The following is a 72,089-nucleotide window of genomic DNA, read 5'->3' as shown; positions in this document are numbered from 1 at the left end:
AGAACACCCAGCCAAGACCAAGTTTACTGATCGGTGAGGATGGCAAAACCCTAGCACTAGGGGAATACAGCATATAGAATTCATGGCTTTTTCCCCATGATTCTTTAGTCTTTCAAAATTAATTTTTTAATTTTTCTTTATTTTTCTTTTTCTATATTTGCAGTTGAATTTTTCTTCTTTCCTTTTTCAACCAACATCCTATCAATTCCTTTTTTAAAATCTTTTTAATTTTCATTTTTACAGTCATATTCTATCTCTTCATTGTATTTAACCTTATTTTTTGTACAAGGTTACACACATATATATATGTTTTTCTTTCTTTAAAATTTTGAGATACAGTTTCTCCTTACAGATCAAAATATACCCTAAATCTATTGTATGACATTGTCCTAGTCTCCACTCAATCACATTCTCTCTCTCTTTTTAAAAAATGTTTTCATTCTTTTTTCAACCAACTTCTCACCTAATCAATTCCTTTTTAAAAACTTTTTTTTAATTTTCATCTTTGCAGTCATATTCCATCCCTTCATCATATTTACCCTTATTTTTGTATATATATATATGTAAGTTTTTCTTTCTTCAAAATTTTGGGAGGCACATTCTTCTAACAGACCAAAATACACCCAAAATCTACTGTGTGGCTCTGTTCTTTTCACCAGCCTGATCATACTCTTTTTTTTTTTCCCTTTCTTTTCCCCCCAGTTTCAGGTCTCTTCTGATTTGTTTAGTGTATATTTTTCTGGGATCACTGCTACCCTTTTAGCATTTTATTCTCTCATTCATCTATTCTCCTCCAGACAAAATGACAAGACAGAAAAACTCACCTCAAAAAAAAAGAACAGGAGGCAGTACCGACTGTCAGGGACCTAATCAATACAGACATTAGTAAAATTTTAGAACTAGAGTTCAGAATGACGATTATGAAGATACTAGCTGGGCTTGAAAAAAAGCATAGAAGATATTAGAGAAACCCTTTCTGGAAAAATAAGAGAACTAAAATCTAAGCAAGTCGAAATAAAAAAGGCTATTAATGAGGTGCAATCAAAAATGGAGGCTGTAACTGCTAGGATAAATGAGGCAGAAGAGAGAATTAGTAATATAGAAGAACAAATTATGGAGAATGAAGAGGTGAGTAAAAGGGAGATAAACAACTACTGGATCAATAGATAAGTGATACCATAAAGTGAAATAACATTGGAATAATTGGGAACTCAGGAAAAGAAGAAGGAGAGGGGCAGAAGGTATATTGGAGCAAATTATAGCAGAGAAATTCCCTAATTTGGGGAAGGAAACAGGCATCAAAATCCAGGAGGCACAGAGAACCCCCCTCAAACTCAATGAAAATAGGTCAACACCCTGACATCTAATAGTAAAACTTACAAGTCTCAGAGATGAAGAGAAAATCCTGAAAGCAGCTCAGGACAAAAGGTCTGTAACCTACAATGGTAGAAACATTAGATTGGCAACAAAACTATTCACAGAGACCTAGCAGGCCAGAAAAGACTGGCATGATATACTCAGAGCACTAAATGAGAAAAATATGCGGCCAAGAATACTATATCCAGCTAGGTTGTCATTGAAAATAGAAGGAGAGATAAAAATCTTCCAGGACAAACAAAAACTAAAAGAATTTGCAAACACCAAACCAGCCCTACAAGTCCTCTAAGCAAAAAAGAGACTAAAAGTAACATAGACCAGAAAGGAACAGAGACAATATACAGTAACAGTCACCATACAGGCAATACAATGGCACTAAATTCATATCTTTCAATAGTTACCCTGAATGTAAATGGGCTAAATGATCCCAATCAAAAGACACAGAGTATCAGATTAGATTAAAAAAACAAGACCCATCAATATACTGTCTGCAAGAGGCCAATTTTAGACCCAAAGACACTTCCAGGCTTAAAGTGAGGGTGTGGAAAACGATTTACCATGCTAATGGACACCAAAAGAAAGCTGGGGTGGCAATCCTTATATCAGACAAATTAGATTTTAAACCAGAGACTATAATAAGAGATGAGAAAGGACACTATATCATACTTAAAGGGTCTATCCAACAAGAAGATCTAACAATTGTAAATATCTATGCCCCTAATATGGGAGCAGCCAATTATGTAAGCCAATTAATAACAAAAGCAAAGAAACACATCAACAATAATACAATAAAAGCAGGGGACTTCAACAACCTCCTCGCTGAAATGGACACATCATCTAAGCAAAAGATCAACAGGGAAATAAAGGCTTTAAATGACACACTGGACCAGATGGACTTCACAGATATATTCAGAACATTCCATCCCAAAGCAACAGAATACACATACTTCTCTAGTGCACATGGAACATTCTGCTGAATAGATCACATCCTGGGTCACAAATCAGGTCTCAACTAGTACCAAAAGATTGGGATCATTCCCTGCCATGTGTTCAGAACACAGTGCTTTGAAACTAGAATTCAATCACAAGAGGAAAGTTGGAAAGAACTCAAATACATGGAGGCTAAAGAGCATCCTACTAAAGAATGAATGGGTCAACCAGGAAATTAAAGAAGAATTTTAAAAAATCATGGAAACAAAAGAAAATGACAGCACAACTGTTCAAAATCTTTGGGATGCAGCAAAGGCAGTCCTAGGAGGAAAGTATATAGCAATACAAGCCTTTCTCAAGAAACAAGAAAGGTCTCAAATACAAAACCTAACCCTACACCTAATGGAGCTGGAGAAAGAACAGCAAATTAAAGCCTAAACCCAGCAGGAGAAGAGAAATAATAAAGATCAGAGCAGAAATCAATAAAATAGAAACCAAAAGAACAGTAAACAGATCAACAAAACTAGGAGCTGGTTCTTTGAAAGAATGAATAAGATTGATAAACCCCTGGCCAGACTAATCAAAAAGAAAAGAGAAAGGACCCAAAGAAATAATATCATGAATGAAAGAGGAGAGATCACAACCAACACCAAAAAAATACAAACAATTATAAGAACATATTATGAGCAACTCTATGCCAGCAAATGAGACAATCTGGAAGAAATGGATGCATTCCTAGAGACGTATAAGCTACCAAAACTCAACCAGGAAGAAATAGAAAACCAGAACAGACCCAGAACCACTAAGGATATTGAAGCTGTAATCAAAAACCTCCCAACAAACAAGAGCCCAGGGCCAGATGGCTTCCCAGGGGAATTCTACCAAATATTTAAAGAAGAATTAATATGCATTCTTATGAAACTGTTCGAAAAAATAGAAATGGAAGGAAATCTTCCAAACTCATTTTATGAGGCCAGCATTACCTTGATCCCAAAACCAGACAAAGACCCTATCAAAAAGGAGAACTACAGACCAATATCCCTGATGAACATGGATGCAAAAATTTTCACCAAAATACTTGCCAATAGGATCCAACAAAGATTATTCACCACGACCCAGTGGGAATTATCCCTGGGCTGCAAGGTTGGTTCAACATTCACAAATCAATCAATGTGATACAATACATTAATAAAAGAAAGATCAAGAACAATATGATCCTCTCAATAGATGCAGAAAAAGCATTTGACAAAGTACAGCATCCTTTGTTGATTAAAACTTTTCATGGTGTAGGGATAGAGGGTACATACCTCAATATCATAAAAGCCATCTATGAAAAACCCACAATGAATATCATTCTCAATGGGGAAAAACTGAGAGCTTTCCCCCTAAGGTCAGGAACATGGCAGGGATGTCCACTATCACCACTGCTATTCAACAAATTACTAGAAGTCCTAGCCTCAGCAATCATACAAAAAAAAAAAAGAAATAAAAGGCATCAGAATAGGCAAAGAAGAAACTATCACTTTTTGTAGATGATATGATACTTTATGTGGAAAACCCAAAAGACTCCACCCCAAAACTGCTAGAACTCATACAGGAATTCAGCAATGTGGCAGGATATAAAGTCAATGCACAGAAATCAGTGGCATTCCTACACACCAACAAGACAGAAGAAAGAGAAATTAAGGAGTCAATCCCATTTACAATTGCCCCCAAAACCAAAAGATATTTGGGAATATATCTAACCAAAGAGGCAAAGAATCTGTACTCAGAAAACTATAGAATACTCATGAAAGAAATTGAGGAAGACACAAAGAAATGGAAAAATGTTTCATGCTCATGGATTGGAAGAACAAATATTATGAAAACGTCTATGCTACCTAGAGCAATCTACACATTTAATGTAATTGCTATCAAAATACCATCCACTTTTTTCAAAGAAATGGAACAAATAATCCTAAAATTTGTATGGAACCAGAAAAGACCCCAAATAGCCAGACAAATGTTAAAAAGAAAAGCAAAGCCAGGGGCATCACAATTCCAGACTTCAAGCTCTATTACAAAGCTGTAATCATCAAGACAGTATGTTGCTGACACAAAAACAGACACATAGATCAGTGGAACAAAATAGAGAGCCCAGAAATGGACCCTCAACTCTATGGTCAACTAATCTTTGACAAAGCAGGAAAAAATGTCCAATGGGAAAAAGACAGTCTCTTCAACAAATGGTGTTGGGAAAATTGGATAGCCACATGCAGAAGAATGAAACTGGACCATTTCCTTACACCACACACAATAATAGACTCAAAATGAATTAAAGACCTCAGTGTAAGACAGGAATCCATCAAAATCCTTGAGGAGGACTCAGGCAGCAACCTCTTCAACCTCAGCCGAAGCAACTTCTTCCTAGAAACATTGCCAAAGGTAAAGGAAGCAAGGGCAAAAATGAACTATTGGGACTTCATCAAGATAAAAACTTTTGCACAACAAAGGAGACAGTCAACAAAACCGAAAGAAAACCAACAGAATGGGAGAAGATATTTGCAAATGACTTATCAGATAAAGGGCTGGTATCCAAGATCTATAACTTATCAAACTCAACACCCAAAGAACAAAGAATCCAATCACGAAATGGGCAGAAGACATGAACAGACATTTCTGCAAAGAAGACATCCAAATGGCCAACAATCACATGAAAACATGCTCAACATCACTTGGCATCAGGGAAATCCAAATCAAAACCTCACCGAGATACCACCTCACACCAGGCAGAATGGCTAAAATTAACAAGTCAGGAAACGACAGATGTTGGAGAGGATGCAGAGAAAGGGGAACAGTCTTACACTCTTGGTGGGAATGCAAGCTGGTGCAGCCACTCGGGAAAACAGTATGGAGGCTCCTCAAAAAGTTGAAAATTGAGCTACCCTATGACCCAGCAATTGCACTACTGGGTATTTACCCCAAAGATACAAATGTAGCAATCTGAAGGGGCACCTGTACCCCAATGTTTATAGCTGTAATGTCCACAATAGCCAAACTATGGAAACAGCCAAGATGTCCATCAACAGATGAATGGATAAAGAAGATGTGGTATATATATATAATGGAATATTATGCAACCATCAAAAAACCATGAAATCTTGCCATTTGCAATGACATGGATGTAACTAGAGGGTATTATGCTAAGTGAAATAAGTTAATCAGAGAAAGACAAGTATCATATGATCTCACTGATATGAGGAATTTGAGAAACAAGACAGAGGATCATAGGGGAAGGGAGGGAAAAATGAAACAAGACAAAACCAGAGACGGAGACAAACCATGAGACTCTTAATCTCAGGAAACAAACTGAGGGTTGCTGGAGTGGAGGTGAATGGGAAGGATGGGGTGGCTGGGTGATGGACACTATATACTATGGTGTGCTCTGTTAATTGTGTAAGACCAATGAATCACAGACCTGTACCCCTGAAATAAAAAATACCTTATATGTTAATTAAAAAATTTAAAAAATTTTCACCAAGATACTAGCCAATAGCATCCAACAGTACATTAAAAGGATTATTGACCATGACCAAGTGGAATTTATTCCTGGGTTGCAAGGATGGTTCAACATCCACAAATCAATTAATGTGATGCAGCACATTAATAAAGGACAAGAACCATACGATCCTCTCAAAAGATGCAGAAAAAGCATTTGATAAAATACAACATCGTTTCTTGGTTAAAACTCTCCACAGTGTAGGGATAGAGGAAACATACCTCAATATCATAAAAGCCATATACAAACAACCCTCAGCGAATATCATCCTTAATGGGGAAATGAGAGATTTTCCCCTAAGGTCAGGAACACAACAGGGATGTCCACTCTCACCACTGTTGTTCAACATAGCACTAAAAGTCCTAGCCTCAGCAACCAGACAGCAGAAAGAAATAAAAAGCATTCAAATTGGTGAAGAAGAAGTCATACTCTCACTCTTCACAGATGACATGATACTTTATGTGCAAAACACACAAGACACCACTGCAAAATTGCTAGAACTCATACAGGAATTCAGCTAAGTGGCAGGACATAAAATCAAAGCACAGAGGTCAGTTGCATTTCTATATGCTAGCAATGAGGCAGAAGAAAGAGAAATCAAGAAATTGGTCTCATTTACAATAGCACCAAAAACCATAAGAAACTGAGGAATAAACTTAACCAGAGAGGTAAAGGATCTGTACTCTGAAAACTATACAACACTTACTAAAGAAATTGAGGAAGACACAAAGAAATGGAAAAACATTCCTTGCTCATGGATTGGAAAAACAATTATTAAAATGTCTATATTACCCAAAGAAAGCTACATGTTCAAAGCAATCTCAATCAAAATAACACCAGCATTTTACACAGAGCTAGAACAAACAATCCTAAAATTTGTATGGAACCAGAAAATAAACAGAAAATAAAGCTTAAATCCAGCAGGAAAGGAGAAATGATAAAGATTAGAGCAGAATTCAGTTGTTAATTTTAGCCATTCTGACTAGCATGAGGTGGTATCTCATCTTTGAAGAAGTCTTCTGTCCATTTCTTGACTGGATTATTTGTTTTTTGGGTGTTGAGTTTGAAAAGTTTATAGATTTCGGATACTAATCCTTTTTCTGGTAAGACCTTTGCAAATATCTTCTCCCATTTTGTCGGTTGTCTTTTGGTTTAGTCTACTATATCCTTTGCTGTGCAAAAGCTTTTTATCTTGATGAAGTCCCAATAATTCGTTTTTGCCTTTGTTTCCCTTGCCTTTGGAGACATATCTAGCAAGAAGTTATTGTGGCCAATGTCAAAGAGGTTGCTATGTTCTCCTCAAGGATTTTGATGGATTTCTGTCTTACATTTTGGTCTTTCATCCATTTTGAGTTTATTTTTGTGTATGGTATAAGAAAATGGTCAGGATTCATTCTTCTGCATGTGTCTGTCCAATTTTACCACACTGATTGTTGAAGAGACTGTCTTTTTTCCACTGGATATTCTTTCTTGCTTTGTCGAAGATTAGGCAACCATAGAGTTGGGGGTGCATTTCTGGGTTCTGTGTTCTGTTCCCTTTACCTATGTGTCTGTTTTTGTGCCAGTACCATACTGTCCTGATGATTACAGATTTATAACACAGCTTGAAGTCCAGAATTGTGATGCTTCAAGCATTGATTTTTTTTTTTTTTTCATGGTTGCTTTGGCTCTTCAGGGTCTTCTCTGGTTCCATACAAATTTTAGGATTGTTTGTTCTAGCTCTGTGGAAAATGCTGGTGTTATTTTGATTGGGATTGCTTTGAACATGTAGATTGCTTTGGGTAATATAGACATTTTAATAATAATAATTTTCCTTTGTCTGGTTTTGGGATTAAGGTAATGCTGGTCTCATAGAACGAGTTTAGAAGTTTTCCTCCATTTCCATTTTTTGAAACATTTTCAAAAGAAAGGTATTAGTTCTTTAAATGTTTGGTAGAATTCTGCTGGGAGGCCATTTGGTCCTAGACTCTTGTTTGTTGGAAGAGTTTTGATTACTGCTTCAATTTCTTTGCTGGTTATGGGTCTTTTCAAGTTCTCTGTTTCTTCCTGTTTCAGTTTTGGTAGTTTATGTGTTTCTAGGAATGTATCCATTTCCTCCAGATTGCCTAATTTGTTAGCATATAGTTGCTCATAATATGTTCTTATATTTTTTTGTGTTTCTTTGGTGTTGGTTGTGATCTCTCCTCTTTCATTTATGATTTTATTTATTTGGGTCCTTTCTTTTTTCCTTTTGATAAGTCTGGCTAGGGATTTATTGCTCTATTAATTCTTTCAAAAACCAGCTCCTAGTTTCATTGATATGTTCTATTGTTCTTTTGGTTTCTATTTCATTGATTTTTGCTCTAATCATTATTCCTCTTCTCCTGCTGGATTTAGGCTTTATTTTCTGTTCTTTATCCAGCTCCTTTAGGTGTAAGGTTAGCTTGTGTATTTGAGTTTTCTTGTTTCTGGAGAAAGGCTTATATTGCTATGTACTTCCCTCTTAGGACTACCTTTGCTGCATCTCAAATGTTTTGAAGTGTCGTTTTCTCCTTTTCATTTATTTCCATGTATTTGTTTAAGTCTTCTTGAAATCCTGGTTGACCCATTCATTGTTTAGTAGGATGCCCTTCAACCTCAATATATCTGTGTTCCTTCCAAATTTTCTCTTGTGATTGAGTTCAGTTTTAAAGCATTGTGTTCTGAAAACATGCATGGTATAATTTCAATCTTTTTTTACAGGTTGAGACCCAGTATGTGATCTATTCAGGAGACTGTATCATGTGCACTTGAGAGGAATGTGTATTCTGTTACTTTAGGATGAAATAAATGCTCTGAATGTATCTGTGCAGTCCATCTGGTCCAGTGTGTCATTTAAAGCCCTTGTTTCCTTGTTGATCTTTTGCTTAGATGATCTGTCCATTGCTGTAAAATGTTTGATTAAATCACTGGTCAAGGGGGATTAAACTCAATCTCTAGCTCTTTATCCTCTGTGGAGGTTGAGGAGTGGGCCTGAAAGTTACCTTCTAATAACATACTTGATTCCTCTGTCAACCAGCCCCCATCCTGAAGCTGTCTAGGTGTTGCCCAGAGTTGCTTCGTTAGCATAAATTCAGGTATGGGAGAAAGGGGCTTGTTATAAATAAGAAATAAGAAAAGATATTCCTATCACTCAGGAAATTCCAAAGGTTTGAGATGTTCTGTGCCAGGATCAGGGACAAAGACAAAATATATACATATTTTGTTTGTTTGTTTGTTTGTTTATACTGGAGGCAACTCTCTGGTCTTTGACCACAGTTTCCTTAGGCAAAGGTATCATAAAAGTCAAGAGATACTGGAATATTATTGGAGTCCATTCAGTCATTATCAGTCCAATCCATCATTATATCCTGTGAAAATGCTTCCCAAGGTGGGCCTTTCCGATTTGCAGGCTTCCACTTGATCTTGCCAAGTTCCAGAAGCAGGTGTGGTCTCAGTGTTATGTGCTTTCACCCTTTCAAGCATCTGGTATAATTGAGCTAAGGGACAATATCATGTCTTGCTCTGAGCCTCTTTCAAGGTGTTAATCTAATATTGGATTTCCCTCATTACTTAACACATTTATTCAATCCTTTATCTTCAGCTACTATTCCTTCTCTCCAGTTATAGTCAAAGTTTTCCACCTTTTGAAGGAACATTAAGTTTGGTCACTGTGTTAGTCTAGATTGCAGACAAAAATAGTTGTCTAGCAAGTACCTCCCCCTCAGTCCCATTCATATAGGTTAGAGTTATGTAGATATAAAACTAATGGGCTATTTTTTAAAAGATTTATTTATTTATTTATTTATTTTATTTATTTATTTATTTATTTATTTATTTATTTATTTATTTATTTAAAGAGAGAGGGAGGAAGAGAGAGAGTGTGTGAACAGGGGGAGGGGCAGAGGGAGAGGGAGAGAGAGAATCTCATGCAGATTCCCCACTGAGCATGGAGCCCTACACCGGGCTGGATCTCACAGCCCTAAGATCATAACCTGAGCCAAAACCAAGAATTGGATGCTCAAGGAACTGAGCCACCCAGGCAGCCCTAGTGAGCTATTTTTATCATTAGGCAAATATAGCTATATTCATTATAAAACCCAATTTTGCCAGATGGGGTGAAGGCACAACCTGCTTAGGAATTTTAACATAAAGGTTTAAAAAGATAGTTAGAATTTTTTTTGCTTAGGGAATTGTCCCTGTTTCTGGCACTTGCAGTTTCAGCCCTGGTCCTGTGACCACTGTACGTGTAAGAAAAATAGAGTTGAAGTGATGTGGGTAAGAAAAAAATATAGTCATCATACCAGAATCCTCTCATCTTAGGAAGAATTGCATAGTCATACCAGGATCCTTCCCCATACCTTCATCCTTAGATCTGCCAGAGAAACAGAAGAGTGTCTAATGGGGACATTTCCTTAGCCCCCTTTTGTTGAGTGTGAGCCCACATTCATGCAGACATGTAAGCCAGCCCTTGATGCCCATATCTCTTTTTGTTTTAGAAAGCCAAAGTTTCAATTGCCAGTTTCAAATATCTATCAAACTATCACTCTTAGGGGAATCTCTCTTTCCCCATTGCTGGACGTTATGGGCCATGAATTTTTTGGTCTGAATAATGTAACTCAGAGGTCCAAACTGTTGCAATATCTTCTGTTTCAGTTCTTTTATACTACTCTAAACATATACATCTACTACTGCGTAAGCAAAGCCTAGTCCAGACTCAATGTCTATCTCTGTCAACACCCATTGGTAGCCACCTGGGCCTACTGGCGTAGTCTGACTTGACAGCCATGTTAAGAGGTGCCCCCTTCCTCCCAGGGAATCTGCAATTTCTGTCTCTTTTTGGCAGACAGAACAGTTTTTTATTGGCATGTTATGCCTCTAAAGCTGCAAGAAGAACATGTCTTGATTCAGCCTATCTCTGTATTGCTACAGTAGCCTTATATCTACTTATTTCATGGACTCAGGTGGTTACCTTAAGTGAGCAGACCAGGATATCTATTTGTCAACTCCAGTCACCTTCTGAAAAAAAAATAAGATTCTTCTGATAAGCACTGATATGTCTTCAGTGCACCCCTCAAATTTTCATAGTCACTTCCATAGGACAATGCCTTATACAGGTATACTTTTTAATAGACCAGTTTTTCATTGCTTTTCTGATGGCCATATAGCCAGGCCATTGGCAACTGCTAATGAGCTGGTAAAATCCAAAACATTATGGCAAATAGCATACAACTCATTCCATTGAGCTGATTTGGTTTTATCTTCTTTGATCACAGTAGCAGCCTTCCAAAACAGGTTGCTGTTCATTCACCTTGGAATGCCATCCATAAACCAAAGAGCTCTTCACTGTCCAGTTAAGAGATTTGTTTTAGAAAAAAAAAAAAAGAGAGAGAGAGAGAGATTTGTTTTAGGCCCCTAAGTGACAATAGAATCTGGCAGATTTTCACATGGTTCCAAAGTCAATCCCAGGGGAAAAGTCTACCTGCCTAATATGCTGAGGAACACCCTACATTCCCTCAGTAGCATATTCCTGTACAAATCATTTCCATTTTATTATGCAACTTTTCTAGGCACTGCCCTCTCCATTAGAGTATCTCTCCAATGTTACACACAACATTGCAGGCATTTCCAGTTTCAAAATTATTTATGTCATTCAATTATAAGGGCAGTTTCAATTAATGTCACATAACAAACTAGTAATTACCCCTCAAATGGAAATTTTCCAGTCTGAAGTTCCCATAGCTGTTGTCAGGAGGCACTCACAGGCTTTTACCATGAGCCCCAAACTATGGTTCATATATGTCCATTACACAGAGAATTTGTTTATACCAGCACTCCAGGTTCTATTCTCTACTGTGTGGGCTTAGGAAACCTTATTCACTTCTACTTAGCATATCCAATTAATATTGCTTGAAGGGTAGATTTGCATGCCTTCTGTACTTCAACAGGTTTTGGTTTTACAGTACTAGGCAGAGTAAATATTCCCCAGTCAGGCATAATATCTATTCCCAAAAAACATTCAGTTAAAGGAGACATGACACCTTCACATAAACCATGTTTAAACATTTCAATTTTCATCCAAACTTCCACTTTAATCCTATCAACCTTTACATCTCTATAGTCTCTCAATCTAATTGGGGCCTGTATTAGGATTTATCCAATAGATTTTGGTACCATAGTCGATGAGGATCCCATGCCACAGAGTCCCAGAAACATCTCTTCTCCACTCTCCGACCATTTTGCCTACTAATGTGCATAAGGCTTTGAGACCTTGGAAGCAGTCTGGCCAAGGGACCTTTTGTTATTCTGCCTATCGCCTCAGGCAATTCCAGGATGGGTTCCTATTATAATTTTTGCCTTCCAGCTTTTTAAATTGCTCCAAACTGGAGTAAATAAAGCATATTTATTTGGGGTCTTTTAATGCAGGGGACTAGCAGGTCTCATTGGTTCATCTAACCTTCCACAGTGCTGTGTTAAAACCTTTGTTTGAATGCTTTTTTTATTCATCCCATTTCTTAATAACCATCTAAAGATTTCCACCCTGCTGGAATGAGTCCCTTGACTCTCCCCTCTGCCTCTCCTCACTTACTCATTAATTAATCTAATGCTTTTATTAGCATCTGTAAGACCCATAAGGGAAAGCTGAGTCAGCAAATCCCATAAGACTTATCTGACTTTTGTTCTGTTTTGCAGCAGTAAGTTTATGTGGGATGCCTATGCAAAAGGAGACCCCTGAATCACAGCATTTATCATGACCTGGGTAAAGGGTATATTTAGTGGGTGAATATCCCTGTCATCATAAAGTTTGTCCCACATGGCTTGCATGGGAAGCATATGAACTGCTTCATCTGGGGTGTTCCCCTTGGCATTTATAGAGGAAGTCAGACAGCTTCCTTCACAGAGTAGACAGACTTTTCAGTGGTTTTTATCCATTCCACCAGACTGGCTGCTTCCTCAGGAATAACGTACTATATTAGGTTAAGGCTGCCATAACAAAATACCACAACTTGGGTGGCTTAAACAACAGAAATTTATTATCTCACATATTTGGATGCTAAAAGTCCAAGATCAAGGTGCAAACAGGGTTTGGTTTCTTCTGAGGTCTCCCTCCTTGGCTTGCAGATGTTATGTCCTCATATGTTTTTCCTCTGTGTGCACACCTCTGATGTCTATCTGTGTGTAAAAATTTCAGCTTCTCCTAAAAACACCAGATTCAATTAAGACCCATTCATATGTTCTCATTTAATCTTAATTATCTCTTTAAAGGTCCTATCTCCAAATATAGTTACATTCTGAAGTACTCTAATAAGCTTCAACATATGAATTTGAGGGGAACACAATTCAGCTCAAAATCCCATGCTATCTGGACCCCCGAATTCATGTCCTTCTCATATACAAAATACATTCACCTTCGTCCCAACAGCCCAATGTCTTAAACCATTCCAACATCAACTTTAAGTCCCAGATCTCATGTAAATCAAGTGTGGGTGAAACAGAAAGTATGATTCATCTGAGACAAAATTTCTCTCCAGCTGTGAATCTATGTAACTTAACAAGCTATCTGCTTCTAAGTTATAATGGAGAGACAGGCATAGGATATACATTTCCATTTCAAAAGGGAGAAACTGGGGGGAAAAGGGAGATATTGGTCCCAATCAAGTCCAAAACCAAGCAGGGCAAATATAAGGCTCAAAAATAATACTCTTTGACTCAGTGCTCTGTCCTCTAGGCCCACTAGGGTAGTCTAGGTCCTTCCCCTCAGCTCTGAGCGGCAGCCCCTGAGGTCCAGGGGCCAATTCAGCCCATACCACTTGTGTATCTAGATCATATATACCCATGTGTAATTGTTGTATAGTGAGCTGTGAGTCCTGCTTAAACCCATATATGCCTTTCCACTCTACAGCATTCAAAGCCTCTAAATTATTCAGTCTCAAAATCCATTTTTGTAAAGGTTCTTCAGGGAGCTGATGGTACTGATCCATAAAATGAGACCATTCATTTACACAATACTCCCCGGTTTCAACCTTGTCCCTCATGGACTACCTTCTTTTTTTTAAATTTTATTTTAATATGTTATATTAGTCACCATACAATATATCATTAGTTTTTGATGTAGTGATCCATGCTTCATTCATGAAAAATGACAAAGACTAGAAAGGAAAAGAGAAAATCTCTGAAACAACAAAACAAGTAATAAAATAGCACTAAATACATATCTATCAATAATCACTCTGAATGTAAACAGACTAAACGGCCCATCAAGATATAGGGTATCAGAGTGCATTAAAAAATAAGACCCATCGATATGCTGCCTACAAGAGACTCATTTTATTTTATTTTTTCCTTTATTTGTTTTTTTATTGTTATCTTAGTCGCCATACAGTACATCATTACTTTTTGATGTAGTTTTCCATGATTCATTATTTGCATACAACACCCAGTATTCATTACAACACATGCCCTCCTTAATACCCATCACCAGGCTACCCCATCCACCTCCCCACTCCCCTCTAAAACCCTCAGATCCTTTTTTTATGTTATGATACTCACAATATATTACATCATGAGTTTTTGATGTAGTGTTCCATGATTCATTATTTGCATATAACACTGAGTGCTCCATTTAATACTTGCCCTCCTTAATACCCATCACCAGGGTAACCCATCCCCCAAACCCCCTACCCTCCAACACCTCAGTTTGTTTCTCAGAGTCCATAGTCTCTCATGGTTCATCTCTCCCTCTGATTTCGCTCCTTCATTTTTTCCTTCCTTCTTTAATGTCCTCCATGCTATTCCTTATGTTCCACAAATAAGTGAAACCATATAATTGACTTTCTCTGCTTGACTTATTTCACTTAGATAATCTCCTGCAGTCCCATCCATGTTGATGTAAAAGTTGGGTATTCATTCTTTCTGAGGCTTGAGTATTATTCCATTGACTATATGGACCACATCTTCTTTATCCATTCATCTGTTGAAGGGCATCTCAGCTCTTTCCACAGGTTGGCTATTGCGGATATTGCTGCTATGAATATTGGGGTGAATATGGCCCTTCTTTTCACTACATCTGTGTATTTGTGGTAAATACGCAGGAATGCAATTGCTGGGTCATAGGGTAGCTCTATTTTTAATTTTTTGAGGCACCTCCACACTGTTTTCCAAAGTGGCTGTACCAACTTGTATTCCCACCAACAATGTAAGAGGGTTCCCCTTTCTCCATAACCTCTCCAGCCTTTGATGTTTCTTTCCCTGTCCATTTTTGCCATTCTAACTTGTGTAAGGTGGTATCTCAATGTGGTTTTGATTGGAATTTCCCTGATGGCTAATGATGATGAACATTTTTTCATGTGTCTGTTAGCCATTTGTATGTCTTTTTCGGAGAAGTGTCTGTTCATGTCTTCCGCACATTTTTTGACTTATTTGTTTTTTGGGTGTTGAGTTTGAGAAGATATTTATAGATCTTGGACACCAGCCCTTTATCTGTAATGTCATTTGCAAATATATTTTCCCATTCTGTGGGTTGCCTCTTTGTTTTGTTGACTGTTTCCTTTGCTGTGCAGAAGCTTTTTATCTTGATGAAGTCCCAAAAGTTCATTTTTGCTTTTGTTACCCTAGCCTTTGGAGATGAATCTTGAAAGAATTTGCTGTGGCTGATGTCAAAGAGGGTACTGCCTATGTTCTCCTCTAGAATTTGGATGGATTCCTGTCTCACATGGAGGTCTTTCATCCATTTTCAGTTTATCTTTGTGTATGGTTTTAGAGAATGGTCAAGTTTCATTCTTCTGTATATAACTGTCCAATTTTCCCAGCAATATTTATTGAAGAGACTGTCTTTTTTTTCCATTGCATATTTTTTCCTGCTTTATCAAAAATTATTTGACCATAGAGTTGAGGGTCCATATTTGCACTTTCTATTCTGTTCCATTGGTCTATATGTCTGTTTTTGTGCCAGTACCGTGCTGTCTTGGTGATCACTGCTTTGTAATATACCTTGAAATTGGGTGACGTGATGCCCCCACCTTTGTTTTCTTTTTCAACATTTCTTTGGCGATTCAGGATCTTTTCTGATTCCATACAAATTTTAGGATTGTTTGTTCCAGCACTTTGAAAAATGTCATTGGAATTTTGATCGGGATGGCATTGAAGGTATAGATTGCTCTGGGTAGCATAGACATTTTAGCAATGTTTAATCTTCCAATCCACGAGCATGGAATGTTTTTCCATCTTTTTTGTCTTCTTCAGTTCCTTTCATGAGTGTTCTGTAGATCCTAGAGTATAAATCCTTTACCTCTTTTGTTAGGTTTATTCCGAGGTATCTTATGGTTTTTGGTGCTATTATAAATGGAATCATTTCTCTAATTTCTCTCTCTATAGTTGCATTGTTAGTGTATAAGAAAGCAACTGATTTCTGTGCATTGATTTTGTATCCTGCCACATTACTGAATGGCTGTATGAGTTCTAGTAGTTTGGGGGTGGAGTCTTTTGGATTTTCCACATAAAGTAATATGTCATCTGCAAAGAGAGACAGTTGACTTCTTCCTTGCCAATTTGAATACATTTTATTTCTTTTTGTTGTCTGATTGCTGTTGCTAAGACTTCTAGTACTATGTTGAACAAGAGTGGTGAGAGTGGGCATCCTTGTCTTGTTCCTGATCTTAAGAGAAAGACTCTCAGTTTTTCCCCATTGAGGATGATATTCGCTGTGTGTTTTTCATAGATGAATTTTATGAACTTGAGGAATGTTCCCTCTATCCCTATACTCTGAAGAGTTTTAATCAGGAAAGGATGCTCTATTTTGTCACATGCTTTTTCTTGCACCAGTTGAGAGGACCATATGGTCCTTCTCTCTCCTCTTATTAATGGGTTCAATCACACTGATTGATTTGCAAATGTTGAACCGCTCTTGCATCCCAGGGATAAATCCCACTTGGTCATGGTCGATAATCCTTTTAATGTATTGTTGGATCCTATTAGCTAGGATCTTGTTGAGGATTTTGGAATCCATATTCATCAAGGTTATCGGTCTGAAATTCTCCTTTTTGATGGGGTCTTTGTCTGGTTTGGGGATTAAGGTAATGCTGGCCTCACAGAATGAGTCTGGAAGCTTTCCTTCTGTTTCTAGTGTTTGAAACAGCTTCAGGAGAATAGGTCTTATTTCTTCTTTGAATGTTTGGTAGAATTCCCCAGGGAAGCCATCAGGCCATAGACTCTTGTTTTTTCGGAGGTTTTTGATCACTGCTTCAATTTTGTTATTGGTTGTTGGACTATTCAGGTTGTCAATTTCTTCCTGTTTCAGTCTTGGAAGTTTATAGGTTTCCAGGATATAGTTGTTGATAATAATTTTTAATAATTGTTTCTATTTCCTTGGTGTTAGACATGATCTATCCACTTTCATTCATAATTTTATTAATTTGGGTTCTTTCTTTTTTCTTCTGGGTAAGTCTGGTCAGTGGTTTATTGATCTTATTAATTCTTTCAAAGAACAAGCTTCTAGTTTCATTCATCTGATCTACTGTGTTTCTGAGAGTGATTATTGAAAGATATGAATTTACGGGGCACCTGGGTGGCTCAGTCAGTTAAGCAGCTGCCTTCAGCTCAGTCATGATCCCGGGGTCCTGGGATCGAGCCCCAAGTCCGGCTCCCTGCTCAGTGGAGAGTCTGCTTCTCCCTCTCTCTCTGCCTACTTGTGCTATCTCTCTGTCAAATAAATAAATAAAATCTTAAAAAAAAAAGAAGATATGAGTTTATTGTCATCATGTTGCCTGTGAAGATGTTGTTTTTATAGATTGTCCTTGTAAATTTCTGTTGTATATCACTCTTGGGGTCTTTTTCCTTTTATAGAACCCCCCTTAATATTTCTTGCAGGGCCAGCTTAGCGGTCACATATTCTTTCAGTTTCTGCTGGTCGTGGAAGCTCTGCATCTCTACAGGCATTCTAAATGACAGCTTTGCCAGATAAAGTATTCTTGGCTGCATGTTCTTCTTTAATACCCTTAATATGTCTTGCCAGGCCTTTCAGGCTTACCAGGTCTCTGTGGATAGGTCTGACATTATTCTGATGTTCCTCCCTCTGTATGTAAGGGATCTCTTCCCCCTAACTGCCCTTAAGATGGTTTCCTTGGTTCTAAGATTTGCGAGTTTTACTATTACATGCCAGGGTGTTGGCCTTTTTTCTTGATTTTGGGAGGGGTCCTCTCTGCCTCTAGGACATGAATGTTTGTTTCATTCCCCAGATTAGGGATGTTCTCAGCTACAATTTGCTGAAATATATCTTCTAGTCCCCCTGCTCCACCTCCCCAGGGATCCCCATAATTCTGACATTGTAATGCTTCATGGTGTCACTTATTTCTCTGATTCTATTTTCATGGATTCTGAGTTGTTTTTCCCTGGCCTCCTCTGTTTCCTTCTTGTCTATGAATTTGTCTTCTAGGTCACTAATTCGTTCTTCTGCCTCACTTATCCTAGCTGTTAGATTATCTAGATAAGATTGGATCTCATTGATAGCATTTTTAATTTCTGCCAATTCAGCTTCCTTTTCTGCCCTTAGAGACTCTATGTTGCCATTAATTGATTTCTCCATTCTAGCTATTGTCTTCCCAACCTCTACCCTGACTTACATCTCCGACATCTTGCTTATATCTGAATCCGCAAATCTGTGGCAGAAATCATAGTCTCTGAGTCTTTCCTATTTTGGGGATTCCTCCTCCTAGTCATTCTGTTGAGGGGTGGTTGAGGGAATGTATAGAGTCCAAATTATTGACCACAGCCCAAGCAAGGTGCACATGTTTTCTAGGGACCTTAGAGTTGCAGTCCTCTTGTTTTCCCAGCCTGTCATTTGGGGAGGGGCCTGCCACACTGTTACTCAGGCAACCCTGTTTGGACAGGGTTGCCCTGCCCCCCTTGGCGGGGGATGGGCTCAGTGGAAACCGTTTTTTTTGGGCTTTGTTCCTTGGTTTTCCCTGGTGGCTTTCTACATCTCTTCTAAGAGTCAGAGCAGAAGAGACTGTTTCCAACCCTCTGCCTCAGAGCAGAGAGACCACAGTCTGTTCTTCAGTGAGCTCTCCTGGCCACACTCTCTCCATTTCTGTCTGTGCTGCTATAAACTGCAGTGTCCTGGGTTGTGCGCCCCTGAGCAGTGCTCCCAGTCTTCTCTGCAAGGTCAGGAGATGTCTCTGCCCTTTGTGCTTCTAAAACTGCCAGCTGCCCCCAGTTCACACATGCAGCCCCACTGTTCCAGGTTTCTGCCTGGGGGGCTGCCCTAAAGTTCTTTCCCCATTGCTACTCATCTGCAAGTCTGTGCCTGGTTCCCACAGGGGGAGGCTATCGCTCACTGGTGGTGTAGGATCCCATTGGCTTGGCTCCCTCCCACTTCCTTTTATCCTCAGATATCTGCCTGCAGAATCATGGCTCCCTGCTTTGTACCTCAAAACCAAATGCCTGCTATATTCTGTTTGTAGAGATCCAGATCCATCTTCTTACATCTCAGGCTGATTTCGTGGGTGTTCAGAGTGGTCTGGTAGATAACCAGCTCAGTTCCGGGGACCAGTTGGAATAGGGTCCCCTACTCCTCTGCCATCTTTTCCCTCTCTTCAATTTGTGAGTTTTGATGCTCTTGAAATCAAGACATTTGCTAGAGAATCTAGGTGGGCTACTCAACTGATTGACAAATTAAGTGTGGTTTGTATCACCTCTTGTCGCAAGGGAGAAATAGTACATGTTCAACCATTAAAATATTATGGACTACCTTCTTGATGACCAGAGTCTTGTAGGTACTATCTGTTGTCGTTGCATAATTTTTCCATTTGTTGGTCATTTCCAAGCTAGTTGCTAAAACTCAGACTGATTAAAAACTGAACTTGGTTCAGCATCAGTTTCCAACTCAGCACTCTCTTTTAATTTCATCTTAGTTATTACAGAAAACAATAACCAAAGCATTCTATGTTTTATTTTTTATCTGTTTCTGTTTCTTTATACAATGAGTAAACCAGCACCCTAGGTGTAGTGGTTAATTTTATGTGTCAACTTGACTGGACTAAGGGATGCCCAGATAGCTGGTAAAGCATTATTTTTGGGTGAGTCTTTGAGGCTATTCTGAAAAAGATTAGTATTTCATTCAGTAGACTGAATAAAGAGATATGCCTTCGTAGGTGTGGGCCCACATCATCCAATTTGTTTGGGGCCTGAATGGAACACAAAGGTGAAGGAAGAGTTAACTCTATCTTTCTCTCTCTTCACTCTTTTGGGCCATCAATCTTTTCCTCTCCTCAGGCATCAGAGATCCTTGTTCCTTGGCCTTTGGCTTCTGGGGCTTATACCAGCAGCCCCCTGGTTCTCAGGCCTTTGGCCTCAAACTGGGAGTTACACTATTGGTTTCCCTGATTCTCAGGCCTTTGGAATTGGACTAAATTATATCTGTGTCTTTCCTGGTTCTCCAGTTTGCAGATTGCAAATCGTGGGACCTCTCTGTCTCCATTACCATGAGAATCAATTCCTATAATAAATCTTTGCTTATATCTATCTATCTATCACCTATCTATCTATCATCTATCTATCTATCCTCTATCTCTTATTGCTCTTGTTTCTCTGGAGTATCCTAATACACCAGAAGTTGCATCCATCTCTAAATTCCGTCAGTCAATTTAACTTTTAGTGACTCACTGAAACACAGTTGCCGTCCCATACCATATGTGACTATGTGGCCACCCAGGAATCAAAAGTTCCTCGTCATCCACCCTTTCATCCTTTCTTTTCCCAAACCACATGTTTTGTGAGTTAGGGTCGTTCTAGCTCATCTCATGTTTTCTGACACCAAATGTTTGTTTTTTTCTTACATTAAATATATTGTTGTTTCAAGAGCAATTCTAGGAGCTTGAGAGGGAAGAAACGGATAACACTAAATAAGATGTGGAACCCAAGAATAAGAATGGGTTTCAATAATAGGGTAAATATGAGTTTGATTTGGGATATGCCATATTTGATGCACCTAGTGGATACTTCTAATAAGCTCATATAAGTATGTTTCTGAAATACATATCAAGTTTAAATATATAGATTTTAAAGATATCTGTGCATTAGTTATATATAATGTCATTTGGTTGCATAATTTATTTGGAAAAACATTGAGCAGGAGAGATAAGCAAGGATAAAACTTTTGGAAAACATTAACATTATTTGAAAGTTGGAAGAAAAGTCTGGGCATCCCTTAGTCCAGTCAAGTTGACACATAAAATTAACCACTACACTTAGGGTGCTGGTTTACTCATTGTATAAAGAAACAGAAACAGATAAAAAAAATACAACATAGAATGCTTTGGTTATTGTTATCTGTAATAACTAAGATGAAATTAAAAGAGAGTGCTGAGTTGGAAACTGATGCTGAACCAAGTTCAGTTTTCAATCAGTCTGAGTTTTAGCAACTAGCTTGGAAACGACCAACAAACAGAAAAATTATGCAAGGACTTTTTTTCCAACTTTCAAATAATGTTAATGTTTTCCAAAAGTCTTATCCTTGCTCATCTCTTCTGCTCAATGTTTTTCCAAATAAAGATACAGATAGTACCTCCAAGACTCAAAGAAGATTGAGAAGAGTTTGAAAGTGGTAGAAAAAATATATGAGAGAAGGGATCTCTGGAATAAAGGGTTTTGTATCAACTGCTAAAGATAGATCAAGTAGTGTAGTCATTTAAGGGGCCACTGGACTTAGCAATCAAGAGGTCATTGGTTTAAAAGCAAAACGAGGTCAATGATGACTTTAAGAGTTTGAGTAAAGTAGTTGGGACAAAAACTATTATGGTGCTATATTGTACACCTGAAACTAATATAACAGTCTATGTTAACTATACTGGAATTAAAGAAAGGAAACTACCATGGTAGATTGGAAAGTGAAAGGAAGCAGGGAGTCATACAGAACTAAATAGACTTTCAAAATTTTGCTGATGAAAGAAAAGAGGAAATTCGGGCATTACATTGAGGGAATTACTAAGTTGGGGAAGGTGTTTCTAAAATGGACAATCCTATGTATTTTTATATGCCTAAGTGAGGAAATCAATGGAAAGGAAAAAACAAAAAATAAAAAGGCATAACAATTCAGTTAAAGTTCTGGATTAGTCTTGAGGAAATTGGAAAAGAGCACATTAGGAATAGTTACCTGTAGAAAAGACAACACCTCTTTCACTCTAGATGAAAGTAGAGCTACTCAAAAGATGCAGAAACAGAATTTCACAAAAATTCATACCCCGTGTGAGGAAAAAAAAACACACTTAAAAATGAGGAAAAGAAAGGAATTTCCTCTTACAACTTGATAACAAACAAACAAACAAACAATCCAATTTGAAATGGGCAAAGCATCTGAATAGGTATTTTTTCCAAAAAAGTCATACAGGTGGCTGACAGGAACAAGAAAAGATGCTCAACATCACTAATCATCAAAAACAAAAAAAAAAAAATGCAAACCAAAACCACAATGAGCTCATCACTTCACACCTAGTAGAATGGCCATTATGAAAAACACAAGAACCAACATTTGGCAAGAATACCAAAGAGGCAAAGGATCTGTACTCAGAAAACTATAGAACACTCTGAAAGAAATTGATGAAGACACAAAGAAATGGAAAAATGTCCCATGCTCATGGATTAGAAGAACAAATATTGTTCAAATGTCCATGCTACCATGATCAAAAACCTCCCAAAAAGCAAGAGTCCAGGGCCTGATGGATTCCCTGGGGATTTCTACCAAACACTCAAAGAAGAAATCATACCTATTCTCCTGAAGCTGTTTCAAACACTAGAAACAGAAGGAAAGCTTCCAGACTCATTCTATGAGGCCAGCATTACCTTAATCCCCAAACCAGGCAAAGACCCCATCAAAAAGGAGAATTTCAGACCGATATCCCTGATGAATATGGATTCAAAAATCCTCAAAAAAATCCTAGCTAATAGGATCCAACATTACATTAAAAGGATCATCCACCAAGACCAAGTGGGATTTATCCCCAGGATGCAAGGGTGGTTCAACATTTGCAAATCAGTGTGACAGAACACATTAGTAAGAGGAGAGAGAAGAACCATATGGTCCTCTCAATTGTTGCAGAAAATGCATTTGACAAAATACAGCATCCTTTCCTGATTAAAACTCTTCAGACTATAGGGATAGAGGAAACATTCCTCAAGTTCATAAAATCCATCTATGAAAAACCCACAGCAAATATCATTCTCAATGGGGAAAAGCTGAGAGCCTTTCCCTTAAGATCAGGAACATGACAAGGATGCCCACTCTCACCACTATTGTTCAACATAGTACTAGAAGTCCTAGCAACAGAAATCAGAAAACAAAAAGAAATAAAACATATTCAGATGGGCAAAGAAGAAGTCAAACTCTCTCTTTTCAGAGATGACATGATACTTTATATGGAAAACCCAAAAGACTCCACCCTCAAATTACTAGAACTCATACAGCCATTCAGTAATGTGGCAGGATACAAAATCAATGCACAGAAATCAGTTGCTTTCTTATACACTAACAATGCAACTGCAGAGAGAGAAATTAGAGAAATGATTCCATTTACAATAGCACCAAAAAACATAAGATACCTTGGAATAAACCTAACCAAAGAGGTAAAGGATCTATACTCTAGAAACTACAGAACACTCATGAAAGGAATTGAAGAAGACACAAAAAGTTGGAAAAATATTCCATGCTCATGGATTGGAAGAATAAGCATTGTTAAAATGTCTATGCTACCCAGAGCAATCTATACCTTCAATGCCATCCTGATCAAAATTCCAATGACATTTTTCAAAGTGCTGGAACAAACAATCCTAAAATTTGTATGGAATCAGAAAAGATCCCGAATCGCCAAGGAAATGTTGAAAAAGAAAAACAAAGCTGGGGGCATCACGTTGCCCGATTTCAAGCTATATTACAAAGCTGTGATCACTAAGACAGCATGGTACTGGCACAAAAACAGACATATAGACCAATGGAACAGAATAGAGAGCCCAGATATGGACCCTCAACTCTATGGTCAAATAATCTTCAACAAAGCAGGAAAAAACATGCAATGGAAAAAAGACAGTCTCTTCAATAAATGGTGCTGGGAAAACTGGACAGCCACATGCAGAAGAATGAAACTCGACCATTCTCTAACGCCATACACAAAGATAAACTCAAAATGGATGAAAGACCTCCATGTGAGACAGGAATCCATCAAAATCCTAGAGGAGAACATAGGCAGTAACCTCTTTGGCATCACCCACAGCAACTTCTTTCAAGATACATCTCCAAAAGCTAGTGAAAGAAAAGCAAAAATGAACTCTTGGGACTTCATCAAGATAAAAAGCTTCTGCACAGCAAAGGAAACAGTCAACAAAACAAAGAGGCAACCCACAGAATGGGAGAAGATATTTGCAAATGACACTACAGATATAGGACTGGTATCCAAGATCTATAAAGAACTTCTCAAACTCAACATCGAAAAAACAAATAATCAATTCAAAAAGTGGGCAGAAGATATGAAAAGACACTTCTCTGAAGAAGACATACAAATGGCTAACAGACACATGAAAAAATGTTCATCATCATTAGCCATCAGGGAAATTCCAATCAAAACCACATTGAGATACCACTTTACACCAGTTAGAATGGCAAAAATGGACAGGGAAAGAAACATCAAAGGCTGGAGAGGTTATGGAGAAAGGGGAACCCTCTTACACTGTTGGTGGGAATGCAAGTTGGTAGAGCCACTTTGGAAAACAGTGTGGAGGTTCCTCAAAAATTTAAAAATAGAGCTACCCTATGACCCAGCAATTGCACTCCTGAGTATTTACCCCAAAGACACAGATGTAGTGAAAAGAAGGGCCATATTCACCCCAATATTCATAGCAGCAATGTCTGCAGTAGCTAAACTGTGGAAAGAGCTGACATGCCCTTCAACAGATGAATGGATAAAGAAGATGTGGTCCATATATACAATGGGATATTACTCAGCCTCAGAAAGAATGAATACCCAACTTTTACATCAACATGGATGGGACTGGAGGAGATTATGCTAAGTGAAATAAGTCAAGCAGAGAAAGTCAATTATCATATGGTTTCACTTATTTGTGGAACATAAGGAATAGCATGGAAGACATTAGAAGGAAGGGAAAAATGAAGGGGGGAAATCAGAGGGAGAGATGAACCATGAGAGACTATGGACTCTGAGAAACAAACAGGGTTTTAGAGGGGAGGGGGGTGGGGGGATGGGTTAGCCCAGTGATGGGTATTAAGGAGGGCACGTACTGCATGGAACACTGGGTGTTATACGAAAACAATGGATCGTGGATCACCACATCAAAAACTAATGATGTATGGTGACTAACATAACATAATAAAATAAAATAAAATAAAATATTAAAAAATGTCTATGCTACCTAGAGCAATCTCCACATTCAACACAATCCCTATCAAAATACTGTGAACTTTTTTCACAGAACTGGAACAAACAATCCTAAAATTTGTATGGAACCAGAAAAGACCCCGAATAGCCAAAGGAATTTTGAAAAACAAAATCAAAACTGGTGGCATCAGAATTCTGGACTTCAAGCTCTATTACAAAGCTGTCATCATCAAGACAGTATGGTACTGGCACAAAAACAGACACATCGATCAATGGAACAGAATAAAGAACCCAGAAATTGACCCTCAACTCTATGGTCAACTAATCTTCGACAAGGCAGGAAAGAATATCCAATGGAAAAAAGACAGTCTCTTCAACAAATGGTGCTGGGAAAATTGGACAACCACATGCCGAAGAATGAAACTGGACCATCTGCTTATGCCACACACAAAAATAGACTCAAAATGGATGAAAGACCTAAATGTGAGACAGGAATCCATCAAAATCCTAGAAAGGAACTCAGACAGCAACCTCTTTGACCTTGGCCTCAACAACTTCTTGTTAGACATGTCTCCAAAGGCAAGGGAAACAAAGGCAAAAATGAACTATTGGGACTTCATCAAGATAAAAAGCTTTTGCACAGCAAAGGAAAAACCAAAAGGCAATTTACAGAATGGGAGAAGATATTTGCAAATGACATATCAGATAAAGGGCTAGTGTCCAAAATCTGTAAAGAACTTATCAAACTCAACACCCAAAGATCAAATAATCTAATCAAGAAATGGGCAGAAGATATGAATAGACATTTCTCCAAAGAAGACAGACAAAAGGCCAACAGACACATGAAAAAATGCTCAACATAAACTTGGCATCTGGGAAATGCAAATCAAAACCACAATGAGATACCACCTCATATAAATCAGAATGGCTAAAATTAACAAATCGGGAAATAACAGATGTTGGTGAGGATACAGAGAAAGGGGAACCCTCCTACACTCTTGGTGGGAATGTTAGCTGGTGCAGACTCTCTGGAAAGCAGAGAGTATTAGAGTTTGAAAACACCCTTCCATATAACTCAATTTTTTAAATGTATACATTTCTTTGAAATAAAGGATACATAAGAAAGAACATCTATTACAGGAATCAGCATTTTTGTGGCATGAACTAGGTAATATACAAATGATTGGGTTTAAAAACAAACCAGTTCTGAGATGTACAACATTAATAGCTTTTTTTTAGGAGTTTTTATTAAAAAATAAATAAATAATTATTTGTTTTTATTAAAAAACAAATAATGTATTGCTTATCTTTAAAACCATGTCATATTACAAATATTGCTTATCAGGAAAACTTTTGTTCTCTTAACTTTCCTTTAAATGGAATATAGTTACACTAAGTGCCAGCAAACGGAGCTCAAGCAGCAAATCCTCTGAGAGAAGTTAGAAGCAAGACATTCACAATGGATTCTTTATAAGTTGACAGGAAATATCAAAGCCAAAAATTAATATACTACTCTGCAGAGAATAAGCTGTCTTACAGGTTTAATCTCAAAAATTTAACTTGGCATTGGTATTGACATACACACACACACACACACACATACACATACATATATGTGTGTGTGTATATATATATATTTTTTTTTTTTCAATTAAGATCCTGACTCCAAGGACATTTAACAACCATTCTATTTGTGTCAGGTAAAACACATGGAAATTCTAGTCTGTGGGAAATGGAGGAATTTGTCTGTAAATCCAGACATTTACTAGTGGAACTTTGGAACCACAATGCCACTCAACTGATCAGCTAAGCCAATAGCAGACTGGCTGTTCTTTACAGGATACACAATTATGAGGTACTCTGTTCATATTATTTCTAAATCATCCTTCAGTTTACACAAACCCTCTCTTCTTAATTATGTCTCCAGTTAGCCTCAGAAATACTGAATCATAAATCAGATTAGAATTTAAATGCTGTGAAAATTCATTGCCTTGCAATATTTAACAAGTCTAGCCTTTTACTCTCACTCTTTGCTCTTTTGGATCTAAGGTACATGTTTGTATCTTTTCCTTACAGAGGCTAGACACAATGTGCTTCTGTTGGTACAGAGCTTAAGTATAATCTGGGTGCTTAGGAATTAATCAACCACCACCAGGGCAACTGGTGAGAGGGCAAGAGTAAGTAATTTAAAAAGGAATGACATTAAAAAAAAAAAAAGAATGACATTTGACTGGAGTTCAGAATTATTGTGGTGAACAGAGTGTATGAAGAATTCAAGTTTAGAAAGATCCAGAAGGAAAGAGAAAACATGATTTCGAGGAAATATAACATTATGGAGAAAAAAACTACCCAGCTTTTAGGATGTCAATAAGCATGTCCAGACAAATGAAAATCCATTCTGCTTTGAAAATGCTATCCAATGTGATTCTAAAATCTTCTGACATAACAATGACACTATTAAATTATTCTCACCATCTGAAAATTACTTGTTCACCAAACTCTCAGTCTATTGTTTCTTACCCTAGTTCTTGGCACATAATACATATACAGTATATTTTTGTTGAAATAATCCTCATAATTTTTTTTGTAAGAGCAACATTAGCTTAATCACATAGTCAATCCATGGTCTAACAATGTCCTTTGGATATTGTTACGGGCTGGATTGTGTCTCCTCAAATTTCATATGTTGAAGTCCTAACCCCCATTACCTAACAATGTGACAATATTTGCATACAAGATCTTCAAAGAGGTAATTAAGTTAAAATGATATCATTAGGATAGGCCATAATCCAATATGACTGGAATCCCTATAAGAAGAAGAAATTTGGACACAGACATGTACAGAGGGAAGACAATGGGAAGACACAGGGAAAAGATAATAACCCTTCCCTTATAATAAACCCTTCCCTTGAAGCCTTCAGAAGATACCAAACCTGATGGTACTTTGATCTTGGAGTTCTAGCCTCCAGAGTTATGAGAAAATAAATTTCTGTTGTTTAAGTTACCTATTCTGTGGTGCTTTATTATGACAGCCTTAGCAAATTAATTTTTTTCAGTTGTGCATAAATTATGAGATATTTCCTTTTTTGAAATTGTTTCAAAAGGACTTTGTTATTAGCCATAATAATATTTAGATAAAATTAAGAAATATCACTGACACATTCCTATTTCCCAGGATCCCTTTTGCTACACCCATCCTGACCTTCATCTCTATCCCAGCCCATACACACTAGTGTATTTAAGATTACCTTGGACCCATTGATGAAAGTTAACACAAAAACTTGCTTAATCCCATGAAATTGACCTCCCAGCAGTTAGACATAATATCTTCGATGTATACATAGCAGCATACATGAATTCTAAAAACAGTGTTTAGTAAAATAAATAAGAAATAGAATAATATTTCAAAACAAGAGGTGGTTTGACACAGTGGTTAAGAGTATAGATTCGAAAGCCTCATGTGTGTTTTTTTATACCAGCTCTTCACCTTCTAGCTGTGTGTATGACCTTGACCAAGTTACTTAAACTCTTTATACCTTAGTTTCTTCCTCTGTTTATGGGGATAATAATAATACATATGTTATAATGTTGTGATAATTAAATGAGTTAGTACATGTCAAGGTGCTTAGACCAGTCAGTGTCTGGAAATTATTATGTCATTGCTAATTACAATTACTTAAAATTAGTGCCATTTATATAAATTAAAAACACATGCATATAAAATAATAATACAAAACATACCTTCAAACAAAAAATACATATTAAACATATTATAATGGTTATCTATAAATAAGGAGGAATAAGAAGTGAAAAATTAAGATAAAACAAATGAATTAATGAGTAAGTGAATGAATGAATGAATGAACAAACAGGCAGAAGAGGAGCTTTACACAGGTTGGTAATTAATAATGTGCTCTGAACTAAGGAATATGATTAAATCGACACCCTTCACTTGAGTTGCAAAAGAAAAAGGAAGGAAGGAAAGAAGGAAGGAGGGAGGGAAGGAAGGAAGGAAAGAAGGAAGGAAGGAAGAAAGGAAGGAAGGCTGACTTTCCAGTCCCAACATACGTAAATGGATTTAAAATATACAACTCAGAAGCATCATTTAGAGTCCTGAAGTTGGCATGTCTGCAGAACACACAACATATGTTGCTAAAAAAAAAAAATCAAGTTCAGAACCCCATACCTGTTCAAATGATTACTTCCTCAGTAATCAAAATATCTGTTGGAGAGTTTAGCCTTAAGTCCTGGAATATCACTCTGGGGACCAAAAAAAATCAGTATATGATTAATTTCAAAGAGGTAGAGATAAATACTCTTATATTCGATCCTGATAGAAAAGTTATTTTTAGGTGTGCCTAGGTGGCTCAGATGGTTAAACATCTGCCTTCGGGTCAGGTCATGACCTCTGGGTCCTGGGATGGAGCCCCACATCGGGCTCCCTGCTGAGCGGGGAGACTGCTTCTCCCTCTCCCTCTGCCTCTCCCCCTGCTCCTGCTTGCTCTCTCTCTCTCATGAATAAATAAAATCTTAAAAAAAGAAAAGTTATTTTTAGAAATTTCAAAAAATTTAAACCAAGCCATTTTTGAGGGGGCCTGGGAGGATGGGTGAACTAGGTGATGGGGATTAAGGAGGGCACTTGTGATGAGCACCAGGTAATTATGGAATTGTTGAATCACTATATTGTACACATGAAACTAATATAACACTGCTTGTTAACTAACTGGCATTAAAATAAAAATGTAAAAAAATCCGCTTTCTTCTCTTCTCCTCACAAAATTATGTCTTACAATTACTAAAAGATACATTCTGTGCTTTCCTCTATTATTATAGACCAGTGGTAAAGCTGTTTTTTTAAAGGACCCTTTTAAAATAAAGACATGGCTAAAAATAGGCACTGTGTTTGTTTAAAAAGCTTGTGCATTAGGATGTTTCAGGGCAATTTACTGTTATTTTTGTCAGCTTAAACACTAGGTATTTTAAAAGACTTAATTGTTAAATATGGAAGAAGATGAAAGTAAACAAAGGAATGATTTATTAGTCTTTCCATTGTAACCAAACAAACCCTGATTTATAATAAGTTCTTTTTCATTGTACTTTTCTAATAGCTTCTTCTCTCTGAATTCAAACCCCTATACAAAGATTAGTTCATTTATATTTACAATGTCCTCCTAAGGAAGGTAGTAGGGTTATTATCACTGTCTCCATGAAAAGATGAACAATGGAAGAAAAAGGACAGTTCGTAGATGAAATAATTAAGCTATATAAATTTCCATAGGATCTCTGTACTGTATTACCTCACATACATATCTTGTGTTGTTGTTGAGTTTTTTCATGAATAAACATATTGTCTTCTCAGCTAGTGCATAAGCTTCTCCAGTTTATGAAAGCATATTCTGTGTTTTCTTTTTGTTTTGAGCTTTTCACTGAGCTAAGTATATAGAGCTGAGCATATGACAGGTAGCTAATAAATGTCTACTGATGAATGTTTATTTGGAAAAGATGACTGTATTCTGCTTCTTAAATTGCTGACATGCAAGTAGGGTAGGCCCAGAACTTCACTGCCACAATCACCCTTCATTTCCATCATGGATGAAAACAATAGCCTTCAAGTAAGGCTATTTTTCTAAATCCTGTAATATATAACATTGCTTCAATATGTAGGTTATTAATTGGGGACTGACTTTAAAGGAGCATATGAAAATGTCATAATAATACAGAATATTAGAAGTAGATTGACAGCACTCTAGACTTGAATCCTGTAAGAATTACAATTTCATTTATGCAAGATGAATAAGTTCCAGAGATCTAATGTACAGCAATGTGACTATGGTTAACAATACTGCATTGTATACTTGAAATTTCCTAAGAGGGTAAATCTTAAGTGTTCTTACCATAAACGCAGACAAAGTAACTATGTGAGGTGATGGATAAATGCCATATGCTGCTTTTTCTCATTTCTAAGCATTTGTGTTCTTTGCTATTTAGGACTAGAATGCCCTTCCCCTATTGTCTAAGATATTCTCACTCATTCTTCAAAAGCCATTTCAATAACACCTCCTCATCAAAGTCCTCTCTGAAAGGCAGGAAGGCAGAGACTGTATCTGAGACAGCTACATGTATGTGGAGTGAGAATTCATGCATGAGAATGAACATTCAACAATAGGATGCTTCTCAGATTTAAACAACGATTGCTTCACCTTTTAAAATTTTTGCTTCAATTTGTGACACAGCCTTTAATTTTTATCTCCTTTCTCCAGAAAGAAGATAAATTTGTTTACAAACAGATAAACAACAAAATTCTTTTGGCAATCAGACTATGCATTTTGAGAAAATTGTCACTCCTTCAGAGCTAAATGATAATACTGAGGGGCTTTTCTTATGTCTATTAAGAATCAATTGAGTGCCTTCATTTCTATAATATACCACAAACATTTATGTTTCAAACAAATATATCAGGCAGTTTAAAGTCCACAAAGAGGTCTCAATTTTTATTTTAAATACTCAGAAATCTTGTAGCTTTTATGTATCTGGTGATATTCATAAACACACTAACGTATAATTACAACTAAAAATGGCTTTTTTGTTGTCAAAGGAATACTCTTTCTTGTACAGATTTATCATTAAGTTTGTTTATCAACCTGACACCACAGCAATCAGATAAAGCTGTATGATTTTTTGTTTTAAAGATGTCTTTCTCTTAAATTTAACATATTCTTTCCTAGAAAAGCAGTTTCACTTTCTTTATATAAGCTATCAAGATAATTTCAAAGAACATTACCAAAAAACAAAGAATTAATGAATCATCATCTAATAGGCATGAAGTATACATGAACTGAATAAAAATAAACTTCTACAAAGACTTTCTTTTATATCGCAGTATTACAATGTGCCTCTTTGTGGCACCTATTTTTCATTTATCAACAAAAGCTAGATTCAAAAATTAAGGTTGTATTCTTATTTAGCAATCCAGTTAATTTTTTTAAATAGACATAATAAAAAATAAGATGTGATGACCTGTGGATAGTCTTTTACAACTTCATTTTCACATCCCTTGTAGATACTCATGGTAAATGTCTCTTTCATCTTTTAATTAGTACAAATAGAAGCACAGATAGATTGAATTAACCTCTAGTAATGAAAAAAAATGCCTTTTCAGCAGTAAATCTATTTTCAACTATGAATGATGCATTCTGAATATAGTTAGAAGAAAAATTTCACTTCATCTCATTTTACATTATTCATTGTAGTTGGATTATGTGGCATAAAATGGCAAATAATACCTATATGAGTTTGAACTACAAGGTATATAGAATTGGGTATCCTCTCAACAGGATAAATAAATAATAATGACAACACTAACAGTATGAAAAATGATTAATAATCATGGCAAAGTTAGAACAATGGCTCTTAACTAAAATCATAATAAAATCAAGAAGTGCACTTCATAAAAGAAATATTTTTCTTAGCAATTTCATTACCTAATGTTATCATTTCAATGGGTAATTAATCGTCCTTGCTGAAAGAATTAAATTCCAATAATTGCTTTTCAATACAAATACACTGCATTCATTCAAAAGAAGGCCAGTTTATTGAAGAAGTCTTCCTCACTCTGAATTCAAATTTAGCCTTATTTCTTATTAAGCACTACTCTGACAACAAGCAAACTTTATAAACAGCTACTTATATTACAAATTCTGGGAGAAAATATGCTTTATGTTCATTTTAGTGTATAACAAATTGTTTTCCTTGCCACTACAATTTATTGCTATTTTAAATAACACTTTGCCTTTATTTTGTTTAACCTTTTTCCTAAGTCTTAGGTCTAACTGATATGTCCAATTATTGAACAATCCTGTCCTTGTTTAGCCAAAATTGGCTGAAAATGATGATTGAGATACAATGAAAGAACACTTCTTTCTCAGCAAAACAACTTCTTTTTTATTATTATTATGTTCAGTTAGCCAACATATGTTTTTGATGTAGTGTTCAACAATTCATCAGTTTCATATAACAACCAGTGCTCATCATAACACGTGTCCTCCTTAATACCCATCACCCAGTTACCACATCCCCCCACTCCCCTCCCTTCTGTAACCCTCAGTTTGTTTCCCAGAGTCCAGAGTCTCTCATGGTTTTTCTCCCTCTCTGATTTCTTCCTCTTCAGTTGTCCCTCCCTTCCCCTGTGGTCCTCCACACTATTCCTTATGCTCCACATATGAGTAAAACAATACAATAATTGCCTTTCTCTGCTTGACTTATTTCACTTAGCATAATCCCCTCCAGTTCCATCCATGTTGATGCAAATGGTGGGCATTCATCCTTTCTGATGGCTGAGTAATATTCCATTGTATATATGAACCACATCTTCTTTATCCATTCATCTATTAATGGACATCTCAGCTCTTTCCACAGTTTGGCTGTTGTGGACATCGCTCCTATGAACATTGGGGTGCAGGTGCCCCTTCTTTTCACTACATCTGTATCTTTGGGGTAAATACCCAGTAGTGCAATTGCTGGGCCATAGGGTAGCTCTATTTTTAATGTCTTGAGGAACTTCCATACTGTTTTCCAGAGTGGCTATAACAGCTTGCATTCCCACCAACAGTATTAAGAGGGTTCTCCTTTCTCCACATCCTCTTTAACACTTCTTGTTTCCTGTCTTCTTAATTTTAGCTATTCCAACTGGTGTAAGGCTGTATCTCATTGTGGTTTTGATTTGTATTTCCCTGATGGCTAGTGATGCTGAACATTTTTTCATGTGTCTGTTAGCCATTTGTATGTCTTCTTTGGAGAACTGTCTGTTCACGTCTTCTGCCCATTTTTTGACTGGATTATTTGTTTTTTGGGTGTTGAGTTTGAGAATTTCTTTTTTTTTTTTTAAAGATTTTATTTATTTATTTGACAGAGAGAGATAGCGAGAGAAGGAACACAAGCAGGGGGAGTGGGAGAGGGAGAAGCAGGCTTCCTGCGGAGCAGGGAACCCGATGCGGGGCTCGATCCCAGGACCCCGGGATCATGACCCAAGCCAAAGGCAGCCGCTTAACGACTGAGCCACCCAGGCGCCCCGAGTTTGAGAATTTCTTTATAGATCTTGGATACCAGCCCTTTATCTAAATATCTTCTCCCTTTCTGAGGATTGCCTCTTAGTTTTGTTGACTCTTTCCCTTGCTGTACAGAACTTATCTTGATGAAGTCCAAAAAGTTCATTTTTGCTTTGGTTTCCCTTGCCTTTAGAGATATGTCTTGAAAGAAGTCACTGTGGCCAATGTCAAAGAGGTTACTGCCTATGTTCTCCTCTAAGATTTTGATAGATTCTTGTCTCACATTGAGGTCTTTCATCCATTTTGAGTCTATCTTTGCATATGAGCATGGTCGAGTTTCATTCTTCTGAATGTGGTTTTCCAGTTTTCCCAGCACCATTTATTGAAGGCACTTTTTTCCATTGGATAGTCTTTCCTGATTTGTCGAAGATTAGTTGACCATAGAGCTGAGGATCCAATCTGAGGTCATTATTCTATTCCATTGATCTATGTGTCTGTTTTTTGCCAATACCATGCCTGAAGTATAAGAGAGTTATGAGGGAACACCTGGAGCTCTCTATATTGTTTTCCCCTGGTGTGGAGTTTTATAGTCCTGTGGGAAATAAGCATATCATTCACCTGTTCTTCCAGTTTGTCTTCTGGGGAAAGGGCCTACTCCTCCTACTCCAAGGGCTTCTTGGGTGTCTTTGCCTGGGTGGAGTTGCCCCACCCCTTGTCAGGGGGATGGGCTTAATGTGAGCTGGATGGCTGTGTGGCTTTTGTTCCCTGGTGTCCTTCTGCTTCTCTTTAGAGGGTCAGAACAAATATGGCCATGAGGGAGTCTCCAGCCCAGAGCCACAATGTCCGATCCACACTCCTCAACAAATCCTCCAGGTCAATCATTCTCTACCTCCGCACATACCAAACTCCACAAACTCACACATCTCCTGGAGGAGGGCTTGTTGCATTGATTCTCAAATGTCTTTGCCCCAGGTGGAATTGCTCCGCCCTTGCCTGGGGCCAGGCTAAGTAATCTGCTCTGGTTTGCTCTATGTGGCTTTTGTTCCCTGAATGCTTTCCACACAGCTTTAGAAGATGAGAATGAAAATGGCAGCCCCTCAATCTCTGGCCCCAGAGCCAAAAGTTCAGGGCCCCACTCCTCTGTGGGCCCTCAGAGAAAAGCAGTATGTCATTCTTGTCTCCCTGGTCTCTGGCCGCACTCTGTGCTCACACGGCCTGTGACCCAAGCGTTTCTATCTTAGGCACCCAACCCCATTTCAAGTCTCCAAACCCTGCAGATTCCTTGGGTGCATTCCCAGGCCACTCCTCCTGGGGGAGGAAGGGAGCTGTCCTTGGTTCTGCTGATTGTTGGGCCCTTGCTCAAAGAGCAGGGGCCCAACTGTGCCGCAGATCACAGTTTATGGCAACCCCGAGCTGAGAGCCCACTTCTGGGCTCACTCTTTGCAGTTGGCTTCCCCACTCTGATACCTGGGACCTCTGCTGCACTCAGGCACCCCCGGTCTTCCTGTGACCCCGAGGATTCTGAGAGTACACTTTCCCAGCGAGGGTTCCACCCCATGCTTACTTAGATGCCTGAATAAAGTCCCTCACCAGGGCAGACTTCTAAAAGTTCTAATTTTGTGCTCCACTGTTCTATCACTTGCTGGTAGCCGGCTGACAGAGGCTCCCTTCCCCCATGGTCTATCTTCCCATATATCACCTTAGATTCACTTCTCTGTACCTCCTACCGTGCAGAAAATGGTCTCTTTACTATTCATCGAGTTGCAGCTATTCTTTTCTTTGATCTCCGGTTGAGTTCACAGGTGTTCAGAGTGGTTTGATAGCTATCTAGCTGAATTCCTGGTACCAGATAAAATTTGGGTCTCCTACTCTGCCATCTTGGACTCTTCCCCTTGATTTGCTGAAGAAAATGCCTCCCTGTTCTGATGAGCAGGAAAGAGATCTGAGTAGTTGGGTTATGACATGTTCAGTACAAAACTAAAAGCACCATGAATCCTTTGTAGGCAGCGTTTCAGCAACCCTGGTTTCCATTGCCTCAGCAAGGCTTCTTAAGAAAGTATTTTTTTTTTTTGTTCCCCTTTGTCCCTCTTTGTTCCCTATCACTGATAATTTTTGATGCTACAGGTATGTAAAGAGCAAGGCAAATTATATTGTATACCTGTTCTGGGGCAAGTTTCACTTAAAGGAGAAAAAACAATTCTCAGTTTGTCTTTGTGCACATAAGCATCTTATAAACCTTAAAATATTCTCATAAAGTACTCTGCATATATAGTAATTCTTTCTGGACATTTTAAAAAAGAGTTAATATTGATTCTATTTTATAAATGATAGCATATGGGAAATTTTAAGAAACTTAAGTAGCTCCACCAGGAACTATGTCCTAAAGTCCCTGACCTTTATTTACCCATGAAATCATGAGTTACCCTATAAAACTTGTGTGCAGATTCACATACACACACACACAGAAGAGAAACTTTCAGTCTGACTCTGTTAATTAAAGTCATGTGTGTACATGGGCCAAGCAAATATCTGATTGGAAATCCTGCTAACCGAACTATAGAGTCTAATGGCAAATAAAGATCTAAGCAGGCAAAGGGTTAGAATCAGAGGTGGGGTGTACCTCATGGAAGTAGTTTAAAACAAAGAAATATAAGCAGTCTGACAGATCAGAAAAAAATAAAAAGAGTAGAAATTTACAAGTGTTTAGGAAACAGGTCATAATGTCTGATTTTAAAATAGTATTTATTTCCTTTCTATCTTATTTTTATGTTTTCTTTTGTGTATAGGTGACTCTGAGCAAACAAGTGTTCAGAGACTTTCAGGTAAATTGTTATTCTGAATTAGGCGGGATTTAGTCCTAAATGCGAATTGATGTAAATGTACAGTGAACTATGAGCAAATTAGTTAGTGGTGTGTCTGTATCATCAACCATAATAAAGATTTCTTTAAACTGAAGTTCTCTTATTTTATTATAGTCTACTGTACTACCTGCTGGCATGGTAATGTATATATGCATTTCACTAGTTTATGTTAAGTATGCAAGCTTATTTTCCTAACTTGGACCCTCCCTAACAAAACAGATGAACATAGAAGAAGGGAAGGAAAAATAAAATAAGATGAATATAGAGAGGGAGGGAAACCATAAGAGATGCTGAACTCTACAAAACAAACAGGGTTGATGGAGGGGATGTGGGTATAGGTATGGGGTAACTGGGTTATGGCCATTAAGGAGGGCACTTGATGTAATGAGCACTGATATGCAACTGATGAATCACTAAATTCTACCCTGGAAACTAATGATACAGCATATGTTAACTACATTGAATTTAAATAAAGAATTAAAAAAAGAAATATATAAGTAAATTACTAATGACAGTGCAGTGTGATAAAAATATAAAAGTTTGGGATTTAGCATGTTATTCATAATTGACAGAAAAGAGACCTTTAAAAAAGAAAAATACAAGCTATTATAAAATATTCCAATGTTTGTAAATTCCTTGGCATCCCTTAGGGTGCCTGGGTGGCTAAGTCAGTTGAGCGTCCTACTCTTGACTTTGGCTCAGGTCACAATCTCAGGGTCATGAGATGGAGCCCTGCATTGGGCTCCACACTCAGTGTAGAGTCTGCTTGAGATTCTCTCCTTCTCCCTCTGTCCCTCCCCCAACTCATGCATGCACACTGTCTCTCAAAAATAAACAAATGAACTCTAAAAACGTTTGCTTGGTATCCCACTTTTATATATTTTCTTATATGCTTTTCCTGATCATAAACACTTCAAAAATTTTAAGGGTCTAGAACAAGAATCTATCTTCCTAGATACAAGAATTTTAAGATGGCTATTTTAGAATAGCTTACTTTCTGAAATATTCAGTTATTTACTAAGAGGTTAAATACATTCTTGTTTGTTATATAATTTGATCTGTAAAACAGACTGGATAGTAAGAGGTAGTTTGTTTCATTCATTATTTCAATCAGGTTTTCTAGCATTACACTCTAACATTGAGTTTAAAATTAGTTTCAAGTGTTCAAACTTTCTATGATGTTTTGTTCTATCTGAAACATCTCTGTGAGGTTTTGTTCTAAGTGCCATTGAAAGTGACACATCCCTTATTTATAACTCACTTTATTTCCCAAGATACTCCTAAGAGACTTCAGGCTAAGGTCAGTTGTGAGAAACTTATATCCATGTGCAGAATATAATTACTAGTTATTTCTAAAATTGATTTTTAATATATGAATTTCCTCTCAAAACTCACCAAGGATAGCACTTAAAATATAACCTTTCCTTACATCAGGTCAGGAACACTAGGTGTGATCAATTAAATAAACTGGAGATTAAATGTATTGGGAATTTTTAAAAAGTGATAGTTCTAACTCTAATTTTCAAATTATCCAACCTTTTTAACCCAGTTGAATAATTTGAAAATTAGAGTTAGAACTATCACTTTTTAAAAATTCTCAAAATACGAAAACAATGAATCATGGAAGACTACATCAAAAACTATTGATGTACTGTACAGGGACTAAGATAACATAATTAAATTAAATTAAATTAAAAAAATAAAAAAGGAAAAATAAAAAAAGAAAATAGATTTTCTATATGCTTTATAAGTTTCAGTACTCCCTTACCTATACTTAAATCATCATGATTTCTCCTCACAATAATCACAGCTATATGTTCTGTTCCATATGTAGTGTACTGTTAGTACTTAAATATTGGGCTAGAATATTTGTACAAATCAATTATAAATTGAAACAAGTTTAAAAACAGCCCCTGACACCTCATGCTTCATTAGGATGGGCACTATTAAAAAAAAAAAAAAAAAAACAAGAAAATAACAAATGTTGGCAAGGATGTAGAGAAATTGGAACCCTTGTACACAGTTGGTGGGAGTGTAAAATGGTATAGCCTGGGGCGGAGCAAGATGGCAGAGGAGTAGGAGACCTGGATTTCGTCTCCTCTCAGGAATTCAGCTGGATAGGGATCAAACCATTCTGAACACCTACAAACTCAACAGGAGATCGAAGAAAAGAAGAGCAACAACTCTCTCATCAGAAAAGCGACCACTTTCTGGAAGGTAGGATGCGTGGAGAAGTGAATCCGAGGCGATATTCGGGAGGATAGATGGCGGGGGAGGGGCCTCCGTCGGCCGCTTCTGGCAAGTGATAGAACCACGGAGCACAAAATCGGAACTTTTAAAAGTCTGCTCCGCTGAGGGACGTCACTCTGGTGGCTAAGCGGGGGGTGGAACCCTCCGGGACAGTGTGGTCTCAGGACCCTCGGGGTCACAGAAAGACCGGGGGTGCCTGAGTGTGGCAGAGCTCCCAGGTATCGGAGCAGGGAAGCCGGCTGCAGAGGCGGAGCCCAGGCGCGGGCTCTCAGCTCGGGGTTGCCATAAACTGTGATCCGCGGCACAGTTGGGCCACTGCTCCTCCAGCAGGGACCCAAAAAGCGGCAGATCCGGGGAGACTCACCTTCCTCCCCCGGGAGGAGCCGCACGGGAGTGCACCGCAGGGATCTGCTGGGTTTGGAGACTCCACCCGGGGTCGGGTGCCAGAGATAGAAACGCGCGGTCACAGGCCGGGTGAGCACGGAGTGCGGCTGGAGACCAGGGAGACGGGACTGACTGACGACTTTTCTCTGGGGGCTCACTGAGAAGCTGAGCCCCGAGTTCTCGGCTCCTCCGGGGCGGAGATTGGGAGGCCGCCATTTTCACTCTCCGCCTCCAAAGCTGTACGGAAAGCTCGCAGGGAACAAAAGCCCCGGAGAGCAAACCCGAACAGATTACTTAGCCGGGAGGGGGCAAGGGCAGGGCAATTCCGCCTCCGGCAGAGACATTTGGAAACCACGGCAACAGGCCCCGCCCCAGAAGATCAGCGAGAACAGCCAGCCAAGACCAAGTTTACCGATCAATGAGAACGGCAGAACTCCAGCGCTAGGGGACTACTGCACATAGAATTCATGGCTTTTTTACCATGATTCTTTAGTCTTTCAAAGTTAATTTTTTTTTAACTGTCTTTTTTTCTTTTTTTTTCTTTTTGAATTTTTCTTTTTCCCTTTTTCAACCAACATTTTATCAATCCCTTTTTTTAAAAAAAACATTTTTATTTCTCATTTTTAGAGTCATATTCTATCCCTTCATAGTAGTTACCCGTATTTTTGGTATATATATATAAGTTGTTCTCTCTTTAAAATTTTGAGATAGTTTCTTCTAACGGATTAAAATATACCCTAAATCTCTAGTATATGGTGTTTTCTATTCCCCTGCCTGATCACATCCTCTCCCTTTTTTTTTTCCTTCTTTTTTTAAATCCTCGTCTTTCTTTTTTCAAACAACTTCTTATCAATTCCTTTTATAAAATTTTTTATAATTTCCATCTTTACAGTCATATTCCATCCCTTCATTATATCAACCCTTATTTTTGTACATATATAAGTTTTTCTGTCTTTAAAATTTTGGGAGGCACTTTCTTCTAAAAGACCAAAATACACCCCAAATCTAGTGTGTGGCACTGATCTATATACCAGCCTGATCATATTTGATCACATTCTGGTTTTTTTGTTGTTGTTGTTGTTGTTTTGTTTTGTTTGTTTTTGTTTTTATCTTTATCTTTTTCTTTTTTTTCTTTTTCTTTTTTCTCTCTTTCCCTTTCTTTTCCCACTGCTTCAGGTCTTTTCTGATTTGTTTAGAGTATATTTTCTGGGGACATTGTTACTCTGCTAGGATTTTGTTCTCTCATTAATCTATTCTCCTCTGCACAAAAGGACAAGACGGAAAAAATCACCTCAACAAAAAGAAAAAGAGGTAGAACCGACTGCCAGGGACCTACTCAATACGGACATTAGTACAATGTCAGATCTAGAGTTCAGAATCATCACTTTAAAGATACTAGCTGGGCTTGAAAAAAATATGGAAGTTATTAGAGAAACCCTTTCTGGAGAAGTAAAAGAACTAAAATCCAACCAAATAGAAATCAAAAAGGCTATTAATGAGGTGCAATCAAAAATGGGGGCGCTAACTGCTAGAATAAATGAGGCAGAAGAGAGAATCAGTAATGTAGAAGATGAAATGATGGAAAATAAAGAAGCTGAGAAAAAGAGAGATAAACAACTACTGGATCACGAGGGCAGAATTCGAGAGATAAGCGATACCATAAGACGAAACAACATTAGAATAATTGGGATCCCAGAAGAATAAGAAAGAGAGAGAGGGGCAGAAGGTATAATGGAGCAAATTATAGCAGAGAACTTCCCTAATTTGGGAAAGGAAACAGGCATCAAAATCCAGGAAGCACAGAGAACCCCTCTCAAAATCAATAAAAATAGGTCAACACCCCGACATCTAATAGTAAAACTTACGAGTCTCATAGACAAAGAGAAAATCCTGAAAGCAGCTCGGGAGAAGAGATATGTAACCTACCAGGGTGGAAACATTAGATTGACAACAGACCTATCCACAGAGACCTGGCAGGCCAGAAAGGACTGGCATGATATATTCAGAGCACTAAATGAGAAAAATATGCAGCCAAGAATACTATATCCAGCTAGGCTGTCATTGAAAATTGAAGGAGAGATAAAAAGCTTCCAGGACAAACAAAAACTAAAGGAATTTGCAAACACAAAACCAGCCCTACAGGAAATCTTGAAAGGGGTCCTCTAAGCAAACAGAGAGCCTAAAAGCAACATAGACCAGAAAGGAACACAGACAATATACGGTAACAGTCACCTTACAGGCAATACAATGGCACTAAATTCCTATCTTTCAATAGTTACCCTGAATGTAAATGGGCTCAATGCCCCAATCAAAAGACACAGGCTATCAGACTGGATTAAAAAACAAGACCATCGATATGCTGTCTGCAAGAGACTCATTTTAGAACCAAAGACACCCCCAGATTGAAAGTGAGGGGGTGGAAAACCATTTACCATGCTAATGGACACCAAAAGAAAGCTGGGGTGGCAATCCTTATATCAGACAAATTAGATTTTAAACCAAAGACTGTAATAAGAGATGAGGAAGGACACTATATCCTACTTAAAGGATCTATCCAACAAGAAGATCTAACAATTGTAAATATCTATGCCCCTAACATGGGAGCAGCCAATTATATAAGGCAATTAATAACAAAAGCAAAGAAACACATCGACAACAATACAATAATAGTGGGGGACTTTAACACCCCCCTCACTGAAATGGACAGATCGTCTAAGCAAAAGATCAACAAGGAAATAAAGACTTTAAATGACACACTGGACCAAATGGACTTTACAGACATATTCAGAACATCCCACCCCAAAGCAATGGAATACACATTCTTCTCTAGTGCCCATGGAACATTCTCCAGAATAGATCACATCCTAGGTCATAAATCAGGTCTCAACCAGTACCAAAAGATTGGAATCATTCCCTGCCTATTTTCAGACCACAATGCTTTGAAACTAGAACTCAATCACAAGAGGAAAGTTGGAAAGAACTCAAATACATGGAGGCTAAAGAGCATCCTACTGAAGAACGAATGGGTCAACCAGGAAATTAAAGAAGAATTAAAAAAATACATGGAAACCAATGAAAATGAAAACACAACTATTCAAAATCTTTGGGATGCAGCAAAGGCAGTCCTAAGAGGAAAGTATATAGCAATACAAGCCTTTCTCAAGAAGCAAGAAAGGTCTCAAGTACACAACCTAACCCTACACCTAAAGGAGCTGGAGAAAGAACAGCAAATAAAGCCTAAACCCAGCAGGAGAAGAGAAATAATAAAGATCAGAGCAGAAATCAATGAAATAGAAACTAAAAGAACAGTAGAACAGATCAACGAAACTAAAAGCTGGTTCTTTGACAGATGTAACAAGATTGATAAACCCCTGGCCAGACTTATCAAAAAGAGAAGAGAAATGACCCAAATCAACAAAATCATGAATGAAAGAGGAGAGATCACAACCAACACCAAAGAAATACAAACAATTATAAGAACATATTATGAGCAACTCTATGCCAGCAAATTAGATAACCTGGAAGAAATGGATGCATTCCTAGAGATGTATCAACTACCAAAACTGAACCAGGATGAAATAGAAAACGTGAACAGACCTATAACCACTAAGGAAATTGAAGCAGTCATCAAAAATCTCCCAACAAACAAAAGCCCAGGGCCAGATGGCTTCCCAGGGGAATTCTACCAAACATTTAAAGAAGAATTAATACCTATTCTTCTGAAACTGTTCCAAAAATTAGAAATGGAAGGAAAACTTCCAAACTCATTTTATGAGGCCAGCATTACCTTGATCCCCAAACCAGACCAAGACCCTATCAAAAAGGAGAATTACAGACCAATATCCCTGATGAACCTGGATGCAAAAATTCTCACCAAAATACTAGCCAATAGGATCCAACAGTACATTAAAAGGATTATTCACCATGACCAAGTGGGATTTATCCCTGGGCTGCAAGGTTGGTTCAACATCCGCAAATCAATCAATGTGATACAATACATTAACAAAAGAAAGAACAAGAATCATATGATCCTCTCAATAGATGCAGAAAAAGTGTTTGACAAAGTACAGCATCCTTTCTTGATCAAAACTCTTCAGAGCATAGGGATCGAGGGTACATACCTCAATATCATAAAAGCCATCTATGAAAAACCTACAGCGAATATCATTCTCAATGGGGAAAAACTGAGAGCTTTCCCCCTAAGGTCAGGAACGTGGCAGGGATGTCCACTATCACCACTGCTATTCAACATAGTATTAGAATTCCTAGCCACAGCAATCAGACAACAAAAAGAAATCAAAGGCATCCAAATTGGCAAAGAAGAAGTCAAACTCTCACTCTTTGCAGATGATACGATACTTTATGTGGAAAACCCAAAAGACTCCACCCCAAAACTGCTAGAACTCATACAGGAATTCAGTAAAGTGGCAGGATATAAAATCAATGCACAGAAGTCAGTGGCATTCCTATACACCAACAACAAGACAGAAGAAAGAGAAAATAAGGAGTCGATCCCATTTACAATTGCACCCAAAACCATAAGATACCTAGGAATAAATCTAACCAAAGAGACAAAGGATCTTTACTCAGAAAACTATAAAATACTCATGAAAGAAATTGAGGAAGACACAAAGAAATGGAAAAACGTTCCATGCTCATGGATTGGAAGAACAAATATTGTGAAGATGTCAATGCTACCTAGAGCAATCTACACATTCAATGCAATCCCCATCAAAATACCATCCACTTTTTTCAAAGAAATGGAACAAATAATCCTAAAATTTGTATGGAACCAGAAAAGACCCCGCATAGCCAGAGGAATGTTGAAAAAGAAAAGCAAAGCCGGCGGCATCACAATTCCGGACTTCCAGCTCTATTACAAAGCTGTCATCATCAAGACAGTATGGTACTGGCACAAAAACACATAGATCAATGGAACAGAATAGAGAGCCCAGAAATGGACCCTCAACTCTATGGTCAACTCATCTTTGACAAAGCAGGAAAGAATGTCCAATGGAACAAAAACAGTCTCTTCAACAAATGGTGTTGGGAAAATTGGATAGCCGCATGCAGAAGATTGAAACTGGACCATTTCCTTACACCACACAGAAAAATAGACTCCAAATCGTTGAAAGACCTCAATGTGAGACAGGAGTCCATCAACATCCTAAAGGAGAACACAGGCAGCAACCTCTTTGACCTCAGCCGAAGCAACTTCTTCCTAGAAACATCGCCAAAGGCAAGGGAAGCAAGGGCAAAAATGAACTATTGGGACTTCATCAAGATAAAAAGCTTTTGCAAAGCAAAGGAAACAGTCAACAAAACCAAAAGACAACCGACAGAATGGGAGAAGATATTTGCAAATGACATATCAGATAAAGGGCTAGTATCCAAAATCTATAAAGAACTCATCAAACTCAACACCCAAAGAACAAAGAATCCAATCAAGAAATGGGCAGAAGACATGAACAGACATTTTTCCAAAGAAGACATCCAAATGGCCAACAGACACATGAAAAAGTGCTCAATATCGCTCGGCATCAGGGAAATCCAAATCAAAACCTCAATGAGATACCACCTCACACCAGTCAGAATGGCTAAAATTAACAAGTCAGGAAACGACAGATGTTGGCGGGGATGCGGAGAAAGGGGAACCCTCATACACTGTTGGTGGGAATGCAAGCTGGTGCAGCCACTCTGGAAAACTGTATGGAGGTTCCTCAAAAAGTTGAAAATAGAGCTACCATATGATCCAGCAATTGCACTACTGGGTATTTACCCCAAAGATACAAAAGTAGGGATCCGAAGGGGTACGTGCACCCCGATGTTTATAGCAGCAATGTCCACAATAGCCAAACTGTAGAAAGAGCCAAGATGTCCATCGACAGATGAATGGGTAAAGAAGAGGTGGTATATATATATACAATGGAATATTATGCAGTCATCAAAAGGAATGAGATCTTGCCATTTGCAACAACGTGGATGGAACTGGAGGGTATTATGTTGAGTGAAATAAGTCAAACAGAGAAAGACATGTATCATATGATCTCACTGATATGAGGAATTCTTAATTGCAGGATACAAACTGAGGGTTGCTGGAGTGGGGGGTGGGGTGGGAAGGATGGGGTGACTGGGTGATAGACACTGGGGTGGGTATGTGCTCTGGTAAGTGCTGTGAATTGTGCAAGACTGTTGAATCTCAGATTTGCACCTCTGAAACAAATAATGCAATATATGTTAAGAAAAAAAAAAAAAAGAAGAAAGTAGCGGGAGGGGAAGAATGAAGCGGGGGAAATCGGAGGGGTAGACGAACCATGAGAGACGATGGACTCTGAAAAGCAAACAGGGTTCTAGAGGGGAGGGGGGTGGGAGGATGGGTTAGCCTGGTGGTGGGTATTGAGGAGGGCACATTCTGCATGGAGCACTGGGTGTTATGCACAAACAATGAATCATGGAACACTTCATCTAAAACTAATGATGTAATGTATGGGGATTAACATAAGAATAAAATAAATAATAATAAAAAAATGGTATAGCCTTAATGGAAAATGGAAATTAAAAACAGAATTACCATAAGATTCAGCATTTGTACTTCTGGGTATATACATACATATATATATATATATATATATATATATATATATATATATATATATATAAGAATTGAAAGCAGTGTCTTGAAGAGATATTTGCACACACATGTTCATAGCAGCATTATTCACAATAGCCAAGAAGTGGAAGCAATCCAAGTGTCCATCAATGGATAGATGGATCAATAAAATGTGGTGTATACATACAATGGAATATTATTTAGTCTTTAAAATGAAGAAAATTTTGACACATGTTACAACATGGATGGAACTTGAGGAAATTATATTACATAAATAAGCCAGTTACAAAAAAGACAAATATTATATGATTCCACTTCTATGAGGTACCTAAAATAGTCAAACTAAAAGTAAGTAGAATGGTGGTTGCCAGGGGCTGGTGGGAAGGGAAAAATGGGAAATTGTTGTTTAAAGGGTATAGAGTTTCAATCTTGCAAGACGAAGAAATTCTGGATAGTTGCACAATGTGACTAGACTATACTTAACACTATTGAACTGTACGTTTAAAAATGTGCAAGATGGTAAATTTTATTTTATGTGTATTTTACCACAATTGAAAAAAAGTTAAGTCATAAAACAAAAGTCCCTGATCTTTAAGAAAGCAATTAATGAAACATTTACGTTCTCAATATTTTTGGTGCCACAGTCAGTCTAGCATGATGATGCCCAAAAGTCTTTTATTAAAATGATTTAAGTACTGTGAATTTTAAAAAGTTAAAATAGTGAGGAAAAACAAAGGGCTATTTAACATTCCCTGGGAGTATCTATGAGCCAAACACCTTTGCTTAGGGCAATATTCATAAAGAAAGACCAGAAGAAAAGAAAGAAGAGAGCTCCTCTAGGCATGACAAATGAGGATATCTTAGAATTTGCTCTGGCTTGTGATAAATATATACAGAGCAAATCAAATTACAGCATGTCCTATTTTAAGAAATCCCATTTTCTACACAAATGAAATAGGGCTTAGTTTATCACTTTCTGAAAGTGTCCTTTAATATTCTTTGAAATAAGGGATTCCATTACATCACTTAGCTTTTATTTGAAGACTAAAGTACATGTCTCAGAGGTGGAGGCAGTGGCAATACGTTAGAAACCACTGTCAATTGGAAATCAATCCATAGTAAAGATGACACTTCTGAAATTATAATGTAAGTCAATGGGGGGAATATATTATTCCGTTTTCAGAAATGTGCTTCATGTACAAATGTCAAGAAATACATCCATTGTATAAAATGGGGTCTAGTTTTAGCCAGATGAGGCATAATTCAAAAACAAAAAACACTCAACCTTATATCTCTTAGTTAGTTAAGAAGGAGAAACAAAAATGAACCATTTCTGAGGTGCTGGGGGATGTTAGTTGATGAATTTACTAGGAGCCTAGAGGAAACTAAAGTTGCTGCCCTCTGACTGGAACATTCAAGTTTATCATTTGTGTGTAACATAAAAGGGCAATTTAGATGTTAAAATTTAATCAACATGAAACATTAATGCCTTAGGTTGAAACAGAGAATGGCACAATAATGGTATTAGAAAGGGTGAAAATAGCACCATTACTCTCATTGACGTCATCAATGTGTTTGCTTCAGTGAACTGTACCCTCCAAAATGGAAAAACAAAAAAGTAATTTGTAAGGAAGGTATCATCAATATTTAGCTTTATTCTTGCCCAACTGTAGAATGACCTATATTCCATAAAGGATGCAAAAACAAGTCTAACCAAAATATACATTTCTTTATTTAAAACAGCAGCAATTGGTAAAGTTACTTTATCTTCTTTTGTTAATGTGACTGCAATAGGTAAATTTAAAAGTTGTTCACTACCAAATGAAAAGATGAAATACTACATTTTAGGGACCACTAAGTAACATTTAATATTCACTAAACATTCATTTGGCCATCTACCTAGATGTCATTAATTACATACTATGTGCCAGGCATATAGTAATGCATGTATATATTGATGTGCAGACCTATTTAATACAGGTGGGTTTTGGAATAAGAACCAGGAGACCTAGCCTCTGAGACACTACACTGGTCCTCCCTACTTCCTCCCAAGTACCAGTCTATAGTGGTTGGTGACTCCCACATTTGTATCTCTAGCCCTAACCTCTCTCATGAGCTTCAGATCCATATTTCCAACTACCAACCAGATATTTGTATCTAGAAATCCCATAGGCACGTCAAATTCCACAAGGTCAAACTGCAACAGCCCTGTATGTATGTACGTGCTCATACATTCCAGACACTCATAATGTACTTTCAAACCGGTGTTAGCACTCAGTCTCCACTCTTATTTTGCTTTCCAGACACAGCTCAAGCATTGTCTCTTCTGGGAGCTGTCCATGACCTTCTCAGACAGAATCAGTTCCTATTCTCTCCATATTCTCATTCTGCTAAGTATAACCTTAATACTGCATTTACCTTTTCTGATCACTAGTGAATTTTTATAATAAATGATTAGATATCTTTCCTCTCTGCTACACCATAAACCTTTAGGGCACATGCCCTATTTTGTTGATGCTATCTCATTTGGTTTTTGATCGAATTAATTTGAAAATACTCAAATAAAATGGTATTTTTACAAGGAAATTCTGTTTCAGTAGATCTGAGTTGAGACTTGAGCCACTCTCACTTTTAAAATATGTGCAAGTGGCTATGATATGTTCCAATATCTGAAAATCACTGAATTAAGCAAGCAACTAGACAAAGATTATCACTATATGATAAATGTTTGTGATTAACTCTTGAGGTTTAAGTAAGTATACAATCTCATAGTTATTCCCCCCTTTTCAAAAAGGATACATTCCAAGACCTCCAGTGGATGCCTGAAACCACAGATAGTACCAAACCCTATATATTCAACATTTTTTTCCCTATACATTACTATGACAAAGTTTAATTTATGAATTAGGCACAATAAGAGATTAACAACAATAAATAATAAAATAGAACAATTATAACAATTATAAAATATACTGTAATAAAAGTTATGTGAATGTGGTCTCTCTCAAAATATATTACTAGGCTGTACTCATCCTTCCTATTCCTGTGATGTGATATGGTAAAATGCCTACATGATGAGATGATGTGAGGTAGGTGGTGTGGGCATTGTGACATAGCAATAGACTACTATTGACCTTCTGACACTAAGTTAGAAGGAGGATCATCTGCTTCCTGACTGTGGTTGAAGGCGGGTAACTGAAACCACAGAAAGAAAAACCGCAGATAAGAGGGGCTACTGTATTGGGTTAAATGTCTGATATGTTCTAATGATTTCTGGTGATGGGACCAATTTCCTGAGTGGTGCATCAAATCATCCATTTTAAGTTTCAACCTCTACACATTAAAAACATCCTGAATAATAGTTAAGATGAATATTTATTGCCATAAAATATGGCATCATTAACTGAAAAAAGCAGATTACAAACCAAACTACAGAAAATATTCTCATTTTAGTAGTGACAACATAGATGAGTACATTTATGTACCAAAAAAAAAATCTGGAGCGCCTGGGTGGCTCAGTTGGTTAAGAGTCTGACTTCGGCTTGGGTCGTGATCTCAGGGTCCTGGTATGGAGTCCCACGTCAGGCTCAACAGGGAGTCTGCTTCTCCCTTTCACTCTCCCTTTGTGCACACTCTCTCTCTTTCTCAAATAAATAAATATCTTTGAAAAAAAAAGAAAAAAAATCTGGAAAGTTATACACTGAGTTGTTAAATAGTAGTAATCTCTGGTTGATGGAAATGAGGGGATTTTTGTTTTCTTATATTTTGCTTTTTTATATGTACCACTTCCCACAATGCACATAAAAATTTCCTTGTAAAACTGTAATAATTAAATAAAAATGTACACATATCCTTTAACAGAATTAGTGGGGATCTAGAGAGAAAAAGAACTAATATTAGTAGAATGCTTATATGTATTAGCATGCTGGATTCTGGGGATTGAATAATTAGTAATATAAGGTCAGGTTTAGAGAAGTTAAGCAACACAACCATGGTTATTCAGTGAAAAAATAATAGAATAGGATTCAAACTCAGGTTTTTGTGATTCTAAAATATTTATTCCATTTTATTTTGATGGCTCAGAACCAAGAGCCCTCTATGAAACTCTTAAGTAATCAAAATTTCTGCTGCCCAACCAGATTATTCCATGCTATGAATTGCCATGATCACTACCATGGGGCCTGTTTCAAGATGTTCTTCATCCATCAACCTAATCCTTATTACATTTGCAAATGTTCTGGTCAACTAATCTGATAAAATAATTGATGCCAAGAAATTATTGTATTAGTCATTGCTCTGGATTTCCCAGTGCCATGTATGTGTAGCCTATCGTGCTAGGTGTTGGGACCACAGAGTTCACATTCAAATGGGGGGGGGGGGTAGCAAGATGCTCATATAGTTAACTGCATTACAATCTGATAAATGCTATATTAAGATAATAACAAAAACATTCACTTTGGACGCATGAGGAAGTTAAATGTATACTACCCTGGCATGTTATAGAGTTAAGAAGGAAAAAAAAAATGTGAGGGAAGGGCCTATGAAGCAAAGACCATTGCCTGTGCAAAACAATATCTAGCAGTTAAAGACCTCTTCTTCCTAAAGATTAGCCTGTTTCATCACAACCTCCTGTAACCACATTGCCCTTTTGTTGATGCCACACTTCAATGGTAGGTGTCTCTGGGTTTGCAGCAGGCCAGTAGTAGGAAATCGTTTTAGGCAGCAATTTCAGTAGATCTTAAAATAACATCTCTTAAAGCAAACACCGGTGGCCTATGCAGCCTATCTTTCACATTAGCACATGTCATTCTCACTGAACAGCATCCCTGAGCAGCTCACATAATGACATGTTTAATGTAGCCGGGTTACCTAAGACTTGCAGAGATTAGGAAGCTGTCAGTAAAACAGCTTTGTGAATTACTTTCTAAAATCACTCTAAATTAGTAATTAATGGAAAATTTTTGACAACTTGTTCAACACTGAGTTCGGCTGGAAAAATAATCAACCTCTGGAGAATCCAATTTTGTTTATCATTAATGCTAGAGTGTATTTAACAGATGAATTTTTTCCAGAGTACTCAATTTATTTCACTGGATATCCTTGATTAGTCATTTCTTACTCCTCTTCCTCAAAAAAAAAAAAAAAAAAAACCACAAAAAACAAATAGAAATTAACTCATCCAAAGAGTAAAGGGGAAGAACATAAATTTTCATGTCAGAAATATTTTTAGGGAGGTATATGTGAATATGTAGTTAGATAAATGGAACTAACATTTTTTTTAAGATTTTATTTATTTATCAGAGAGAGAGAAAGCAAGAGAAAGCACGCACAAGCAGGGGGAGTGGCAGGCAGAGGGAGAAGCAGGTTCCATGCTGAGCAAGGAACCCAATGCGGGACTCCATCCCAGGACCCTGGGATCATGACCTGAGCTGAAGGAAGACGCTTAACCGACTGAGCCATCCAGGCGTCCCTGGAACATTTTTAATAAATAGTTAAAAGAATCTATAATGCAAAGGTTTCAGGCAACCATAATAGGTAACTTGTACATAAAAATATGTATCCCCTTGTGTATTTTTAAGTGAACTACCTTTATGGGTTTCCATGAGTGTTACTTTTTCAATTATTTCACTCACAAGCTACATAATTAATTGTACTTCTGTAGATCACTTTGTCCCTGAAGTAGGAAATATTTCAAAATAATTAAACTCCTACATAAAATAAATACATACATAATAAGGCTATTTAGTGTTTTTAAAAAACAAGCCATGTGATTCAGCATCAAAAATATATACCCTAACTTATGAGAAAGTTAAGAGTGAGTCAGTGATGAAGGGGCAAGCCTAAGAACAAATCAGAGATATTCCTTCTAATTCTTCTTTAAAACCCCACTTCATGTAAAACTGTCATTTCCTCTGAGGATGTTCTTCCAATGTCCCCAAATAATGATCAAATACTATAAAAATACCCTATATCCCACAACAAGACAGGCAGTGAATACTTCGGTGAAGTTCTTAAGTAATATTTAAAGAGGTTTTTAGCAAATAACTATTTTTAGGTAAGAAGACAAACTCCTACAAAAAAAAAAGGTCTTTCAAAACTAATTTCTGAAAAAAACATAAAATATTTTAAAGAAACCTTCAAATCTAAGTATTTGCAGGTGAAAAATGGATAAGCCCCAGAGCCTGACTGGGAAATGGATTAGGGCAAAGAACAAAGCGGGGAAAACAAAACAGGATCCCATACTATTTAAAAGTAAACTTTTATTTATATGTTTATGCGTTTATTTTCATAGCTTTGAACTTTAAGTTTCCAGAGGCAAATACATTCATTCAGTAAATATTTACTTATTGCCTATGATTTGCTAGGCATTAGCGGAGAAATGAGAGAATACAAAGATGACAATTATATTCTCTACTCTCCAGTTATGACTGAGTTGGAGACACATACATGCACACAAATACAATTTACTACTATGTAATAACAACTATATAAACCTGCTAAAACAATCTCTGTAAACAAAAGCTTATTTTTTCTGTATTTCTTAATTCATTTTTAGTACTGTTGGTTCAGATTTGCAACTGAACAACATGTAGTGAATGGACACTAAAGCAGCACCTGAGTGCCAAAATATTTAAGGAAAAACATACATGCCACAATACTAATCCAAGGTCAGCATAATCTGGCCATTTTTGAGGAAGGGTCAATCTCCCTTCTCATTTCCAATATTTTCATATATAGAGAAATACAATCTGTTTTCTTAACAATCCATGATTTGTATTTATCTGAGCCCCAAAATGCTCTTTTTCAACCTAATCCCATTTATTTTAATCTCCAGACCATCTTCTTGAAACAAAATTCCAGTGTCCCTGATAATTGTATATTATTACACTGAGGGCTATAACATCAGTACTTTTTAACAACATATTTATTCTACTTTAGGTAAGAATCTTTGAAATTCACAAAATAAAATCTTACTAGCTTAGATTTTACAAATTAAGCATCATTTTCAGGAGTAGGGACTGGGATCATTTTTGTCCTTTGCAGTTTTTTTCTTGTGATTTAACTGTTAAGCAGAATTAGAAAATTTAAAGTATGCTGAAATATAATATTTGGTATTAAAAACAGCAACAGCAAAATATCCAGTCTATATCCTGGATCACTATACATTCTGCCCTGCCTGCCATACATTCTGCATTTTTATACTTAGAATCCCTGCTTTGAATTATGGCACTGAAATTCTGTGCAAGTTCCATAAACCACAAACATTCAAATATGTTCACAAATTTTGATAGTACTAAGGCAAGAAGTGAAAAAATACACATTCATTTATTTATTTAACAGCAGGTCATTAAAACTTAAATAAGGATTGAAGAAGAAAAAGATCAATTAGGTTTTCAGATTAATTCTGAACATTCAACCAACAGAACCCTTGCATTCCTAAAGTGTTCTGACAAATTGGAATTTTGGTACAAAACAAGATTCCATGACAACTTTTTTTTCAAAGAGAAATACTTTTTTAAAAAGTATGTTTAGCACCAACAACTTAGAAACTATAAATATCTAAGATTACAATTTGCAAATGGAATGTTTCTAAATTTGATAATCTAGAACTTGGAATGTATTTTCCAGTTGGAACAATGGTCTATAAAACTATAGCTAACTTTGCAGAACAGAGGTACAAACCCTGTTTTTAAGCATGATTTTATTATGCCATCTACCTGCAATGAAAATAACTAAAGACAATATTATTGCAATACTGCTAACGAAAAAAACAGGATAAAGAAAATATACAAAATTCTAAAACCATGACTGCATAGAATTAAAAAGAGAATGTATAACTCAAAGAAGACAAGTAAGAGTTAGCTAAAACTCTTTGTAATATGAATTCAAAAGATGGTTTGGAGGGACACCTGGGTGGCTCAGTTGGTTAAGCAGCTGCCTTCTGCTCAGGTCATGATCCCAGGGTCCTGGGATCCAGTCCAGCATCAGGGCTTCTTGCTCAGCGGGGAGCCTGCTTCTCCCTCTGTCTGCCGCTCCCCCTGCTTGTGCTCTCTCTCTCTCTAAAAAAAGGTGGCTTGGAGAGGTGTAAAAAATTATTAAAGCCAAGTTTTGATTGCCTGAAGGATACCTCTCTCTTCTTTCTCTCTCTCTCTCTCTCTCACATACACTACGGACAGGTAAGCTGGGCACTTTCCACCTGGAAGACAAGCGTCACACTGAGTTAAAAAGCACAAACACGGCGTGAGGAAGGAAAGTGAGAGGGGACTGGAAGGTAAATCTGGGCACTTTGAGAACACAGGAGCCATCCTTAGCTCCAGAGGCCTGCGTAGTTCCCATGGAGGCCTGAAGGGAGAGGTCCCCCAGCCACGAAGAGCTTCATCTCAGGCCAGTTGTAGCAGTGGGTGTAGAGAGCGTTGGGGAACTCACCGATCCCACCGAAGTAGTTCACCCACAGGTAATCGTGGTTGAGCCAGCCCCTGCCACAGGTGAGCTTGAGCTTCCTTCCTGAGGGCCCGGGAGAGGAGTCCGGGCTGGCTGAGGCTCTCTCCTCCAGGAACTTCTGGGCGCGGATGTCATAGAAGAGCAGGGAGCCATGGCCCGTGCCCACGGTGATGATATGCTGGTAGAAACTCAGTGAGCGCACACCCGTGCCGCCCTCTCGGGAGCACAGGGGCCGGATATTCTGCTGACGTTGGCGCGGATCTAAGAAGGAGACATGGGACTGGGACCCCACCGCGTACAAGGACAACTCATCACAGTAGGTCAGGCACACGTTCTCTCGGCAGTAGGGCAGCCTGATGGAGAGCAGCCTGGACAGAGTGCTTCGGGCTTTCCACAGGTGGAAGTAGCCGTCCAGGGACACCGCTCCCAGCTCCTGGTTCTTGCCGCTGAAGGCCAGAGCCCGCACCTTGCGGTTACTGGGGCTGGTGCTGGACCTGGGGATGGTCTCCATGTCCCTCGGACGGATGTGAGCGTACACAGGAAGACCCGCGTCATTGTGCCAGGCGATGCTGCCGCTGAACATGTCGGGATCCATCCACCACAGCGCCACTGTGCCGTCGCGGGAGCCGCTCACAGCCACTGTGTCACTCATCCAGGCGATGGTGAAGATCCAGTCCTTGTGGCCATGGCGGTCGCCCAGGCACACGGGGTCCAGGGTGGGCAGCTGGTAGACGGCCAGGCTGTTGGGGTTCTCACCCCCAGTGGCCAGAAGGGTCTTGGAGGGATTCAGCTCGATGGCGTGGATGCCGCAAGTCGGCTGGGCCCGGGCCAACCAGGGCCCCCGGTCCCGCATCAGGGGGATGCGCGTGATCTGGCCCGAGTGCACATCCACCACGAAGAGGGTGTTACACTTGGTGCCACACACCACCTGCCTGGCGTTCAGCCACTGCGACGCGAACACCTTGTTGAGGGTGCCCAGGGCCAGCTCGCGCTCCCTCAACAGCTCGGGCAGCTTCTGCACCGCATAGCCCCGCAGCTCGCCCTCGGAGTCCGAGATCCCGGAGCCGCCCCAGGCGCCCACCTCGCGGCCCTTCAGGTAGTGCACCAGCGAGCGCCGCGTCGCCGGCCGCTTCTGTTTCTTGGGCAGCAGCGGCCCCTCCGCGTCCGCCGCCGCCAAGCCCTGAGACGACGAGCTCGCGGCACCCGCCTCGATCGCCGGCGCTTTCCGCTTCCTGCTACCTGTTTGCTGCGGGGCCATGGTGGGCGGCGGGCGAGTGGCCGCGGCGGCGGCGGCGGCGGCGCGTGGCACCCGTGTTGGCCCTGACGGCAGCAGGAACCGCGGGCTCTCAGGGGCCAGGAGGCGGGCGTGGAGCCTACCGAGAAGGGACGCGGCGGCGGAGAAGAAGGCGAGGGCAGCAGGCGAAGGGAAGTGGAACGGGGTCGTAGTTGTAGTGCGGGGGCAGAGGCAGGGCCGAGGCTAAGTGAGCTCAGGGCTAGGACTAAGCTGGGGACCCCAGGGTGAGGGGGCGGAGGCAGCGGAAGGCGTGGGCAAGAAGCAAGCAAGCGCGGTGGGAGGGAGGGCTCGCCAAGCTGGGGAGGTGGGATGGACCCCTGGGGCCGGGATAAACTGAGGCCTGCGCTCCAGGATCCCCAAGTTGGCCATGTGCTCCTGTCCTGGACTTCCACTAAGTGACACAGGATATTTCGCCGCTCTCAGTACAGCGGCCAACCAGCCTTCTTAAAATCCCTACTTAAAATATGAAATCTAAAATATAGTCTACCACGAGGCTAGAAAGAACCAGGACAGTTGTCCGCACGAATAAACAAAGGTGCACTTGCTGCAATCCTGGGAGATACTTGACTGAGATAAGACATTGAATTTAGTGGGGGAATGGGAGTGTTTGGCAGCTACAGGGGGACCCTCCTCTTAGGTTCGTTCTGCAGCCGCTCTTCTTTCAGCCTCTCTGCAGTTATCTTAAACAGTTGTCACTATATATATTTACCAAAAAATTGAAGTCTTTGAGCTCCTGCTCTGCAGTGCCTTGAGGGGTGCATTCCAAATGCAGGTCTCTGGGGGCCCCACTTTCTGGCAGGCGTGATGGCGGGGACCCCTTAGGCATAGCGTTGGGAACATGGCAGGCCATGCAGACAAGGGAGAAGTTCCTTGGAGGTTTTGGCTTCCATTGTACCCTAGAGCCCAAGGAGGTGGAAAAGAAGAGTCAAGGGGTAGAGCACCTTCTTCCCCACTCCTTGGTTCTGTTCCCGCTCTCAGTCTCTCAGGCTCAGGTGCCTGGGCATAGTCCACTGGGACCTGAAGAAGGGTCCTGAGGGACGGGCAAGATTATCACAGAGATGGAGATAAAGAAATTTTGGAAGGAGGCAGCCACAGAGACACATTGATGAGAGAGTGTAAAGGTTCAGAGCACTGGCTTAGTCTCAGGAGTTGGAAGTTTCATACCCTGGTCTGTGACTTCAGAACATTCAGAGCAGCCTGGTGGCAGGTCCTTACCAAGGCAAACAGTTACACAGTGATACCTGGCGCTGTGAGGCTACTGGTTGATACCAACTTTGTACACACACCCCCTCTCCTGACAAAAAACATATATGATGGGTGGTGGGTGAGTGCGTAGGAAGATGCATTTACTTTTCTGACAGATCAGGGAAACCCTTGGAAACTACTTCGTTGCTCCTTCCTCCCCACTCCCCCTGTTCTTTTTACTGACTTTTCTCCCTCCTTCCCTTGACTGTGTTTGCAATATCACTTCAATATTATTGCCCAACTTCCAAGTACAAACCATGGGCCTTTCCCACCACTCCAGTCCAGGTGTTACATTCCAGTGCTCCCCAGCACTCTCCAGCATCCCAGTTCTGATTCCTCCCCATCTCATTCAGCCCATAGCAACCAAAGAGATTGCAACCGCTATAGGTAGTGAACAGGGAATTAGAGAGGGCTTCATGAAGGAGGCTACATTTTGTTTCCACAGGTAGGCATAGGGGAATGGACATTTCAGAAAGAAGCAACCATATATGACAAGGCATGGAGAATGTAGAGAAGAGGTTCACAAACTTTAGTGTACATTCAAATCACGGGGGCAGCTTAATAAATATGCACATGCCTTGACTCTATCCTAAAAGATTTGATGCAGATGGTCTGTGAACCACTCTTTGAGAAACAGTGGTCTAGACTGTTTTCACCCAGGTCAGGACAGGGCGTGTTGCAGGTAGGAGATTAACATCTTCAGTGTATTTCAGGGCTACCCTGAAAATGGACCCCTATCCCCTGGGCGATTATTGTGAAAGCCTTAGCAATTAAAGTGGCTATGATCAGTTTGAGGCCAAAGCAGAGGGTGGCCTACACAGAGAAATTTTACCTATTAAGTATATAGAACTTATTATATTTTACTATCAACGTGTTGTACCTAGGATATGTTATTACACTAACAAGCATTGTTGAAGCAATTTAAAAATATCATCTTGTTTAATCCACTATTATAATAGTGGTAGATTTTGTAGATGAGGAAAAGGAGGCTTGCAGGGGTTATGATTTAGTAAGTCAATGAATTAGTAAGTGATGGATGCAGGATTTTAACCCACGTAGTCCAAATCCATATTCCATGTTTTTAATCACTTCTCAAGAGATATGTCAGGGGTTGAATGAAAGGTTCTGCTACTGATAGAAATTTTTAAAAAGATCTTTACACCACCTAAAATGGTAAAATATGGCTGTGGACATCTATGGAAGTTGGACTCCACGGGTAAAGACCCTAAGAGCAGCTGCGAGAGATTCTGGGATTCAACCTGTGATCACTGGCAAGGCTTGCTGAAAGGGGCAATTCTGTAGCTCTTCTTTTTTTTTTTTTTTTTTTTTTTTTAAGATTTTTATTTATTTATTTGACAGAGAGAGGCACAGCGAGAGAGGGAACACAAGCAGGGGGAGTGGGAGAGGGAGAAGCAGGCTTCCCGCTGAGCAGGGAGCCCGATGTGGGGCTCGAACCCAGGACCCTGGGATCATGACCTGAGCCGAAGGCAGACGCTTAACGACTGAGCCACCCAGGCGCCCCCTCTGTAGCTCTTCTGACACAGTAGCCAGACTAGCAAGGACCAATTTAGGTCATCCTGATGTCATTCTGTAATAGAATGAACAGTGGGAGTATCCACAGCAAACAGAAAGAACTAAGGACTACATCCATTTTTTTTTCCCCCTGGGACCAAGTAAGCATCAAAATTTAGTAATATCCCATTAAAAGGATAACCCTTGAAATTACTGATATTAGACTTTCAGCAATTTAGACTCATATACAAACTGGTTTAGAAAAAAAAAAAGAAATGTGCTGTATCTTCTTCCCATATTTCATGAAAGAAGATAATACCCATTACCCAGGATTCACAAGAACAAGGAGAGGGTTTTGTTATGCTCTGGGGTGTATGGTACCACAAATAGAGAGGCAACCTCTTAACACACCTAGTATCATCCCCCAAGTCATAATGCAGTGCCCTTAGTCTGCCGTAATGGAGGATGGGTGTTATAACGGTCCAAAATATTACAGAGATACAGGAAGGGAGACTTCCAGTTTTGGAAAAGATAGAACACCCCTATTCCTTCCAGGTCCTCACTCTTATAACTAAAACAAACAAACAAACAAACAAAAACCTGGGGACACCTGGGTGGCTCATTTGGTTAAGAGTCTAACTCTTGATTTTGTCTCTGCTCATCATCTCAGGGTTGTAAGATCGAGCCCCATGTTGGGCTCTGTGCTGGGCACAGAGCCTGCTTAAGATTCTCTCACTCCCTCTCCCTCTGCTTCACCCTTCCCCCCTCCCTCTTTAAAAATAAATTAAAATGTGAAAATATACTTACCATACAACCAAGCAATTGCACTCCTGGACATTTGTCTTAGAGAAATTAAAACATATGTTCATACAAAATCCTGTACATGGCTATTTATTACAGCTTAATTTGCAATGGCCAAAATCTGGAAACAATCTAGATGTCCTTCAACAGATGAATAGTTAAACTGTGCTACATCCATACCATGGACAGTACTCAACAATAAAAAAGGAACACACTATTGATACATGTTCCAACTTGAATGAGTCTTGAAGGGATTATATTGAATGTAAAAAGCCAATATCAAAAGGCTACCTAGGATATGCTTCCATTTATATAACATTTTTGAAATGACATAGACCAATGATTGCCAGGAGTTAAACATGGGAAGAAGAGTAGGAGGAAAGTGGGTGTGGCAATAAAAGGGAAACAGTAGGTATCACTGTAGTGATGGAAATTTTCTGTATCTGGACTGTATCAATGCCAATATTTTATTCTTGATATTTTACTACAGTTGTTTTTTGTTGTTGTTGTTGTTGTTGTTGTTGTTGTTGTTGTAGGAAACTGGGTAAAGTGTACACTGGATCTCTCTGCATTATTTTTTACCATTGCATGTGAATCTATAATTATCTCAAAATAAAAAATTAATCTAAAAATCATTAAGAAAGAAACCATGAAACATATATAGACATTGAAAAGTTGTCAAGATAGAATATTTAAAAGAGAAAAAACTGTAAGTATTCTTTGTCAATAGGTTTAACATTAACATTGGACTCTGCCTCTAATTGTGAGGCCTTGCCTTTTGACTTGGCAGAAGCCATTAGGACATTTGAAGTTTAGAGAGAGGAAAAATGTAGTGAGGTGCCACTCTCCTTAGCATCACTCCCTCCACCATACACAACTGCCAGGCACATAATAGAGCTGAGTAGAAAGAGCACATTGAGCATTACAGCCACCCTATAAGTATACCTAAGGAAGTTGCAATGTAATAATCTCAGTGATGTGCTAGAATCATGATTCTTTAGGCAGAGCATGATCAGACACATTTCTAACCATGTAGGTTAAATGGTTGAGGTTAATATACTGTCTAGCTGCCTTTTATTAAGTACAGATGAGGCATTTAAAAGTGTCCTCACAACCTCATAGAACAGACAAGAGTAGGCAGAAGACTCTACTTCACAAAGTAAAAAAAAAAAAAAAAAAAAAATCCAAGCAGGTACACCTGATTCTACTATACCCATATCCTTTAAACATTCTTGAGAACAAAAAAGAGATTTAATAAATTAATATAATGCAGATGTATACTAGTATTCTAACACGGAATACCTAGAATATATTTGTGTATTGTGGAGAAAGGGAGATGATATGGGGGAAGGAGAGAAAGAGGGATGAGGCAAGCAAAAGGGAAAAAATTAAAATACCCTCCAAAATTCAGTGAAAATGACATAATTACATGTTTACATTGATTTGAAATTTTATATATGTATTTATGTATGTATAAATATATTTTTTAAAAAATAAAGTAATATACAAATTAAATATCTAATATGTTCTTTGGTACTTTAGTGGATTGTTTTGTATTCACTGCTTTGGAGATGTGGTCTAGAGGACTGTTGTTTATTGAGTGCTTATTAATAAGACAAGTACTATGCTAAGTGATTTACATAAATTATTTTATTTAATACCTACCACAACAACTGGAGGCAAGTATTATTTCTCCCATTGAACATATTTTTTTTTCTCCCATTGAACATATTAAGAAGTGAAGGTATAGCAAGTTTAAGACAACTCAGCAAATTTATACAGCTAGTAGATAGAAGAGCTGAGATTGAAATGTATCTTGGCTTGTTTCCCAAAGCAAAGCACAGCTTATAGTATGTATTCTGTGTTGAATTTTTGCTTATAAAAACGAGTGATATAGTGAGGCTCTTGTTTTATTTCTTTGAAGATTAAGAAGTACTGCTTTTATTTTTAAGGTAGAATATAGTTATAAAATGCTAAATGTACAACTCAGCCAAAAACTTGAACTAACTGCTGAGAACTGTTAGGATAAAGTTAAGATATGTTGAATTATTTTGATTTGGCTGAGGTCACTAGAACATTTGAGGGTTAGAGAGGGGGAAAATACATAAGGTGCCACTCCCTCTACTTGGCATCTCTCATTCCACTATACACAACTTTTTTCATGATCATGGAGAAAAAAAAGATATATTGAATTCCTACCCAAGTGTCTGGTTCCCCTTTTTGAGAGTTTTTTGGACATATCAAATCAGTCTCGATCATTTCAAAAATCTAAAATATAGCATAATGCACAGTTTCAAATACACAAGAAAAGGAAATATGTAATATTTTTAGTATTATTTTCTTATACTTTCTTTAATTCCTAATTCATGGAATTATAGGATCAATAAACATCAACAGAGATTCCATTTCCTTCATTCCTGGTTAATGATCCCTAAACTATCCTGAACAGAGGAGTAGGAAAAGAGCATGTTGCCTGCCTTCCCACAGCATCTTTGATGTCAACTTGCCTCACCCATAGCTCTTGTTCTAAAAGAAGCTTTTTGTTGGTCATGCTTTATACCACATGACCCTGTGAACTTGGTCCCAGCTGATTGGACCAAGTACAGGTAAGAGGCCGAAGATCAGCCAATCCATAGAAAGGCAGGTGACTGTATCCTAGGTCAAAAATGAGCTGGGACAATGACATTCTCAATTTCAGTAACTTTATGTACTAAATACCAGCTACCATGAACTTAATATTCATTTGCTATAGCTAGTCTAGAATGGAATTTTTTTTTAAGATTTTATTTATTTATTTGACAGAGAGAGAGATAGCAAGAGCAGGAACACAAGCAGGGGAGTGGGAGAGGGAGAAACAGGATTCCCGCTGAGTAGGGAGCTGGATGCGATACTCGATCCCAGGACCCTGGGATCATGACCTGAGCCAAAGGCAGACGCTTAATGACTGAACTACCCAGGTGCCCCTAGAATGGAATTTTTAAAACCCTGATTTGGGGGGAAAATGGCAGCTGGAGTTGAATTAAATAACAATCCAACATATTGCAAAGAACGACCCAAAGGTACCAGACTATAGCTGATTGGTAAATGAACAATGAGACTCCTAGTTACTACAGTTTTTAAAAAAGCTTAATGCATTTATCTCCAAATTTTACATCTTTTATAATATATTTTAGAGGGGTAAACTGGCATTTCATATGTGTTTCAATTTAGTAATTTTAATTTCATATGAATACATGTACATTTTTCCATTATCACTTGTCTAACTGTCCTATAAGCATTGAAAAATTAAAGGAGACAAGTCAGTAATATTTTCTCACATTAACCTTGTGTTTTAAGAGAATCTAACTGACTTCATAGCAAAATGCTGTCCTATGGAGAAATGAATTGAAAATAGGAAGCAGGGATTTATCTATCTGTCCATCTATTTTTGTATCTCTCTTTTTCCATACACACACACAATTTCATATATATACATAAATAATAATTCACATATACATAAATAATGATTCAAAAAGGTATTGGGAGGCTAAAACCAACAACACAAAAAACAACTGGTTTTGGCAAGGGTGTAGAGAAAGGCGAACCCTCTTGCACTGTTGGTGGGAATGCAAACTGGTGCAGCCACTGTGGAAAACAGTATGAAGATTCCTCAAAAACTTAAAAATAGAACTACCCTGTAATCCAGGAATTGTACTTCTAGGTATTTCACCAAAGGACACAAAAATACTAACTCAAAAGGATACACACACCCCGATGTTTATAGCAGCATTATTTACAATAGCCAAATTATGGAAACAGCCTAAGTGTCCATTGACTGATGAATGGATAAAGACACAGATATAGTGAAAAGAAGAGCCATATGCACCCCAAAGTTTATAGCAGCAATGTCTGCAATAGCCAAACTGCAGAAAGAGCTGAGATGCCCTTCAACAGACAAATGGATAAAGAGGATGTGGTCCATATATACAATGGAATATTACTCAGCCATCAGAAAGGGTGAATACCCAACTTTTACATCAACATGGATGGGACTGGAGGAGATTATGCTAAGTGAAATAAGTCAAGCAGAGAAAGTCAATTATCATATGGTTTCACTTATTTGTGGAACATAAGGAATATCATGGAGGACATTAGAAGAAGGAAGGAAAAAATGAAGGGGGGGAATCGGAGGGGGACATGAACCATGAGAGACTATGGACTCCAAGAAACAGACTGAGGGTTTTGGAGGGGAGGAGGGTGGGGGTATGGGTTGGCCCAGTGGTGGGTATTAAGGAGGGCATGTATTGCATGGAGCACTGAGTGTTATAAGAAAACAATGAATCGTGGATCACTACATCAAAAACTAATGATGTGTTGTATGGTGACTAACATAACATAATTAAATTAAAAAAAAAAAAAAGAAGTTGTGGTATATATACACAATGGAATATTACCCAGCCATCAAAAAGAATGAAATCTTGCCATTTGCAGTGACATGGATGGAGCTAGACAGTATTATGCTAAGCAAAATAAGACAGTCAGAGAAAGACAAATACCATATGATTTCACACATATGTGGAATTTAAGAAACAAAACAAATGAGCAAAGGGGAAAAAAGTGAGAGGCAAACCAAGAAACAGACCCTTAAGTATATAGAACAAACTGATGGTTACTGGAATGGAGGTGGGTGATGGGATGGGTGAAATACGTGATGGGATTAAGGACTGCATTTTTTTTTATTTAAATTCAAGTTAGTTAACATACAGTGCAGCACTGGTTTCAGGAGCAAAATCCAGTGGTTCATCACTCACATATAACACTCCATGCTCATCCCAACAAGTAACGAGTGCAGTTATTGTGATGAGCACCAGGTGTTGTATGAAAGTGTTGAATCACTATATTGTACACCTGAAATTAATATTACACTCTTTGTTAACTAAAGGAATTTAAATAAAAACTTTAAAAAAAGAAACTAAGAAAAAGCATTGGGAAAGTGCATGCACATCTGGAAAATATATTAAGAAAACCAAGTACAACATACTGTTTGTCTCTCAACAGATATGTTGCCTACACATGAAAATATAAATAATAGTAAGTTACAAGTTCTCCAAGGGTGGAAGAAGCCTTATCCAGTTTACTCATTTTAAAAGATTTTCCTACCCGGCCTAGCACAAATGATTTTAACTTGTAAAACCAGGTTTTCAAAAAATAATATTTTAAAAGGAAGGTATGTTTTAGAATAAATGCTTAAATCATGTTTTTATCACTCTAATGTCCACACATTTCAACATTGATGTATTTATTTCTTAGAGTTAAGGTACTAAGCTGTCAGGTAAGCCTTTCAAAAAAAATATATCTAGATCTGAAGACATTTTCCATAATTTTTATGAAACACAATTACTAGCCAAAGATAAATAGCTTTCAAGCAAAAAAAAAAAAAGTCAATTGGATTATGAGAATTATTTTCAACCTGCACAAGAAGTAAGGTATTGTGATGGCCAACTGGAGATGCTATGGGTATATTCATAGCCCAGAAATAGTCTTTGGGGTTTGTTATATGAAAATTTCTCAAAGTATTAGAGCTCAGTGGAGTGCCCAACTAATACAGCTAACACATCATTTGATACAATTGGGCCTGCTGAGCAGCAAATGTTAATCAAAAATCAGTGTGTTGAGGAGAGCAAGGCCTCACTTAGGTTTATCACTAGGTATTGATCGTGTTCAAACAGCTCTATTATCACCCCAGAAGCTCCAAGGTTAACTATTATGGACCCAGTTTTAACAGCAACAGATTTTAAGTTATTGTCCTCACCAAAAGGATCCAAAGGGATACTGTATTTTGACCAGAATTTTCCAATTTGAGTAGCCTAATTCACAAATTTCCAAATTTTCAATTCTCTTTAAACCGACTTTAAGAGAAACCTATAATAGTGAATAATAATAATAATAATAGCTGTGATATCATTTATCATAGTTTATTATGAGCTATGTACATAAAGTCTTTGCAACAACTCTGAAGGGTAAATATTTTTGTCTCTACAGATGTGTTGACAGACTAAAATATGAAGTTAGCCTGCCAGTGTCAGAGATGAACCAAAAATTCAGTTTTATCCCAAACTACTCAACTGCATATATACAGCCTAGACTGCCATAGCAAAATACCATAGACTAGATGGCTTAAAAACCAGAAATTTGTTTCTCACATTGTGGAGGTTACAAGTCTGGGATTAGAGTGCCAGCATGGTCAGGTTATAGTGGGGGCTCCACCCTCATGACTTCATCTATAACTGGTTCCCTCCCACCTCCTAATAAGACCGTATTGAGAGTTAGGGCTTCACAATATGGATTTTTGGGAAACACATTCAGTTCACAACACACACCAAAAAGAACATTCAAAATTTTCTAAGCAAGAATTTCTTTTTTTTCTTTTCTTTTTTTATTTTATTATGTTATGTTAATCACCATACATTATATCATTAGTTTTTGATGTAGTGTTCCATGATTCATTGTTTGCGTATAACACCCAGTGCTCCATTCAGTACATGTCCTCTTTAATACCCATCACCAGGCTAACCCGTCCCCCTACCCCCCTTCCCCTCTAGAACCCTCAGTTTGTTTCTCAGAGTCCATAGTCTCTCATGGTTCGTCTCCCCCACCGATTTCCCCCCTTCATTTCTCCCTTCCTACTATCTTCTTTTTTAAAAATATATAATGTATTATTTGTTTCAGAGGTACAATCTGTGATTCAACAGTCTTACACAATTCACAGTACTCACCATCTAAGCAAGAATTTCTAAGATGTATTGTAAATATTCATTTGTGAGATGCTTTACAAAAAATATATATGTGTGTGTGTTCTGCGATGAAATACATTTGGCAAATACGTATACACTACATTCAATTTGGAGAAATTCACAATGCATGCTATCTGAGTGAAGTCCCTAACATGTCCTGTGGAAAAGAAATCTGTTTTACTTTAATAAGAGTTTTCCAAACTTGGTTTTCTATTAAGCACTTTCCCATAGAACACACTTGGAAAAATATTAGTTTCTGTCAGTCATGCTCTGCTCTTCCAATATCCTTCCTGGGTAGCATTATAACTATAGGTTTTGGGAATTTGAGTAACATACATCATGTTACAATGCTAGTAGGAGTGAACACAAAGAAGAAAGCTTAATTGCATGACATTAGGGTTCTGTCAGTGGATGGGAAAAAGCTAAAGTGGGTGTCATGGACAGTATAAGACTATAGTATGTATTATACTTAAAATGTATATGCTTAATATTCAACATCTTGCATAGATGAATAATAATGATGATGGTGATGAGTTATTATTATTATTATTTTTTAAAGATTTTATTTATTTATTTGAGAGAGAGAATGAGAGAGAGCACATGAGAGGGGGGAAGGTCAGAGGGAGAAGCAGATTCCCTGCCGAGCAGGGAGCCCGATGCGGGACTCGATCCAGGGACTCCAGGATCATGACCTGAGCCGAAGGCAGTCGCTTAACCAACTGAGCCACCCAGGCGCCCGAGTTACTATTATTATTACATGAAGAACAAAGACAAATTTATTGAAATACTGCTCCCTCATTGTATTAATCAGGATTCTCCAGAGAAATTTAGATAGATGATAGATAGATGATAGATAGATAGATAGATAGATAGATAGATAGATAGATAGATAGATTATAGATAGAAAAAGAAAAAGATATAAAGATATTTATTATGAGGAATTAGCTCACATGATTATGAAGTCTTGAGAAGTCCCAGAACGTCTCAGCTGGAAACCCAGGAAAGCCTGCAGTATATTACAATCTCAGTTCAAAAGCCTGAGAACCAGGGGAGCTGATGGTATAAATCCCAGTCCAAGGGTTGTAAAAGAATGATACTCCAAGGAAGCAATATAATTCTCCTTTCTCCCACCTTTTTGTTCTATTCAGGCCCTCAAAGGATTGGTTGGTGCTCACCCACATAGAGAAGGGTAATTTGCTCCACTCAGTCTACCTGATTCAAATACTAATTTCTTCAGGAAACACCCTAATCAGGCACACCCAGAAATAATTACTAAGCAGACATATGGACATAGTATGATCCAGTTGACACATATTAGTAACCATCACAATCATCACAAGTGGCATTTAAAATTCTAGAAAATGTTACTATACATCATTGACATAACCTTATTCTTGTATGGCAGCACATGACAATTTTTATGTTTGTGACTAAAGGAATTTGTTGAAGGCACTCACTATTGAAAACAAACCTACATGTAAAAATCAATTTCAAGAGATTCATTTGACTAAAGCTTCTACACAAAGTTTCAGAGTAGAAGTGATGAATTAAAAAAAAAAAAAAGACATACTAAAGTCTTCAAAGTGTGAAATAAATTTCCACAACCCCGTTTTTAAATGTCATGACAGACCTAGAAACAATTAAGTGAATATAACTAATTAAAACCAAATTACTAAATCAATAGTGTAATTTAGCCCAAACTAAAGCTCACTCTAGCAGACCTGAAATACTTAGGTTTGACAAGCCGAGTCCTAGATCTCAATTAAATAATATGATGCTATTGGCCAGGAAACTTGCAGAAAAATCTTTATTCTTAGATTTGAGATTAATAATAAAGTACAACAGAATGTTCTCAGACATATGAAATATTTCAATATTCAGAATAATCCAAAGTGTTAGCTGTATTTGTATTATACACAGGCTAACTAGCCATATTCCATAGGTTAAGGAAGAAACACTATTAAGATGGTAGTTATATTTAAGATAGAGATCCAAACTAATTTTAAATGACTTGTTAGTATAATTTTTTATGTTAATGCTTTTTACACTGTCCAATTTCTAGACAAAATTACCCCTGGTGAAAAATTGTTGAAAGAATTTGAGAGCTGGGCATATGAGATCCTCTATAGAATTGGGGAGGTAGCATAAGATCCTGAAATACGGAGTATGGAGAATTCATTTCTAGAAAAGAGTTGGGTGAAATATGGAGAAAGACTGAACATTTCTGCTTATGGGCCCAGATAATGAACTTATGATGCAGGCATGGTAATTAATGATATATTCCAAGTGGCAAATTGATTTAGTTTACATAGCTAGATGAATATAGATCCTGGGAGATATGGAAGAACTTGATAGAATGATTTGGACAATAGCAGCAATGTATCTGACTGTGATTGAGTGAAAAATATCAATTTTCTTTTTTTTTTAAAGATTTTATTTATTTATTTGAGAGAGAGAATGAGAGAGAGAGAGCACATGAGGGGGGGAGGGTCAGAGGGAGAAGCAGGCTCCCTGCCGAGCAGGGATCCCGATGCGGGACTCGATCCAGGGACTCCAGGATCATGACCTGAGCCGAAAGCAGTCGCTTAACCAACTGAGCCACCCAGGCACCCAAAAAATATCAATTTTCAAAGAGGCATAATTTCATCAATAATTCTCTTCTCTTCTATACATGAAGAAAGCATATACTCATGACCCAGCTCATGTGATGTTGTGTTTGTAGTTGTATTTAGGAAAGAAGGCAATCACCTAAATGATGTGATTTCATCTGCCTCTCTCATCAACTCACCAATATTTTACGTTCTTTTAACAAGGAACAAAAAAGAATGTTAATTAACACAGAGATATAAATTACTGCTATTAGATCCTTTCCTGAAAAATTTATTGGAATAATTGAAAAAAGTATGAAAATGGTAGGGGGGATACATTAGGATAAAATGAATCTGACCTATCAAGGAGTCTGCTTATGTTGATAATGGGTTGATATTGACAATGATGTCTCTCTGGTTCGGCAACATTCAGAAGCATCTTTTGAATAATGAAAGAATAATCAAATCATAATCAATGCAGTGAAATTTCTAATTATGTTGAGTCTGTTTAAACATTAATGATTCAGAGGTGACATCAGCCAAATGGTGGAGTAGGAAGTTCCAGGTCCTCATTTCCCCATGGAAACATCAAAAAAGAAACAAAATAGCAACAACAACAAACTAAAGGCTGGCTAAAGGAACTTTATAGGAGCTTTGGAAAATAATCAAAGGTTTAGAGCAGCCATGCAAACATCCAATCAAGAAAAAGCAGAATTCAAATGGTAGGAAATTTCCTGGTGCTTTTACTTACCATTAACCCACCTCTTCCCTGGTGCTTTATGGTCTTGGTTTGGAGGAAGCGGCTGCCCACTTCCCAGTTCCCTAGAGGGGAACCAGAAGAACAGAGCAATGTTCTGACTTACCAGGAGTTTGCCTGAATGACTGGTCTCTATTTCACCTAACTTTGAGCTCAGGAAGGCAAAATCATTGGGTGGTGTTCATGAAAGCTGCTGGGAACCTAAGACCCACAGATGCTTGGGGCAAGAGATTTTGGGTGAAGACACTTAATTAACCATCTTAGGCAGCATCTCAGTTCCCATTTCTCTTCTTTAAACTGAAGGAATCAAAGATCTTGTTTACAGCTTTCTAATGTGTCTGGACTGCTTAAAGGACTGGTCTCTGTTTCACCTAACTTAGATCTCTGGTGCTGAAAAGTGGTGAAAACATCAAGAGCTGCTTGTAAAAGCTGAAGGAGGACTACAGACCTGCAGGAGCCTGGAGCAAGAGATTATGGGTAGACATAATATGTTCTTATAATTGTTTGTATTTCTTTGGTGTTGGTTGTGATCTCTCCTCTTTCATTCATGATATTATTTATTTGGGTCCTATCTCTTTTCTTTTTGATAAGTCTGGACAGGGGTTTATCAATCTTGTTAATTCTGTCAAAGAACCAGCTCCTAGTTTTGTTGATCTGTTCTACTGTTCTTTTGGTTTCTATTTCATTGATTTCTGCTCTGATCTTTATTATTTCTCTTCTCCTGCTGTGTTTAGGCTTTATTTGATGTTTTTTCTCCAGCTCCTTTAGGTGTAGGGTTAGGTTGTATATTTGAGACCTCTCTTGTTTCTTGAGAAAGGCTTGTATTGCTATATACTTTCCTCTTAGGACTGCCTGTGCTGCATACCAAAGATTTTGAGCAGTTGTATTTTCATTTTCATTGGTTTCCACGAATTTTTAAAATTCTTCTTTAATTTCCTGGTTGACCCATTCATTCTTTACTAGGATGCTCTTTAGCCTCCCTGTATTGGAGTTCTTTCCAACTTTCCTCTTGTGATTGAGTTCTAGTTTCAAAGCATTGTGGTCTGAAAATATGCAGGGAATGAGCAGCTATATGCCAGCAAATTAGATAATCTGGAAGAAATGGATGCATTCCTACAGATGTATCAACAACCAAAACTGAACCAGGAAGAAATAGAAGACCTGAATAGACCTATAACCACTAAGGAAATTGAAGCAGTCATCAAAAATCTCCCAACAAACAAAAGCCCAGGGCCAGATGGCTTCCCAGGGGAATTCTACCAAACATTTAAAGAAGAATTAATACCTATTCTTCTGAAGCTGTTCCAAAAAAATAGAAATGGAAGGAAAAGTTCCAAACTCGTTTTATGAGGCCAGCATTACCTTGATCCCAAAACCAGACAAAGACCCCAACAAAAAGGAGAATTACCAACCAATATCCTTGATGAACATGGATGCAAAAATTCTCACCAAAATACTAACCAATAGGATCCAACAGTACATTAAAAGGATTATTCACCATGACCAAGTGGGATTTATCCCTGGGCTGCAAGGTTGGTTCAACATCTGCAAATTAATCAACGTGATACAATACATTAATAAAAGGAAGAACAAGAACCATATGATCCTCTCAATAGATGCAGAAAAAGCATTTGACAAAGTACAGCATCCTTTCTTGATCAAAACTCTTCAGTGTATAGGGATAGAGGGTACATACCTCAATATCATAAAAGCCATCTATGAAAAGCCCACAGCAAATATCATTCTCAATGGGGAAAAACTGAGAGCTTTCCCTCTAAGGTCAGGAACGTGGCAGGAATGTCCACTATCACCACAGCTATTCAACATTGTATTAGAAGTCCTAGCCACAGCAATCAGACAACAAAAAGAAATAAAAGGCATCTGAATCAACAAAGAAGAAGTCAAACTCTCACTCTTTGCAGATGATACGATACTTTATGTGGAAAACCCAAAAGACTCCAACCCCAAAACTGCTAGAACTCATACAGGAATTCAGTAAAGTGGCAGGATATAAAATCAATGTACAGAAATCAGTGGCATTCCTATACACCAAAAACAAGACAGAAGAAAAAGAAATTAAGGAGTTGATCCCATTTACAATTGCACCCAAAATAGGATATAAAATCAATGCACAGAAATCAGTGGCATTCCTATACACCAACAACAAGACAGAAGAAAGAGAAATTAAGGAGTTGATTCCATTTGCAATTGCACCCCAAACCATAAGATACTTAGGAATAAATCTAACCAAAGAGACAAAGAATCTGTAATCAGAAAACTATAAAATACTCATGAAAGAAATTGAGGAAG

General features: G+C 38.1%; 1 protein-coding gene across 1 annotated transcript; it reads right to left on the bottom strand.

Annotated features, from left to right (window-relative positions):
* Nucleotides 1–54,675: 54,675 nt before the first annotated feature.
* Nucleotides 54,676–56,067, bottom strand: LOC110576727 (DDB1- and CUL4-associated factor 12-like protein 2). The gene has a single exon (XM_021685930.1). It carries the CDS (start codon nucleotides 56,065–56,067, stop codon nucleotides 54,676–54,678), a length of 1,392 nt encoding a protein of 463 aa, XP_021541605.1.
* Nucleotides 56,068–72,089: the final 16,022 nt, after the last annotated feature.

The sequence above is a fragment of the Neomonachus schauinslandi genome, chromosome X (assembly GCF_002201575.2).
Source record: "Neomonachus schauinslandi chromosome X, ASM220157v2, whole genome shotgun sequence".
NCBI classification, from domain to species: Eukaryota; Metazoa; Chordata; class Mammalia; order Carnivora; family Phocidae; genus Neomonachus; species Neomonachus schauinslandi.
This window is presented reverse-complemented; position numbering and strand designations above follow the sequence as displayed.

Excerpts from the sequence above, each read along its gene's own strand:
- LOC110576727 (XM_021685930.1), bottom strand. The coding sequence starts at position 56,067 with ATGGCCCCGCAGCAAACAGGTAGCAGGAAGCGGAAAGCGCCGGCGATC.